At 42.6% G+C, this 71743-nt stretch overlaps 4 protein-coding genes and 2 long non-coding RNA genes across 13 annotated transcripts; 4 read left to right on the plus strand and 2 right to left on the minus strand.

The window, feature by feature from the left end:
* The first annotated feature begins 804 nt into the window (after positions 1-804).
* LOC110531435 (ras-related protein Rab-39B) lies at positions 805-6432 on the plus strand. The gene is made up of 5 exons (XM_021614634.2): positions 805-1268; positions 3062-3295; positions 4496-4676; positions 4825-4950; positions 6045-6432. Exons 2-5 carry the CDS (start codon positions 3081-3083, stop codon positions 6162-6164), a joined length of 642 nt encoding a protein of 213 aa, XP_021470309.1. The 5' UTR covers positions 805-1268; positions 3062-3080; the 3' UTR covers positions 6165-6432.
* A 7420-nt stretch (positions 6433-13852) lies between these two features.
* LOC110531436 (prefoldin subunit 3) lies at positions 13853-25540 on the minus strand. The gene is made up of 6 exons (XM_021614635.2): positions 25384-25540; positions 24870-24994; positions 21253-21319; positions 20913-21011; positions 20543-20681; positions 13853-15152 (listed from the first exon to the last, which is right to left on the minus strand). Exons 1-6 carry the CDS (start codon positions 25462-25464, stop codon positions 15076-15078), a joined length of 588 nt encoding a protein of 195 aa, XP_021470310.1. The 5' UTR covers positions 25465-25540; the 3' UTR covers positions 13853-15075.
* Positions 17357-19263, minus strand: LOC118965991. Of its 7 annotated transcripts, XR_005053168.1 has the most exons (4): positions 19176-19263; positions 19033-19074; positions 18731-18990; positions 17630-18545 (listed from the first exon to the last, which is right to left on the minus strand). It is a non-coding gene; the product is annotated as an uncharacterized LOC118965991 (long non-coding RNA). The 7 variants fall into 7 exon arrangements; XR_005053166.1 differs by lacking the exon at positions 19176-19263 and adding an exon at positions 17357-17604 and having other exon boundaries at positions 17934-18545; positions 18731-19093; XR_005053164.1 differs by having other exon boundaries at positions 18731-19074; positions 19176-19258.
* Positions 24988-26567, plus strand: LOC118965992. Its single transcript, XR_005053171.1, has 2 exons — positions 24988-25081; positions 26261-26567. It is a non-coding gene; the product is annotated as an uncharacterized LOC118965992 (long non-coding RNA).
* Positions 26568-35822: 9255 nt separating this feature from the next.
* Positions 35823-58280, plus strand: LOC110531430. Of its 2 annotated transcripts, none has more exons than XR_005053172.1 (2): positions 35823-35931; positions 58002-58280. XR_005053172.1 is itself a non-coding variant. In XM_021614629.2 (2 exons), exon 2 carries the CDS (start codon positions 41068-41070, stop codon positions 42112-42114), a length of 1047 nt encoding a protein of 348 aa, XP_021470304.2. In that variant the 5' UTR covers positions 35823-35931; positions 40750-41067; the 3' UTR covers positions 42115-42116. The 2 variants fall into 2 exon arrangements, 1 of the variants encoding a protein (XP_021470304.2); XM_021614629.2 differs by lacking the exon at positions 58002-58280 and adding an exon at positions 40750-42116.
* Positions 58281-66983: 8703 nt separating this feature from the next.
* On the plus strand, positions 66984-68301 carry LOC110532990 (histone deacetylase 8-like). Its single transcript, XM_021617128.2, has 2 exons — positions 66984-67137; positions 67964-68301. The coding sequence occupies exons 1-2, from the start codon at positions 66984-66986 to the stop codon at positions 68107-68109; spliced, it is 300 nt and encodes a 99-aa protein (XP_021472803.2). The 3' UTR covers positions 68110-68301.
* The last annotated feature ends 3442 nt before the right edge of the window (positions 68302-71743 follow it).

The following is a 71743-nucleotide window of genomic DNA, read 5'->3' on the forward strand; positions in this document are numbered from 1 at the left end:
GCCTGCTATGATAGGTTAACACAAGCCTGGTCGTTCTACGGCTGCTACCATAGGTTAACACAAGCCTGGTCATTGTTCTACGCCTGCTACGATAGGTTAACAAGCCAAACGTTCACTGTACTGTCTGTCCATCGCTCTGACGCAACATAGCGCAGCAGGGAGAAACAAAAAAAATAGACATATACCAGTGTATGTCCCGAATGGAGCAGTGGTCTGAGGTGTCACTACAGACTCTGGTTCGATTCCAGGCTGTCCCATAGCGCGGCGCACAATTGGCCCAGCGTTGTCTGGGTTTGTCGGTCATTGTAAATAAGAAGTTGTTCTTCACGGACTTGCCTAGTTAAATAAAGGTTCAATAAAATAAAGAAAAATTCGTCCCAGCGCACTGTCAAGCATCGGTTGGTTACCGACATGCCCCCCTTAACGCATAAAAAGTCAATATTACACGCAGAATTATAAACCGTTTCATCAAATTGAACAAGCTCCAATACATGTTTTATATGAGCGGGTCTGTTTGGTAGGCAGTAGGTAGGGAATAAACAGTTCTGTTATTAAGGAATAGTGCGCTTTCACCCACCAAAAAGGGTTGCCATACAACAGGTAAAATGATTGATATTCCATAAAAACAATACCACAACATTTAAATACGATTTTTATAATGGTGTTATAACAAGAGTTGATATATAGGCCTAGTCTAATGTAGTTTTCTTCTATGCTATTTGTGTCGCTGTGGGTTTTTGCAGAGATGAGAAAAGTGGTTGTCCGCCTCTATATTGATGTTTACGGTAGTAGTGGTGCTGATGCGGGCGGGGAAGTGGAATGAGTCAGGTTCTGTGATGCTGCTGCTAGCGCTGCCATTTCATCAACAGCAACATTCATTTCATAACATTTTGCGGCCTTCAAAAACAGGAAACGGAAAAAAAAGAGAGTAGTGAAAAGAAAACGAACCCGTCGAATGTATCACATTCGAAACGAGTGCGGTTTTAGACAATAGTGTAGACTTGCGTCTACAAATAATAACCTTTTGTGGAGCGAAGCGTGCTGTGGATTCTTCTCTTAGACCTAGGCCGTTCGAGCCCGTTGTTATCGTTATAAACCGTAATAAAGACATTAGACCCGTCGTTGGATCTCTCCAGGGGAATTGTAAACTGTGGTTTATGTGTCGCTGTAAGACCTTTTTTCGGCGTTTGTTCTACGAAAGAGGAGACGAGCTTCTCGAAACGATGGAACCTGCAGCATTCGGGTTCTGAACGCCGCAACTAAACAACGTAAGATGAAACTATTCCACGTTCTCCTAGGCTATAGGCCTTTCTCGTAATTGTGACCCCATTAAAATACCTTTTACATTTCAGGATAACGATGAGAGAAATAAGAAAAGGTTTTGAATAAAGTGGATGAAGTTACACTGCTTGTGGTCTTGGAAGCCTGTTATGAGAGTGACAGATGTGATGTGGTAAAGTTCATCAAATCATCGTGTAGATTCTATTCTAGCCAGCTGTTCTCCATTCGATTGCCCATTAGCCTACTGACAGATCAGGTTGAACTATCCCTATAATAATAATAACAACAATCAATTGTCCTGCCACAAGGAAAAATGGAGGGGCCCATTCATTGACCTTGGTAGGTCTGGAAAAAAACATTTGATTCGAATCCAAAAGCACCTTATGTGAAATATAATTTTGACATTTTAGTCACTTAGCAGACTCCCTTATCCAGAGAGACTTACAGTAATGAGTGGAAACATTTTCATACTGGTCCCCTGTGGGAATCGAACCCACAACCCTGGCGTTGCAAGCGCCATGCGCTACCAAAAGAGCCACATCCACGGTACGCTCTACAATAGACATCGTTTTGTCCCCTATAGGTGACTGTAATAGGTTACAGTCAACTGTCCGTGTCAATGCTCCAGAGATCCTAGTTAAAGCCGATATCCGGGCTGAGTCAACAGCTATGGGGGTGGGTATTATGGTTATTCTCTAGGGGATCTGTGTGTCCACGCTAGGCAGAGTGTTTGCATATTAAGCGGACTGTGTAATCCCCCGGCCAAGCAGAGTGAGGTAGTGGCGGTGAGCTTTAGTTGGCACTAGAGGCAGTGTGATGGCTGGATAACCAGGCCTGTGCATAGAATGGAATACCATAATAAATTATTGCATTGTAGTGTTTTCAATAAGCATAATTCTATAGAACATGGAATAGAATATAGAATCAAATATGTAAGCTATATTACTTACTTGCCACTGGCTACAACTAGAATTAAATAACTTAATTTTTCTTAGAGGGAAATTCAACAGGGCTTTGTATATTCAGCAATAAAATAAATCCTTGATAACCTAAAATAAATCCTTGATAACCTAAAAATAAATCCTTGATAACCTAAAATACATCCTTGATAACCTAAAATACATCCTTGATAACCTAAAATACATCCTTGATAACCTAAAATAAATCCTTGATAACCTAAAACAGACTATCAAATAGGTGACATAGCCAAGTCAAGTGACTTGAAAGTAGGCCAACATAGGCTAGAAAATCAGATATCCTATAGTCACATGCTTGTAATTAAACATGTGGCTATAATAGGCATTATAAACTGGGTGGTTTGAGCCCTGAATTCTGATTGGCTGAAGGTCATGGTATATCAGACCGTATACCACGGGTATGCCAAAACATGTATTTTTACTTCTCTAATTATGTTGGTAACCAGTTTATAATAGGAATAAGGAATCTCGGGGGTTTGTGGCCAATATACCACGGCTAAGGGCTGTATCCAGGCACTCCACATTGCGTCGTGCAGAGGAAACATTCCTTAGCTGTGGTATATTGGCCATATACCACACCTCCTCGGGCCTTATTGCTTTATTGTAACACCGGGGGCCTAGATAAAAACCATGGCCATATCAAGATGAGGAGAAGTACAGCCTTTTAACTCATCACCAGGGCCGTCTCTAGCCTTCTGGGGACCCCAAGTGAACACTGTTGTTACGGGTTACCTGTCTGACTCTGGTTTTGTGCGTCCATTCGCCTGTGTCTCTCTCCACGTGCCCGATTTACCCAACAACAGAAGCTAGACAGTAGTCACCATGGAGGCGATATGGCTGTACCAGTTCCGACTCATCGTCATTGGGGACTCGACGGTGGGGAAATCCTGTTTGATCCGGCGGTTCACAGAGGGACGCTTCGCCCAGGTGAGCGACCCCACTGTCGGCGTAGATTTCTTCTCTCGCCTGGTGGAGATCGAGCCGGGGAAACGGATCAAGCTACAGATCTGGGATACTGCGGGACAGGAGCGGTTCAGGTATGGTGTGTGTGTGTGCGTGCGTGCGTGCGTGGGGGGGGGGGGGGGATCTAAGGATGGTGACAGGTATTTATCATCGAATATTAACCTCTTTCGGTAGTGATCTATCATAGCCTACCTTTCGAATGACAACGCGCTCTGCTGTGTCAAGGCTGCTTCCTGTCCAACAAGACTGAGGTCCACACCGAAGTCAGGTTGTGCCATTCCACTACTGATTAGGGTTATTGACGAGTCAATGATGCAAAGTACAAAGGGTATGTGGTTATTGGCCTATTTAAACATTTACAGGAACATCGGTAACACATTGGATATGCATGCCTAAATAGGCCTGATAGACATTTCTAAAACATACAAAACAAGTATATGAGGACCCTTTTTTAAATAAATAAAGATACATTTTTACATTTAAATAGGTAGCAGCCTTTGAACACACACACATGCGCGCGCTTCGTCAGCGTTCCATCTCTCCATCATTTCCTGCTCTATATCTGTGTCTTCTGATTCATTTCAACTGTTTCTAATGAATATTTTACCAGCCTCCTATCTTCAGTCTCTCTTTCTTGAAGTCCTCTTCTTCCACCTCCCCTTCCCTCTATCCACCCACACCTTGCCTGCCTGTCATATCCCTCCTCCCACTTCCTCTCCCCTTCCTGTCCTCCCTCCCTCCCGCCTCTCACATTTTCTCTTTCTCTCTTCTGCCAAACTTTCCCTCTCCCTCACTACCCACTCTCTCCCTCACTACCCACTCTCTCCCTCACACTACCCACTCTCCCCCTCACTACCCACTCTCCCCCTCACTACCCACTCTCCCCCTCACTACCCACTCTCCCCCTCACTACCCACTCTCCCCCTCACTACCCACTCTCTCCCTCACTACCCACTCTCTCCCTCACTACCCACTCTCTCCCTCACTACCCACTCTCTCCCTCACTACCCACTCTCCCCCTTTTTCTAACCTTTATATCTGTCTCCTAACACCTCTCTCACTCCCTCAAGCTCTTCTTTTAGTTCAGAACGACACTATTTGTCTTCGTGATGAGTGTGATGCAACAGTAAGACTCTTGATAACATCTCAGATGTTTCCTCAATGATGTGGATGTTTCTATCCTCCACTGTAATCTGCCATGTCATCCAGGTTCAGCTTAGTAGCCAATAGTCTATCTATATCTCATGTTCTCTCTCATCTCAACCCTCTCTCAGGTCCATCACAAGAGCCTACTATCGTAACTCAGTAGGCGGGCTCCTGCTGTTTGACATCACAAACCGTCGCTCCTTCCAGAACGTTCATGATTGGCTAGAGGAGGCCCGGAGTCACGTCCAACCACACAGCATCGTGTTCCTATTGGTCGGACACAAGTGTGACCTGGAGCCTCAGCGTCAGGTAGCCTATCAGAATGTGTGTGTTTGATTGAGCATTGGAAGAAAGAATCCTCACCCTAACAAAGGACACTATAAATGACGCCTGAAACACATTTCTATGAAATCAGACAATAAAATAGAATCTTTACCTTTAAAAAAAAAATCGGCAGGTGACTCGTCAGGAAGCTGAGAAACTCGCCGGCGCCTACGGGATGCGTTACGTAGAAACCTCGGCCCGCGACGCCATCAATGTGGAGCACGCCTTCACGGAGCTGACCAGGGACATCTTCCACCTGGTGAGGACATAACCTTCTTCAACCGGAGTCAAAAATCTAAATGGAGTCCCATTTTCAATGCTAACTCTTGGCTATTAAAGCAATGGGCTGGTCCCATAAACTGGTACCACATGGTACAAACCTACGCTTGTGAAAACATGAATCTCAAAGAAACTAAATTAAGTAATTAATATACAATTATTAGGTTATTGCTATTTTAACAAGTCATTTCAAAATAAATACCTGGTAAATACTAGGGCTGGGAATTGCCAGGGACCTCATGATACAATAGTATTACAATACTCACAATAGTATTACACTACTCACAATAGTATTACACTACTCACAATAGTATTACAATACTCACAATAGTATTACACTACTCACAATAGTATTACAATAGTATTACAATACTCACAATAGTATTACACTACTCACAATAGTATTACAATACTCACAATAGTATTACACTACTCACAATAGTATTACAATACTCACAATAGTATTACAATACTCACAATAGTATTACACTACTCACAATAGTATTACAATACTCACAATAGTATTACACTACTCACAATAGTATTACAATACTCACAATAGTATTACAATACTCACAATAGTATTACAATACTCACAATAGTATTACAATACTCACAATAGTATTACACTACTTAGGTGCCGATATGTTTTGTGATTCTCCCGATTCTATATGTATTGCTATTCGATACTGTGATTTTATTGTGATGATGATGTTCCAAACATATGGCTCACTATTTGTCTGCTGCAGAGAGAGAGAGAGAGCGAGAGAGCAGGAGAAAACAGTTTGAATCAGTCAGGGAAACAAATAGCATGTTGGCTCACTATTTAGAAAGAAGATGGAGAACAAGCTATAGGATTTGGAGCAGGTATAGCCAACTAGCGCTAGTTAACACAACCTACAGTAGCAATAAATAAATACTTGGAGAACAATATTGCGATATGTAACTATCGATTCCCCCCCCCCCCCCATCACTACTAATACTGTGCTGTAAAATAAAAGTGTTACCTTAGTTAATTAATCGAAAGCCTCTGCATGTGAATACGACGTCTTAACCTTGATATCTTGGCCCTAGGTGAGGAGCGGTGACATCACTATCCAGGAGGGTTGGGAAGGGGTGAAGAGCGGCTTCGTCCCCAACGTGGTCCACTCCTCCGAGGAGGTCACCAAGAGTGACCGGCGGTGCCTCTGCTGATCTGGATGGATCACTAGAGAGATCTCTGACTCAAGCCTGGTTTCACCTAGGTCCTCCTGGATCCATTTCAGCTCTAGTTTAGCAATTTCCCTCTGCTGATTTGCATCAGGATGGAGGGATCTTACCCACAACTACACTACATGGTCAAAAGTATGTGGACACATCAAATTAGTGGATTTAGCTATTTCAGCCACACCTGTTGATGACAGGTGTATAAAATCGAGCACACCGCCATGCAATCTCCATAGACAAACATTGGCAGTAGAATGGCCCGTACTGAACAGCTCAGTGACTTTCAATGTGGGACTATCATAGAATGCCACCTTTCCAACAAGTCAGTTTGTCAGATTTCTGCCCTGCAAGAGCTGCTCCAGTCAACTGTAAGTGCTGTTATTGTGAAGTGGAAACATCTAGGAGCAACAGCAGCCCAGCTGCGAAGTGGTAGGCCACACAAGCTCACAGGTTGTCGAGATCGGTGTGGAAGAACTTGACTGGCCTGCATAGAGCCCTGACTTCAACCCCATCAAACACCTTTGGGATGAATTGGAATGCCGAGTGCGAGCCAGGCCTAATCGCCCAAAATCAGTGCCCAACCTCACTCATGCTCGTGACTGAATGGAAGCAAGTCCCTGCAGCAATGTTCCAACATCTAGTGGAAAGCCTTCCAGGAAAAGTGGAGGCTGTTCTAGCATCAAAGGGCAAACCAACTCCATATTAATGCCCATGATTTTGGAATGAGATGTTTGACTAGCAGGTGTCCACAGACTTTTGGCCATGTAGTATAGATCCCTGGTTTCCCCATCTCCTTTCTTCCAATATGCAATCCCATAACACAATTTATACAGCCAGAAGGCATCACACACCATGGTTGGGCAAGGTTTAGCCAAAGCGACATTCTATTTGACTCAGTTTAAAGGAGACTAAGATGGAGGGGGCTCTCAGTCTCTCCCCCCCAAAGGAAGCTAAATCTAGTCTCAAAAACTCTGTGGTTCTCTACTTTTTTCCCCCACCCATCATCCAACGACCACTGTACAATCCCTATCCAACACCATAATGGACTTTATGGACCCTGTGTACAGGGATGTAAGGGAACGACTGTTTGACTGACAGTACAGGTGGACAAAGTGACTCCAGGGACGTATTCACTTCACATCAAACGGAGGAAATGGACAAAACAGGAAGGGACAACTTGAACCAATAAGAAACTAGTTGTTTTTTTAGCAAAGCATTTTTTTGTTGTGTGTTTTTTTTTCTTTCTTAATGGTGTCCACTAATGAATACGGCCCAGTAAAAGGTGGACTAAAGGGGATATTAGGCATCCCTGAGTACCGGTACATTACCGGTACATTACCTGAACATTACCTGTCCCCTTTGCAAGAATCCAAATCCCTGAGGAGGGTCAAACTGACAACAGAGGAGGACTATTTATTTTAGTACGTTTGAACAATGTCTCTGGAACTTGTCCTAGTGATCCTGGAATCTAGCGGAGGAACCCATGGTAACAGTGAGACAGCTAGGAGAACATACTCTAAAAACCCCATAACTACCTAGAATTCCACACCTGCGGACATCTAAATTACAGTTAACTCTATAGACACAAGTATGGCAACAGACATGTGCATTCAATATCTCAAACCAGTATAGAAATAAGGACACTCATTCCAAAAATAAAATCACATTTTGTTAATAACTAAGACGATGTAACAATAACCTTTTCTGGTTTGGTAACTGAAACATGAAATGGTTTGGGCACAATAGGTGGAGGGACAGAACTTGCTGTGTTATAACAAATGGTGTCCTACATTTTATTTTCAGTTGAAGAAGTTTTGTAGCCACTGTGTTCAAAGGTCAATTTCTTTCTCATCAGAAAAAACTATGATTCCTTCGTCTCTAGTGATGAGATTGAAATAAGATTTTAATAATCTGATAAGGTTATTTGTTTTGGATAGGGGAAGCACCCTTGCTTTCCTCTGAATGGGCGAGTGTATACTACTGATTCTGTAGGGCACCTTTTCATCTACTTGATTTGTGTAATAACTGCAAGGATGAACTGCCATCGTCCACCTTTTCCAAAGAGTGCTGCATTATCGTATGTCAATCTAACATTTCAGGGCCAGGGGAGCTGGGGTGACTGTGTACATCTATCATGTAGGATTACCCTTGACAAGGAGGAGTGGATGGTAAACGTTCTCAATCATCAAATCTGGGACCATTTTGCAGAGTCTTGACGAGGGACTTTTCGCTCCTTTACGACTTGGATCACGAATGGACTTCTTTGGGTTACTATGTGCTTTTCCCAGTTTTGTGGACATTCTGGTTCTAGAACAGAATCTTGGACATCATGATGTTCCACCCGTCGAATTAGAACAGAGTAGAATTCTATTCAGTGCTCTTAACTGAACGGTGTCTTCACCAATCTCCTCCAATGCTTATACCATATCAGAGTAGTCTGTCTAGACAGATGGATTGAGACTAGTATCAGAGTAGTCTGTCTAGACAGATGGGTTGAGACTAGTATCAGAGTAGTCTGTCTAGACAGATGGATTGAGACTAGTATCAGAGTAGTCTGTCTAGACAGATGGGTTGAGACTAGTATCAGAGTAGTCTGTCTAGACAGATGGGTTGAGACTAGTATCAGAGTAGTCTGTCTAGACAGATGGGTTGAGACTAGTATCAGAGGGTTTAAGGAGTTTAGATCAGTTGCTCCTCATCATCTAATAAGACACTATGTAAGTAAGGTCTCTAATCACAGATATAGGATCAGATTAACAGAGCCCCCAACACTAACCTTTACCAGTAGACTAAACAAACACATTGGATCCTGTATCGGTTCTTAGAGGCAACTTCTATCTACTGTGTCACAGTAACGTTCAGCAACGTTTTGGAAAGTTCAAGATAGAAATTTGCTCTGTGGCATATAGAACAATGTTCCACGTTTAGCTCTATTCATGGAAATTCTAACTACATCGTTCGACAACGTCGGCTACTGAACGTGGACAAGCAGTTACTTAGCCTGGTGAAACCAGACATAATGAAAGGAAACAAAAAGAGAAGTGCTGTGAAATCAGTTGGATACCAGGCTAGCTGTTGCTCATAAACAATATAACACGCAAGTAGACCATCAATGTACAGCATTACTAGGGTCGTATTCATTGGGCACCAAACGGAAGACAACAGACTGAAACAAGAAAGGAAACTACCCTCTCTGTTTTGCAACGTTGTGCCCTAATGAATGAGACCCAGGATGAATCTTTTCATTTTACTCGATGGCATCTTCTTCTCTTTGTCTCCAAGCTGTACAATACCATGTAACTAACTACTGTTCATTCAATTCAACATCTATGGAACTTTCTGGGCCACTACTATTCTATCAAAACAACTTGAAATGTACTAAAAAAAAAAATCAATAAAAAATGTGACTGGTAAAACACCAGTTTTGCCCCGTGTGTCTTACATTGTAGCAGCCGCGTGCGTGTGGGTAGTGACGTCATAATGGGTTACTCCTTGCAGTGCCAGAAATCAACCACTAGATGACAATACAAAGGCAAATAGGTGTCATTGTCAACCAGCTTGTCTGTGGGGGAGTCTAGTTATACCCAGACAAGAGGTGTTTTCTCTCCACTGATTAGAAAGGAACTTAAAAGAGGGGGGGAAAAAATATGCATGGAATGAGTTTGACACCCCAGCATTTAGAAAGGGAAAGGGGGGATACCTAGTCAGTTGTCCAACTGAATGCGTTCAACTGAAATGTGACTTTGCATTTAACCGAACCACTCAATCAGAGAGGTGCGGGGGTTTGCCTTAATCGACATCCATCCACGTCTTTGGCGCTCGGGGAACAGTGGGTCAACTGCCTCGCTCTGGGGTAGAATGGCAGATTTTTACCTTGTCAGTTCAGGGATTGACACTGGCCCAACACTCTGACCACAAGGCTACCTGCCGACAATGGAGAAATGAATAATTGCCAGAAGAAAAAAAACTAGGTTATTGAAGGAATTATCCAAACAGCTAGATCAGGTCAAACTCTAAAGCTCCCGATTTCATTCCTAGCGGTGAGTCCGGTGCTACTATCCTAATCCTATTCAGCCCTTTAGAGACATAGGCTTCAGTTCAGATCACATGGGTTAACCTCTCATAGGGAATAGTTCAACCTAAATACCCACATTTGTCAAGACATAAAACCTCAAAAGCCTGGTTCCTCTCTAGGTTTCTTCCTAGGTTCTGGCCTTTCTAGGGAGTTTATCCTAGCCACCGTGCTTCTACACCTGCATTGCTTGCTGTTTGGTGTTTTAGGCTGTGTTTCTGTACAGCACTTTGAGATATCAGCTGATGTAGGGTTATATAAATACATTTGATTGAAAAGTGATGCCAAGCATCCCAATCCTTTGGGATTGAGGCCTGTAGATTTCTCCTCTTTCATAAATCACAACAGATGGCGTGGAATTGTCATTGTAAATAAGAATTGGTTCTTAACTGAACTGCCTAGTTAAATAAAAAATGACAGATGTTGCTATCAGATAGTTTTTGACATGGGGGGGTGGGGGGGGCTCTCCTTTTACTACGTTAAGAGATCAGCCCCACTGTCTCTGAGTAACCATTTGATCTCAGTCACCTCACCATACAACACCGGTAGGCAACCCTGTCGTGCTCTAGATGACACGGTAGAATTAACTTGACAATGGAGACTGGAGTACTATTACTTTTGTCTTTATAATCTGAAGCATGGTAAGAATTAACACTGTTCACGCGGGCACACTTCAAACCGCGAGACAGCTCATTTACATATCCCCTTGACCGTCCACCTCAGGAGTGATACTGATTGGCTGTTAAACACAAGGGTGTTTCATTAAAAGGTGTATAGTTCCGTATATAACACAACTCTGTTCCTGGAGTGATGCAGATAGTGCAGGATTTTGTCCCAACTAGGCACCACACGGAGGTACTTCGTTAATTGATCAGTTCAGTGTTTAAAATCAACACGCGGTCTTCCAGGTCAGTTAAATATAAAACATGCCCTTGTCTACTGATGAAACTCTGGGTTTGTGGAGGAAGGGGAGGACCATCCTCAGTGAATTTCATAAAAACTAAAAATGGTAAAAAATGTTAAAAAAGTTATCCTTTTTAGATAAAACTATACTAAATATAAAACCACGTCACCAAATAATTAAAACACACTATTTTGCGAATAAAGTCAGACAGTACTCTGTAGGGAAGCACCATTGTGTAGCTGGAGGACAGCTAGTTTCCGTCCTCCTCTGGGTACATTGACTTCAATACAAAACCCAGGAGGCCCATGTTTCTCACCCCCATTCATAGACTGACACAGTTATTATGACAATTTGAGGACGTCTTCCAGCCAATCAGAGCTCTTGCAGCATGTCCACCCAATCAATGGATCAGAGAATTAATCTAGTACTGAAAACAAACTACAGCTAGCTATCACTGCAGTGCATAAAATATGTTGAGTAGTTGACTCAAAGACAATAGTTGAACAGTTTTGAACAAATTCATTTCTTTCAAAATGAAGCAAGAGCGAAATATAATTTTTTCACTTAGCTAGCAAATGTAGCTAGCTAGTTTAGCCTACTGAATCACCCTGCTCAAACAGAGCGATGCTATGTTAGCTAGCTGGCTATAACAGAGGGATGCTATGTTAGCTAGCTGGCTATAACAGAGGGATGCTATGTTAGCTAACTGGCTATAACAGAGGGATGCTATGTTAGCTAGCTGGCTATAACAGAGGGATGCTATGTTAGCTAGCTGGCTAGGACTTTCCAACACAACACTGGAACTCTTTCAAGTCATGGTAAGCTTTTGGTTTTACTAATTTATTGCCACCGGGGCCCGTCGGTGTAACTGCTTACTGACTGTACACTGTAACATTACTGCATGAAGCGGGTTTACTAACGCGGTGCTTCTAGTAGCTATACGGACTATGACGTTACTTTAGCTAATATGGTGACGACATAGGCTGTGTGTAAGTTAGTGGTTTGGCTTGGAAAGGTTTTTTCGCCTGGTCACATACAGCTGATGTGTTGTGTTTTTAACAGAATTGCATTTTATTTGTTCCCATTGACGTGCTATTCATCCGCTGCCAACACATCTGTACACGATTCCTGGAAGTTGAAAATGTCCCAGTTCTTCCATGGTCTGCATACGCACCAGACATTTCATCCATTGAGCATGTTTGGGATGCTCTGGATCGACATGCATGACAGCGTGTTCCAGTTCCCGCCATTATCCAGCAACTTCGCACAGCCATTGAAGATGAGTGGGACAACATTCTACAGATCACAATCAACAGCCTGGTCAACTCTATGGGAAGGACATGTGACGCATGACGCACATAGTGGTCACACCAGATACTGACTGGTTTTCTGAACCACACCCCTAACTTAAGGTATTTGTGACCATTAGATGCATATCTGTAATCCCAGTCATGTGAAATCCATTGATTAGGGCCTAATTAATTTAAATTGACCTATTGCCTTATATGAACTGGTTAAAATTGCTTCATGTTGCGCTAATATTTTTGTTCAGTGTAGATGTCTCTCTCTTGGTGTCTACCAATATATAAAACTTTTGTGCGTTTGACAGCAGCTCTGAAGCATTGCGCTGTTTATCAACTCTTGAGATTAGGCTGGTGTAACCAATGTGAAATGGCTAGCTAGTTAGCGGGGTGCGCGCTAATAGCGTTTCAAATGTAGACGTCACTCGCTCTGAGACTTGGAGTAGTTGTTCCCCTTGCTCTGCATGGGTAACGCTGGTTCGAGGGTGGCTGTTGTCGATGTGTTCCTGGTTCGAGGTAGGAGCGAGGAGAGGGACGGAAGCTATACTGTTACACTGGCAATACTAAAATGCCTAAAGACCAATAGTCAAAGGTTAATGAAATACAAATGGTATAGAGAGAAATAGTCCTATAATAACTACAACCTAAAACTTCTTACCTTGGAATATTGAAGACTCATGTTAAAAGGAACCACCAGCTTTCATATGTTCTCGTGTTTTGAGCAAGGAACTTAAACGTTAGCTTTCTTACATGGCACATATTGCACTTTTACTTTCTTCTCCAACACTTAGTTTTTTCATTATTTAAACCAAACTGAACATGTTTCATTATTTATTAGAGGCTAAATTGATTTTGATGTATTATATTAAGTTAAAATAAGTGTTCATTCAGTATTGTTGTAATTGTCATTATTACAAATACATAAAAAAAAAATGTAAATAAAATATTAAAAAAGAAATAGGCCTATTAATCGGTATCGGCTTTTTTTGGTCCTCCAATAATCGGTACCGGCGTTGGAAAACCATATTCGGTCGACCTCTAATCATCACCCATTGTTTTTTTTATACACAACAGGTCCATTTGGTGGAAACATAGGCTATCAGTGGTAGCCTACCACGCATATTCTCTCTATGCGGATTCTAGAATATTCACATGAAAATCTGTTCGAAACCTAGTTACCATATTCCTCCAACAGTTTCTCAACAATCTAGTTCAATGGAAATCCACAGTAGCAGGCTATTTTCTTTGCCATCTTTTTAAATAATAATAATACCCCCCAAAAAAGTGGATAAATTGATGGAAAACATAGCTATTGTTGCATGACTATTCCGTAAGGAATTAGCAAGAGCAGATACTGACTAGCACCAAACACAGATCACATAGAACACAGGACCATTTCTCTTTCCCAAAATGTTGATTTTTTTTTTTTAGTTTGACATTTCTTTTTTTCCACTTCAGTATTCTAATGAATACAACGTGACGTTGAGAAAGAGGAGGAGGGAAGACAGGAGGTATATAAAATAAAACACAGACAGACAGGCAGCAGAAGAGGCTACATCCGAAATGGGACCCTATTCACTACCTATTGCACTACTTCTGGGAATAACGTGCCATTTCAGATGCAGTCGAGGGACTAGGAGTGAGGGACGGAACCCACAAGAGAGTGGGCTCGACATTTAAACATTCTCATAACCACAGGAAGGTGTCAACTTGAACTGGTGAGATTGCTCCTCCTCTTCTCCCATTTCCTGCCCAGCGAGGATTATGGGTAATGTAATAGCAGGATGTGTTCTGAAAGCAAACCAAGGCCCCAAACGAGTACATAGCAAAGATCAACGTCAGTAAGAGTTCGTAAGAAGAAGCAGCACACAACAACTTAAATGGCAGAAAACACAACGAGAGGAGGAAGAAATGTAGGACCGTGACAAACCTAAAGACTAAGCAGGGGGTTCAAAAAGATTTGTGCTTAAATAAATCGGAATAAAAGAATACAAAAAAACTGCCGTAGTAACTTTTGTTTTGTTTTTTTTTTTACTTGAAAAAATACTTTTAAAAAGTAACAAATCAATAGAATAAGGCTTGGTCCACATCCCAAATGGAACCCTACTCCCTATACAGTGCACTGCAGTGGAGGCTGCTGAGGGGAGGATGGCTCATAATAAATGTCTGGAATGTAGTGTTTCTGCTCCAGCCATGGCAACGAGCCCTCCCTCCCTGCCGAATAATTAAGATGCCACCAACCTCCTGTGGTGCACTGCTTTGAACCCAGAGCCCTATGGGCCCTGGTTAAATGTAGTGCACTACCCTATGGGCCCTGGTTAAATGTAGTGCACTACCCTATGGGCCCTGGTTAAATGTAGTGCACTACCCTATGGGCCCTGGTTAAATGTAGTGCACTACCCTATGGGCCCTGGTTAAATGTAGTGCACTACCCTATGGGCCCTGGTTAAATGTAGTGCACTACCCTATGGGCCCTGGTTAAATGTAGTGCACTAAATATGGAATAGGGTGCCATTTAGGTCGCAAACATGTTGTAGAGACTAGAGATGTGAACATGGAGTTGGGGCGGGTTACTGGGGGGGGGGGGGGGGGGGGATATTTATTGTGGGGGGTCCCCCTCTCTCAAGACTTCTTGACTGATTTAAGGAGGTTGTCCTTGCTCCTCCTCTTAACGTCAAAGTTGTAGACTCGTGCCATGTCTGAGGGAGGCGATAGGTTAAGGATTACACACTTCTCAGTTTGACATTTTTGTCTAGTATTTTCAGAAGCACTGTAAACACTGTCGTTACCAGTCTATCAAAACAACAGTACTTACCTACAGTTTAAACAAGATCCAATTGTCAACACGAACTATGTAACTCAGTTTCAAAATGTTATTTTCTCCTGGTTCGTGTCGACTGAATACAACCCAACTTTCCCTGCTTTGACACACCCATCTGCCACACCTGCACCCGTAACTCTGCCCTGCCAGACCATAAACTGCCTCAAGTTGTAAAACCACAAGACAAGGCAGCACCCAAAGACCAGTTTAACCATCCCTGACACACAGAGAACATTGTATCACAGCTTTCTTCACTCAGGGTATCTGTAGGTTCCATCAGGTTGAATTTAAGACTTGACTTTTTTTAATGCCACTTGAAATGCAATTTAATACCAATTAGGGTCTGCGTGCGCCACAAACCTGCTAATATTCAAACATCTTCACACCGTCACCAATAGAAATAAAGAGTTGGTTAATCATCTTGAAATGCCGTTGACAGAGATTTAGTAAAGAAGTACAATTGACTACTGAGACGGTATTCAAATAACTTGGTTAATCTAGGCAGGAATGCATGATTGAAGATATTTGCAACCTAATCCAGTGATCGTCATAAACTTTGGGTAGACAATTACGACTATTGTCGTTATATTTGTGTGTTAAAATAGGTCAATATTTTTTTTTGTTAAATATAGATGAATTTGCCAAAATCTTTATGCGCACTAATATATTTGGTGCTAATTCACCAGCTGGGTAAGTGGAAACTCAAAACACTATGAGCTAGATCACTCCCTCTAAATCTAATTTTCACTGGAAGTAGCCAGGTTTTAATCTAACAGTAAAGTAATTATTTGTGTCCCAAATAAATATGTTGATGTCATAGCCTAATACCCAATGAGGCCGAGGCTCATTTCACGCTCTCCACATCAATATCTCTGTTGTAAAATACACAGCTGAGAAATGTAAAATATATATATATATATATATATATTTATATATATATATATATATATATATATACCTGCATAAAGCTAAGAACATCTTCTCTTCAACTGTGACAACTATTACCAGGGCCTAAAACTATCGGTTTTTAAACCAGCCACTGTGGCAGGTAGGCTGTTTTTAAACCAGCCAAGCGGTTGTTGTTGCCACAATTACACAAAGAAACACAGAACAGATGAGCTTAGTAATGTTGGGGCGGTTAGAGCGCTGGGCCAGTAAAACGTATTACTAGTAAGATCTAATTTAATTATCCGTGACCTGAGTATTGTAACAAAAATAAGTGACAAAAAATAAAAGTTAAATTGCCCTTTTAAGGTTACCTTGGTAACAGGGCCACTGATGAATCACCATGCCTGTGAGAATGTCCCTACTAGAGGCCAGATGTCTCTTTTTGCTAGCAGTAGGAGCAAACTGAAACGTTGAAAAGCAACCTAGCTTGAGAACAAAACAAATGTAAATAGCCAAGAAACACGAGGACAAAGTCTCCCTTTTGTAGACTTTAAGAGTAAATTAGAACAACTTATGTCTGTGTCCATTGCTTCTTAAAGAAAAACTCAATCTTACAGCCCCCAGGCAGTGTTAATGCATAAGGTGGGAAAGCTTGCACTTGTCCCCCCATACGTGATTCATTTTTTATTAAAACGCTTACACTGTAGGGCCCGGCGTGTTACCACCTGAATTAGACATTCTTACACACTAATGCCAAAATCTACCTGCGTTTTAGCAGGCGGCGGGTGTTAATTTTAGACCCCGAGTATTACACAGGATAGCTGTGTTTTTCTTATAGATAGAAAACAAATTATATATATATATTTGTTTTCTACAGGAGAGCAGTGTGAAAGGCAGAAAAAAAGTGTCTTGCTCATTATCATTATCCCAGAAAAACAGGCACATTGATTAGAGGAACTCTGAAGATACTGCACTTTATGGTTTAACAAAATCACTTAACGAGTGAGCTAACTAATCAAGCTAAAAACAATGTTTCGAATCGGCTATCTATTCTGTAGCCTAACTTGCTCGCTGTGCCCTCTCGGCTGGCCATAGCCGGCAGACTTGCAGTGGCACACAGAGAGAGACACAGTCGTAGGCTACATGTGGAACTCTCTTAGCATCTTGAAAATGCGCCTCGGTAAGAATAGGCTATAATTTAATGTTTTTATTTTATTTGCATAACAGAGGAGAAACACCATTAACCCACGCTGCATAACATAGCAGAAACACCATAGTCATCTCTGGCTGCATTTTTTAAGACCATTGACAACTGAATTTAAGACAATTTAAGGCCTTTCATTTAGATAAATTCATTTAAGACTAAGGACCCGCGGACACCCTGTCACTGCCTATTAACCCACGCTGCCTATTAACCCACGCTGCCTATTAACCCACGCTGCCTACAGACCTATTAACCTACGCTGCCCATTAACCCACGCTGCCTATTATCCCACGCTGCCCATTAACCCACGCTGCCCATTAACCCACGCTGCCCATTAACCCACGCTGCCCATTAACCCACGCTGCCCATTAACCCACGCTGCCCATTAACCCACGCTGCCTATTATCCCACGCTGCCCACGGGCCTATGATCCCACGCTGCCTATTAACCCACGCTGCCCATTAACCCACGCTGCTTATTAACCCACGCTGCCTACAGACCTATTAACCCAGGCTGCCCATTAACCCAGGCTGCCTACAGACCTATTAACCAACGCTACCTGCAGACCTATTAACCCACGCTGCCTACAGACCTATTAACCCACGCTGCCTATTAACCCACGCTGACTACGGACCTATTAACCCATGCTGCCTATTAACCCACGCTGCCTATTAACCCACGCTGCCTATTAACCCACGCTGACTACGGGCCTATTAACCCACGCTGCCTACGGACCCATTAACCCACGCTGCCTATTAACCCACGCTGACTACGGACCCATTAACCCACGCTGCCTACGGACCCATTAACCCACGCTGCCTACGGACCCATTAACCCACGCTGACTATTAACCCACACTGCCTACGGACCTATTAACCCATGCTGCCTACGGGCCTATTAACCCACGCTGCCTACGGACCTATTAACCCACGCTGCCTACGGACCTATTAACCCACGCTGACTATTAACCTACGCTGCCTACAGACCTATTAACCCATGCTGCCTATTAACCCACGCTGCCTACGGACCTATTAACCCACGCTGCCTATTAACCCACGCTGACTACGGGCCTATTAACCCACGCTGACTATTAACCCACGCTGCCTACAGACCTATTAACCCATGCTGCCTATTAACCCACGCTGCCTACGGACCTATTAACCCACGCTGACTACGGGCCTATTATCCCACGCTGCCTATTATACCACGCTGCCTATGGGCCTATTAACCCACGCTGCCTATTATACCACGCTGCCTACGGACCTATTAACCCACGCTGCCTATTATACCACGCTGCCTACGGACCTATTAACCCACGCTGCCTATTAACCCACGCTGACTATTATACCACGCTGACTACGGACCTATTAACCCACGCTGCCTATTAACCCACGCTGCCTATTATACCACGCTGACTACGGACCTATTAACCCACGCTGACTACGGGCCTATTAACCCACGCTGCCTATTATACCACGCTGCCTATGGGCCTATTAACCCACGCTGCCTATTATACCACGCTGCCTACGGACCTATTAACCCACGCTGCCTATTAACCCACGCTGACTACGGGCCTATTAACCCACGCTGCCTACGGACCTATTAACCCACGCTGCCTACGGACCTATTAACCCACACTGACTATTAACCCACGCTGCCTACAGACCTATTAACCCATGCTGCCTATTAACCCACGCTGCCTACGGACCTATTAACCCACGCTTCCTATTAACCCACGCTGACTATTAACCCACGCTGCCTACAGACCTATTAACCCATGCTGCCTATTAACCCACGCTGCCTACGGACCTATTAACCCACGCTGACTACGGGCCTATTATCCCACGCTGCCTATTATACCACGCTGCCTATGGGCCTATTAACCCACGCTGCCTATTATACCACGCTACCTACGGACCTATTAACCCACGCTGCCTATTATACCACGCTGCCTACGGACCTATTAACCCACGCTGCCTATTAACCCACGCTGACTACGGGCCTATTAACCCACGCTGCCTATTATACCACGCTGCCTACGGACCTATTAACCCACGCTGCCTATTAACCCACGCTGACTACGGGCCTATTAACCCACGCTGCCTATTATACCACGCTGCCTACGGACCTATTAACCCACGCTGCCTATTAACCCACGCTGACTACGGGCCTATTAACCCACACTGCCTACGGGCCTATTAACCCACGCTGCCTATTATACCACGCTGCCTACGGACCTATTAACCCACGCTGCCTATTAACCCACGCTGACTACGGGCCTATTAACCCACGCTGCCTACGGACCTATTAACCCACGCTGCCTATTAACCCACGCTGACTACGGGCCTATTAACCCACGCTGCCTATTATACCACGCTGACTACGGGCCTATTAACCCACGCTGACTATTAACCCACGCTGCCTACAGACCTATTAACCCATGCTGCCTATTAACCCACGCTGCCTACGGACCTATTAACCCATGCTGCCTATTAACCCACGCTGCCTACGGGCCTATTAACCCACGCTGACTATTAACCCACGCTGCCTACAGACCTATTAACCCATGCTGCCTATTAACCCACGCTGCCTACGGACCTATTAACCCATGCTGCCTATTAACACACGCTGCCTACGGACCTATTAACCCACGCTGACTACGGGCCTATTAACCCACGCTGCCTATTAACCCACGCTGCCTACGGACTTATTAACCCACGCTGCCTACAGACCTATTAACCCATGCTGCCTATTAACCCACGCTGCCTACGGACCCATTAACCCACGCTGCCTACGGACCTACGCTGCCTACAGACCTATTAACCCACGCTGACTATTAACCCACACTGCCTACGGGCCTATTAACCCACGCTGCCTATGGGCCTATTAACCCACGCTGCCTACGGGCCTATTAACCCACACTGCCTATGGGCCTATTAACCCACGCTGCCTAGGCCTATATGCTTGCTTCAGGATACAGTTCACATCTCTACTAAATTCAGAGTTTCCCAACTCTCTTGGCGGACCACCAGACACATCTTTTTTTCTATTCCTGCACTGGTAGAACTTTTGGAACTTCAGAACACTTTTGGCAGCATCACATACTTCTCCAGCCTCCGATCCTGTTCACCCATAGTCCCTGGGCTGAGTGGGCCTATATTTCGGCGTAAGGATACTGACTTCGGTGGTGGTGAACTGGTCTCTGAGGAAGTCCAGGTCTTCCTCCAGGGAGTCCAGGTTGCGTGATGCGGTCGCTAGGTTCTTCTCCAGAAGAGACTGGGCCTCGTCGATGTCATACTCCAACATCACATTGGCCTGGGTGAGGGGATAGAGGAAAGAAAGGGAGGTTAGAGTATGGAATGGTAGTATATTGTAGTTTTTACTATTGCTTGCTTAATGGTTCCTTCCTAGGAGAAACTGGGAATGTTGCCCTAACAAGGCTCCTTCTAGCCTTCATTTAAGAGGGGTGGGAGGTGGGTCAGTCCAAAGAACATCACTTTGGATATACATGCACAGGCTGAGGAGGATCAATCCCAAAGTACTCACCCCTAGCCACAGGCACACTTTGTCGGTGGGCGGGACTGACGCCTTGCAGTAAACGTTGTCAGCCAATAGGAAGTGTGTTTCCATCGGGTCTGTGGTTTCCTATTGGACGAGAGGAGCGGGAACACAGGGTGAAACCCAATACTCTACAATGGTTTCCTGTCCTCAGTCCCTCCCCCTCTGAAGGCTCTGGATAAGCAGCATAGTTTCCATCATATTGCTTACAGGTCTGTAAACATTGAACAGTTAGGGCCGAGGAGGAGGAGGGAGAAAACGGGGACGGGCTGGCAAGGTCTGAGGAGAAGACAAAGTAAGTAAACCCCACATATATTTGTTTGTTTACCTTCTTCTTCTGCATGTGCCGTAGGATTTCTAGAGTCTGCTTGATCTGTGGGATCTGGCTTTTCAACCTGAGGATCGCAGCGAGAAACACCATAGAAGAAGAATTAGAATCATTGTATTACACCTCAGGGTTTCCTTTAGCCGCTAATTGCCGGCTAAGCTGATTTTCAGCTTCCAGGAACTGTGAACAGATCCATGCGACATGGGGCCGTGCATTGTCATGCTGAAACATGATGGCGGTGGATGAATGGCACGACAGTGGGCCTCAGGATCCTGTCACAGTATCGCTGTGTATTCAAATTGCCATCAATAAAATACAATTATGTTTGTTGTCCGTAGCTTATGCCTGCCCATGCCATAACCCCACAGCCAACATGGTGCACTCTGGTCACAATGTTGACATCAGCAAACCGCTCGTCCACACGACACCATACACATGGTCTGTGATTGTGAGGCCGGTTGGACGTACTGCCAAATTCCCTAAAACGATGTTGTAGGGGGCTTATGGTAGAGAAATTAACATTAAATTATCTGGCAACAGCTCTGGTGGACATTCCTGCAGTCAGCATGACACTCAAAACTTGACACATCTGTGGCATTGTGTGAGAAAACTGCACATTTTAGTGGCCTTATATTGTCCACCAGCACAAGGTGGAATGTGTGATGATCATGCTGTTTAATCAGCTTCTTGATAAATGAAGCAAATGAAGGAAACTAAACAATTAAATAATGTAGACTACACCAACTGAAGGTAACTAACAGTAAATTGGCAGTGGAATGTGTTGTTATTAGGCCTACTGACGATCTATCCTGATAGTATTTAACATGTTAAAAATAGGAAACAAAGTCGGGTATTCTAGAATTAAGAAACTAAGTTAAAATGCCGTACAATTTAAATTCTGCATAATGGAACAGGATTTCATAAACATAACATAAACATAAACATTACTTTGGGAAAGTTGATATGCTTCAGTTTTGCTTCCATATGACTGGTTTCACATTTGTCTCTAGCGATAAGGTAAAAATATATATATATATTTTTAAATATTATTTAACTAGGCAAGTCAATTCTGATTTACAACAGTGGGTTAAGTGCCGTTCTGCCCCCTTGTTCAGGGGCAGAACGGCATTTTTACCTTGTCAGCTCAGGGATTCGATCTAGCAACCTTTCGGTTACTGGCCCAACGCTCTAACCACTAGGCTACCTGCCGCCCCTGATAGATCTAAAAATAAGTGTCATTTATATTTACAATCCCCGTATTCAAACAGCTTACTCGTTTACATAGTTCTATTCCATTTGTAAATGACAGTGCCTGGAGAATGATGTTATTTCTATCATAAAAATAAAGTATATACCTAATTAATTCAATCTCCACCCCAAAGGAATAGTGGGTGAAAAGCATGCTATTCTCATGCTTACGTTCAATATTTGAATATGCAATAGAGGGGAAAAAAGGGAATTACGGAGGCGCTTAAACTCAGGTCGGAATTCCCCCAGAAGGGAAGCCTACAGGGGGAATGTCCTCTGTATAGACAAGTGTTAATATTGTAGTGGACAAAGATGAGAAGAGCGTTGGCATGGCTACTGTGCAACTTCCTTTTTAGGTAGGATGCCATTTTGGAACTTCATTTTTTTCCTAATTTATAATCATCTGTTTCATCATCATCATCATCATTATTGTATATCATTGTTGTAGGCGTATTTATGAATCTAAAAACGTTTTGCTTCATTCTGTTGGAGACATCTGTTGGCTAAATGAAGTTTGATCTGTGTTTTTAAATTGTGTGCTTCGTATTTTGTTTAACATAGGCCTGTTGTAAAAAAAAAAAAAACATCATTAGCTTATTGCTGTCATGTGTTGGGTACGGTAGGCACTAGTCATTCTTGGTTAATGCTGCAATATAGCCTGTTCAAAACTTCCTGTGAAGGTTTACACCAGTTCGCAAGTGTTTAATTGTGTTCTGTGGAGTCATTTTCTTTGGCCAAATACAGTTCCAACTGTAATGGATTTGTCGCAATATATATATATATCCTGCTCGTATTTTCCCTATAAACAATGGCTCGACAAACTTTTGATATTACCTTAATAAAGTTTAGGTGTGGTTATTAGCCTATTATACTGCCTGTGATATGAAGGCAGTGCACACCAGTGCTCCAACCTACTCTGACTAATCAGTCTCCTACGTTCCAAAAACACTGAATCGTATTAAGGAGTTTACATTTTGACACTCAGAAATGGGAGTCGACGTGTAACGAGTCAAGGAATCAATTATTTGGAGTCGACTCTCCACCACTACGTTATCATCGTTAACAGTTGGGAAAATGGCAGAGAAGGGCAAGCGACAGCAGCAAAGCCCTGTACACAGGGGGGTAGTGCTGCCGCAGCTCAGAGGAGTGACCCCCCCGCCCCCCACACACTTTTTTCAATTTGAGAATACACAGAGCAGGTGAAAGTATTTCCGGATAATTTATTCTGCTAAATTAGATTTAAATCATAAAATTCCATGAAAACGATAGAATGACAAACTAAATACATATGTAGGCTATAGCAGCCTATAGGTGGGTAAATGGTGGTTTCTTCCCTGCCTTCTCTCTGTCTCGACTGTATGGTCTCGAACTGTATGGTCTCGAACTGTACGGTCTCGACTGTACACCACTTGTTATTTTACTAAGATGAATGTAGTCAAGAAGCTACTCCTAGCTACTCCTAGCTAGCAGATACTTGACTCAGGGGTCACGTTAGAGTTCAGAAAATCTGCCTTTTCATAACGCTGACCATCACAAAATCGCGTTTTAAACCATTTCACCTGCATTTTATATTGAAAGTCTGTTTTTTTGCTTCAATAGAGTGATCACGGATGTGCAACTATAGTTTTCCTTCACATAAACTATATTAGTGTAACACATTCGGCAGAAAATAGCTCCATTTCCATCAAAAGACATCATAAGTGCAACGTCAGGCACAAGTAAATTAGTTTACACTGAAAAAGCAAGGTAATTTTGCAAAACCAATGCCTGGCCATCATATTTCTAATGTTACTCATGGAAAGAATGTAGCCAGCTACATTTCTTCATGTTTTGCTTGAGGCTTATCTTGCATTTTACCGGAGAAAAGTAGGCTACACCGAGAAAATTACCAGAGAAAGGTAGCTTCTGTCAGAGAGCTGTCTGCTGATGCCCATTTGTGAATTCTCATCTAAGTGGAGAAGGGCAACTAAAGCACAAAGTTAGTCTGACGCAGAGGAGAACTTACAGCAAGAAGCATTGTAGATAGGCATTTACAAAACGCAGAAAGATATTTATTATGCATTCAACAAGAAATAAATATTCTGCGTGTACACAGAATTCTGCATTAACGCGACCACTGACTGTTCACAATGTAAACAAAAGTAACCTATGAGGATAACTTAGTACAACCACTAGCAACAATTTAATGAGTACTCCTTGTTGGCCGTCATTGTAAATAAGAATTTGTTCTTAACTGACTTGCCTAGTTAAATAAAGGTTCAAATATATATATATATATATATATATATATATATATAATCCAGAGCAATTTACAGTAATGAGTGCATACATTCTCATCCGTTTTCGTACTGGTCCACAGTGGGGCCTACCTTTGTTTCTTCTGCGCCAAGTTGAGCTCCATATACTTGTATTTCTGGTACTGTTCATCCAGTTTCCGCAGTACGGCGTCTGCGGTGTCGTTGCCTGGCTGCTTCATAAACGACTCGACATCCTCCTACAACCGTTGACAAAATAACGTTAGCTAATATTAACGTTATATCAGACGAGTCATTCTCACACTAAACCTATGGTGACATACAAGGTAGTTAACGTTAGATAACTGTTTAATTGCATTTGGATGACAAATAGAAAATTGGATAGGTAGCCAGGTCGGCTAATGGGCTTCTGTCGGGCGTTATTTCCCTAAAAGGATGTAAATGAACATAGCACCACTTTGCTAGATAACGTTCGCTACCTAGCATTAGCTTAGTTAGCATGTGTGACAGGCTAGCAGAGAGGCTGGACAACGGCGAATATATATATTTTTTTGAGAGAAAAGTATTGCACAAAGTAACGTTATAAGCGATACACTGTGTGTGTGTATATACTTCATATTTTACCCACCACAAATATTGCTTCGGGAATTCCGAGATGCTTTTTGCTTGTCGCCTGTACGGCATTGCTGCTGTCTATGGTCGTTGCCATCTTGGAAAAGACTTTCTACTCTCTTGTTACGTAGAAGTTGGGCGTGGGGTTCCTACTGAAGAGCTGCCCGTCAGAGAAGGACGAGTAAGCGAGACACCCCACTTGCTTGTTCTTTTTCTGGTTCAATGGAAGTCAATGATTTAAGTAGACCAGACCCAGCAGCTATTGCCACCTTGGGCATTAAGTAGACCGGAACTGGCATTTTTGTATAAAGTAAATTGCGAAAGTGAGCCATCTTTATTTATCCACCATCTTTTGGTGCCCGTCTTGAACGCTTGAGTTTGCGCTTGTGAAGTGGCTTCCTTCTTTTCCTTATGTCCACGATCACTAGGCTGACATGGTTAAATAAATATATTGGAAGACCATGTACATTTACTATGTAGTAGGCTAGTGTAACAGTAAAATCTACTTTGCAAGGCTTGGGAACTGTCTAACAACCTGTTTGATTTGAATACCAGGGAAAACACAAAAATACTTAAAAGACTATTGTTTTAGAATTTGTTATACATCATTTATACAGTTTCCATTTCACATCAAATTATGGATACCTCATTGTTATTCTTTAACATAACTCACACAGAACAACAGACAGAGAACCAAACATGGTTTTGCCCACAATGTGTGATGATGATAGCCCTACACACATGGGTTCTAAGGAGTTTCACATTTATTCAAGGATTTAGAATAATTTCTCACTTGGAAAATATATATTTGTATCTCTATTTTACCAGCTTAGTCTCATTAAAGGTAAAAAATAAAATACAATAATAATAAATTACATATTTTTGTTTTTCAGGGTTGAGTATTTTATTTATTGCATTTTCACCCCAGCCTACTACTAAGGACTTGATAACTATCTGATGACCTAGCAACAAACAACAGTCTGCCCAACTTGGAACCAGGGACATCATAAAAACACGGTGTAATGACAATAAAACGATCCATCAACCACCACACCTTTATTGACTGCCATGAAACCATACAGCAGCTACGGCTGCTGAGAAATTGAGATTACTACTACTAGCTTATCCACCAAGACGCATTTCAACAGAGCTTATCCACCAAGACGCATTTCAACAGAGCTTATCCACCAAGACGCATTTCAACAGAGCTTATCCACCAAGACGCATTTCAACAGAGCTGGAGAAAGGAAATAACCAAAAGGTATTGATGTACATTTTATTTTTATGTTTAGCATCCTAAAAAAAAAAAACATATCACTTGATAATTTGACAGAAGACATTATAAGGGGATGGGAATCTTTATCTTATCTAGGACATTTTTTCATTATCTTTTTAAACATACAGAACATATATAATTACTGTTTTCACAGATATAGACACTGGTATGGGGCTGGAGATATGATGTTTAAAACGTGGTGAAGTGTCCTTTTAATATCAGTTCTATGAATTCTTTCAGTTTGCACTCCCAACGCCTGACATCCAGACATCAGTGTGCCTAGGAATGTGATACTGCCGACCTACTGTAGAGGTTAGAGTGTAGGGGCGTTCACGTAACAGGCAGGCTCCTCGTGGAGTGCAACGAGAGGCAGGTGGTTAGGGTATGTCACGAACCTCGCCGAAGATGGTGCCTCTTCCTGTTCGGGCGGTGCTCGGCGGTCGTCGTCGCCGGCCTATTAGCTGCCATCGATTCCCTTTCCGTTTGTTTTGGTTATTGGGTAATTGGGTACACCTGTTTTGTATTAGGGTTTGTTTGTAGGGTATTTAAGGGCACTAGGCCCGCTGGGTATTTGTGCGGGCTTGTTTTTTTGTTACTCTGTGTTTGATGGTGTGATTTATTCGAGTCTTTATTCTCCGGACTATTTTTGTCCTGTTGTTTGGACTGGCAACTTATATACTGTGTGTTGGCGTGACTGTTTTGGTTGCGCTGGTGAATACATTTGACAAACGACAGAACTCTGCTCTCTGCGCCTGATTCCACCCACCACTCCTAGTTGATCGTAACAGGGTGTTGGACTAGTTAACTAAGGTTGCAAGATTGAATCCTCAAGCTGACAATGTAAAAATCTGTCGTTCTGCCCCTGAACAGGCAGTTAACCCACTGTTCCTAGGCCGTCATTGAAAATAAGAACACTTTCTTAACTGAATTGCCTAGTTAAATAAAGGTGTAAAAAAAAAAAGAATCCCGATTTCCGATTGTTATGAAAACTTGAAATCAGCCCTAATTAATCGTCCATTCCGATTAATCGGTCGACCTCAATTCCTTACCCCAGGACAGGAAAATAAAGGAAAATAAAGAAGAACGAGAAGTCTGTGTCTGGCTGCATAGATCTGATTTTTTTCACGGGACAAACAAACAGGCTTTCACTGCCAGAGAGGTAACAACCATGACTTGGAAGGCAGCTGGAATCTTTGTTTTCCTACTCCTTATTACAAAATCATCCTCAACTTCTCTTCCTAGCAGTATGACAGCATATTTGAATGACACTGTTACACTCGCCTTCTCTGGGTCATGCAATGGTCATATCATTGAATGGATGTAAACGTCAGAAGAAATTAGGCCTACCACATTGGTTGCTAAACTTGATCAACGGCCTTTGGTATTCACACCTGGAGAGGGCTTTGAGAACAGGGTTAAACCCGGGGATGGAGACCTCTATCTCAACATCACATCTGTTGTATTTAATGACATGGGATGGTTTGAGTGTCACTGTGGTAAGACTCATGAAGATGTGGAAATTGTCCCCATTGTTGTGTGCCAACCTGCTCATGTTTGGATCTAATTTTCAACTCAACTGCTATGGCTTAACCGAAGAAAACATACTCCTAACAGTGAGGTACTCGTCTATTGGAAAAGAGATGAAGAGAATGTTTTGTCTGTCAAGGGACATCATTTGACTCGTGACCTTGGGTTTGAGAACAGGGTGTCGGTGTCCAAAGATGCTTACCGACAGGGAGACCTTTCCATCACCCTATCTTAAGCCTGTCAGATCAGGGGACCTACCACTGCTTCTTTGGCTCTAAAGAGCGGGGAACACCAGATGCTGTCACTCTCATTGTTCAAGAATAGTGCTGGTCAACAACATTGAAATTGGTGCTTATAATTGCAGTAGGGTTTGTAATACTCTTAGCAGGGTTTGCTATTGTTAATCATGTAGACAGAGTGAGATTTGTACGTTATCTGAGAGATTTCCCTATGGTCGTTGCAACCAGTAAGTGTAATCATCACACTCAGTGCCTTCTCGATAATCCGAGGCCTTCTAGATAATCCGAGGCCTTCTAGATAATCCAATGCCTTCTAGATAATTCAATGCCTAGATAATCCGAGGCCTTCTAGATAATCCGAGGCCTTCTAGATAATCCGAGGCCTTCTAGAGGAGCCCCAATAGTCTGATTATGTTCTGTTAGAAATCAGCGAGGTGAATGAGCCCACATGGACATGGAGGAACACATGAAGGCGGGTGTGGAAGGGCTAGCCGATGCCCCCACTTTAAGGCTTAAAAATATACAAGAGAAAACTGTTTTGAGTATTAGAATGTGTGTTGGCCTATCGCCTGTACAGTGCTAATTAAAGGACACGCTTAGACCATGTGCCACCGGAAATTAATGTTGTCACATATACAGTAAGTGAAGAGGAGGTATGTTCAAAATCATTTTTATCTTCCTATATTGTGCACGTTCTACAGGGGTCCACCTGTCAGTCAACCTGCTGTCTACCAATCACTAATGCCTTGAATGGGCCGGGGGCTGGGAGGGGCTTAGGCTGGGGCTCTCCATGTTTGCTTTAAGGTTTAAACCTATATGGCTTTTCAGATATGCACTTACGTTAGGTTAAGGGAACTAGTACATTGTACATCACATTGTACATACTGTTACGCTAATACAGCATAATAATAATGTCATTTCTGTGCTTGTTTTTAACCTGATATTTACTGTAGGCCTATTGGAGTTGTTAAGATCTGGCTGTTCTCAGCATCACAACAGACAAAAAGATAACACAGAAGAGGACTGGCCACCCCTCAGAGCCTGTTCCTGTCATGGTTTCTTCCTAGGTTCCAGCCTTTCTAGGGAGTTTTTCCTTGCCACTGTGCTTCTACAGCTGCATTGCTTGCCGTTTGGGGTTTTAGACTGGGTTTCTGTATAAGCACTTTGTGACATCTACTGACATAAAAAGGGCTTTATAAATAAAAATGTATTCGATACAACTACACAAAGTGTATTATCAGATAGTTGAGGAAAAATGTACAACAACCCATTTACTAAACCATAACGAACTAATAGGTAAAGTCCTCCATCTAGTGGTAAAACACCTATCTCGCAATTTTCCAATCTGTTTGCACCCATAAAGATTATTTCAAATAATGTTATTTGTAAAAAAAAAATAATGTCCGAAAAACGATTTAACACAACAAATGATGTAACTCATTTCTTGTGGATGCACTGTTTTGGTTTTCTAAACTGACCTCAGGCTTTGATTGGGTCTAGCTTGTCAGCTGGGGTGTGACGTAATCCAGAAACCAAACACCGGGCAGTCAGCAACGTGAGTCGCATAGCTAGTTGTTTTTAAACCGATGCAAAACTTTGTAAATATATTTAACGGAGGATATTTCAGAAACTTGCAGGATTCATAAGCTATTTCGTAAACCCATAATTTCTTCGGAGGAGTTTTAAAAAGGCAGACTTACAGCTGAGTGTGAAGCTAGCTGAGCTAACTAATAACGTTATCGCTACAACAGCAGAGGAATTTGAAGCCGAGCCTGGCACCACATACCATGACCATGAATAGTTTTTTAAAGAAAAGGTTTGTCGCTTGTTTTCTCCATGTATTATATTACAGTTCAGAATCCAACTCGCCTCAATTTATTGAAGTGATTGTGAATGCCCCTGTCACACTCCGGTTCACTGGATCATGCGAGGGTCCCGTCGAATGGAAGTATCGTCAGATGACACCACAAGACTTTCTACCTTCCACATTGGTCGCTCATCTTGATCAAGAAACTGGCCGACTCACACCAGGAGAGGACTTTAAGGACCGGGTTAAACGCGGAGACCTAGACCTCGATCTCAGCATCACCACTGTTGTATTTAACGACAATGGATGGTATGAGTGTTACTGCAACAGTGAACAACGTCCACAGGATGTTATGCTAGTGGTTTTGGACACCATTAAAATAGCTGCTCATGTTGGAGAAAATGTGACACTTACCTGCCACGGCTTAACCGGTAAACAAATTGCTAACATCTATTGGGAAAAGGATGGAGAGACTGTGCTGAATGTCACGGCAGGACATTTTGTCTTTGGCCGTGGGTTTAAGGACAGGGCATCTGTATCCTTGGATGGTTCCCGACACGGAGACCTTTCCATCACCCTCCCTGACTTGCGCCTCTCTGATCAGGGGGTATACCAGTGCTTCGTCATCACCGCTACTGATAGGCTGAGACCGAGAGGATGTCCAGACTCTTTCAGTCTCACTGTCAGTCCCAAAGTTGAAGAAAAGCAATCAGAGGAGGCTGGAACATGTACCATTTATAAAGTGGTTGTACTGGGTGTTTTGGTGGGGATCATATGTTTGTTGATTTATTTTTATGGCAAAGTGTGGTTCCAATGGATTTGTTCAAGATTTCAATCCTGTTACTGTCCAGAAGTCGGATCACGCCCCCAGCAGGATATTGAGAGGGCAGTAGTTACGACTCCAGAAGAGCACCAAGAAAGTCCTGCTGATCCTAATGAGGGTTTGCCCCTGTTAATCATGATGCCGGAGAACGGGGTTAATGATCCACCTGTCCACGTGGAACAGGATAGTGAGCATGAGTCAGAAATGGAGAAAGACAAGAGTGGGACAGGGCCACGTGTTTATTTTTCATCAGATTTGGCCCCTGTCATCAGAGCTCCGGAAGGACCTCGCTCTACCCCAGGCCTTGTTACCAATGGTACTGATGGACCTCCCTCTACCCCAGGCCTTGTTACCAATGGTACTGATTGACCTCTCTCTACCCCAGGCCTTGTTACCAAGGCTATTGATGGACCTCCCTCTATCCCCGGCCTTGTTACCAATGGTACTGATGGACCTCCCTTTACTCCTGGCCTTGTTACCAAGGCTACTGATGGACCTCCCTTTACTCCTGGCCTTGTTACCAAGGCTACTGATGGACCTCCCTTTACTCCTGGCCTTGTTACCAAGGCTACTGATGGACCTCCCTTTACTCCTGGCCTTGTTACCAAGGCTACTGATGGACCTCCCTTTACTCCTGGCCTTGTTACCAATGGTACTGATTGACCTCCCTCTACCCCAGGCCTTGTTACCAAGGCTACTGATGGACCTCCCTTTACTCCTGGCCTTGTTACCAAGGCTACTGATGGACCTCCCTTTACTCCTGGCCTTGTTACCAAGGCTACTGATGGACCTCCCTTTACTCCTGGCCTTGTTACCAAGGCTACTGATGGACCTCCCTTTACTCCTGGCCTTGTTACCAAGACTACTGATGGACCTCCCTCTACCCCAGGCCTTGTTACCAAGGCTACTGATGGACCACCCTTTACTCCTGGCCTTGTTACCAAGGCTACTGATGGACCACCCTTTACTCCTGGCCTTGTTACCAAGGCTACTGATGGACCTCCCTTTACTCCTGGCCCGGCCCCCAATGCCCAGGAAGGACCGACCTATTTCCCAGGGGCGATTAAATCTCAGGATGAGGTAGTGTGCCACCCCCTGGAAACTAGTTGATATCAAATCAAAATGTATTTATGTAGCACACGTCTTGTGAAGAATGCAGTTCAAAGTGCGTTTTACCATGACCTGATTGTGAAGCTATCGTCTTAACATTCTATACTAATATTGTGCATTTTCCACATGGGGTACACTTGCCAGTCAATCTGCTTTGTCTACCTAAGGAATGCCACCTTGAATGTATGGCGCCTGGCGTCCTTGTGGTTGCTAGAGCAGCGTACACTGTGATTCACCAATGTACCTTTTAACATCACAAGATGTTTGACAATACTTCAGTCTTATTTCATCAGGTGCATTAAAGGACCAAAGGGACTAGTTTATTATTTAAGCAATAAGGTCCAAGGAGGTGTGGTATATGCTATACTGTGATATCTGGAACTTAGTTTATTTCTCAGGGACGACGAACTCTCAGGAGACCAAGATACCACGGCTAAGGGCTGTTCTTAGGCTCACCACAACACTCTAATTACGTTGGTGACCAGTTTATAATAGCAATAAGGCACCTCGGGAGATTGTGCTATATGGCCAATATATCACAGCTATTCTGTGATTAGAGATTGTTAGGCCAAATGTTTGACTTTAGATCATGGCGATTTTGCACAGGAAATATCATGAATATTTTTGACAGTTCTGCTTTTATTCTTTGTTGCTCCTTTCATATCACACAGTGCCTTAGGAAATTATTCAGACCTCTTGACTTTTTACACATTTTGTTACGTTACAGCCTTATTTTAAAATGTATTAAATGTATCTATAAAAACCTGTTTTTGCTTTGTCATTATGGGGTATTGTGATGTCATTATGGGGTATAGTAATGTCATGTCATTATGGGGTATTGTGTGTAGATTGATGAGGAAAATGTTTTATTTAATCAATTTTCAATTGAGATCTGAGACCATTCCTCCATACAGAATGTCTCCAGATCCTTCAGATTCTGAGGTCCATGCTTGTGGACTGTCCTCTTCAGCTCATCCTACAGGTTTTCTATGGGGTTTAGGTTGGGGACTGGGAAGGCCATGGAAAAACCTTGATTCTGTGGTCAGTGAAACATTTTTGTGTTGATTTTGAGGTGTGCTTTGGATCATTGTCCTGCTGGAAGATCCAACCACGGCCCAGTTTAAGCTTCCTAGCAGAGGCAGTCAGGTTTTGATTTAATATCTGCTGGTACTTGATGGAGTCCATGATAATATGTATCCTAACAAGTTGTCCAGGGCCTTTGGAAGAAAAACAGGCCCACAACATCAAAGATCCACCACCAGACTTGACAGTGGGGATGAGGTTCTTTTCTGCATGGCTATCTTTCTGTCTACACCAAACCCACCTCTGGTGTTAGTTTCCAAAAAGCTCTGACCATAGAACCCGGTCCCATTGGAAGTTCCAGTAACATTTGGCAAATTGTAGGCACTTGAGTTTGTTGTTTGATGACAGCAACGTTTTTTTTTATGGCAACCCTCCCAAACAACTTGTGGTTATGTCGGCGGCGTCTGATCGTAGTTTTGGAGACTTTCTGAGGCCAAGACCCCAACTAATGTATGCAATTCTCCAGCTGTGATTCTTGGAGATTTTTTTGGCCACTCGAACCATCTTCCTCACTGTGTATGGGGTCAATATAGACCCACTTCCTCTTCCAGGCCCATTGTTAACATCTGTTGCTTTAACCTTCTTTATTATTGCTCTGATAGTGGAAATATGCATTTTCAACCGTTGAGCTATTTTCTTATAGCCATTTCCTGATTTGTGCGGCTCAACAACCCTTTGTCTCACATCATTACTGTTTTCTCAGGTCTTTCCCATAGTGATGGATGACTGTGGGAACTTGACTTGTGTGTCACCTCATATGTATACCCCCAGTGAAAATGCAGCAAACAATTATTTATCTTTCTTTCAAAGGCAACAATAAAGGTGCTACTCTGTAGTTCTTATTGTACTTGACTTGGTGATGGACGAGGGAAACATGACACATCCCTTTACATTACTGTCCCATGCAACTCTACACTAGCCTGATCCCAGAACAGTTTATGCTCTCATTATGAAGACGTGACATCACAGTTCCTTTAATGAGCTGGTAAGAGATCAGAAACAGACTGACACCCAGGACAACTCTACACTAGCCTGATCCCAGAACAGTTTATGCTCTCATTATGAAGACGTGACATCACAGTTCCTTTAATGAGCTGGTAAGAGATCAGAAACAGACTGACACCCAGGATAACTCTACACTAGCCTGATCCCAGAACAGTTTATGTTCTGGTAAGAGATCAGAAACAGACTGACACCCAGGATAACTCTACACTAGCCTGATCCCAGAACAGTTTGTTGGTAAGAGATCAGAAACAGACTGACACCCAGGATAACTCTACACTAGCCTGATCCCAGAACAGTTTGTTGGTAAGAGATCAGAAACAGGCTGACACCCAGGATAACTCTACACAATGTCTGTTGTATTTCAGTTTGTATCCACACAACAGTTCTATCCTGATTAGTGTTAGAGACATTCTCATATGAAGTGTAGATGAAACAAACTTGAGTTATTAAAGTGTGAAAACAGTAAGAACGGGGGAAAACAGTCCCAGATCCAAGCTCGGGTCCTGTATGCCCATGTACAACCTGATGTAGAACCTCTAGTTCATCCAGGCCATGCAGATGGCAGTCTATACAGTATGCCCCCCTAAACACACTTCCTGCCCCGGCCAGCAGTGGGGGGTTCTCCGCCACCTACCACATCCACCCAGTCTTCCCCAGGGACAGTAGCAGTGGCTCTGCTGGGGCATCCAGGACAGTGTCTGAGTCAGGTCGTGTCTCCCCTGATCTGTCCCTCTCCCCACCCAGCCAGAGTCCCAGTCCCTCAACCCCTCCATCCTCCATCCAACTAAGACAGACCCTGAGGAGCCTAGGAGCCCTCTCACCATCCCTACAGGAATTTTAGAGGGAACCTTCCATCTAGATTCTTTATAAACTATTTTACAGTTCATATTTTCTTTGGTTGACGTTAGAAGTATAGCCTAAAGAGGGTATATTTGAAAATAAGAGAGCCGCACACTCTAGGAGCTCAGATGCAAAAATGTAATTACCAACGTTTCATCAGGGTGAAGACAGCGTGGCTGTCGAAACGTTGGTAATTACATTTTTGCATCTGAGCTCCTAGAGTGTGCGGCTCTCTTTTATTTTCAAGTTTTCTACTCCGCTAGCCAGCACCTCGCCTAAATAGGTGTGCATTTATTTTTTCTTCTATAGAGGGTCTATTACCAGATTTTCTGTAGCAAGAGAGACAGGATATAAACAACACCCGGAGTCTTGACTTCCATATTTAGCCACAGGGGGGCAACAGTGTCCGACTTATCAGTGAAACGTAATTGCCAGTACACTAATGCCCTGGCATTTCCAGCCCAGTAGTAATATTTAAATATGGGTAAATATTCAAAAGCCCACTTTCCTTGGGCTTTTGCACGTGAGATTTTCAAATACCATGAGCTTGATTTGTCGAGTCCAATGTTTAAAAAATAAAAAAAGTAGGTAAGAACATTGTTAATATTCTGGCAAAGGAACCTGGAAGAGAAACCATTACTCCAAAACTAGGTGGAGTGATTCACCTTGTGGCTGGGCTGGTGTGCTGGTATGCCAAAAATGGATTCGTTTGACACAGACGCAGGAGTGTCCCACTCAGCGCACCATACATCATAGGTCTCACAGCAGGAAGCGCAAACAGTAGCCTACGAACTTAATTGGCAAAAAGAGAAAACAAATCTACACTTTGAGGACAATCTCTTCTAAATACAGAGGTAACAATATATTTAATAATGTAGCCTGTGTGTATCCTTAATACATATTCATCTTAATCAGATATTCATTATTTGACTTAACATGTTTGCTTGTTAACTGTACCAAATATAAGTTTTAATTTGGTGAAGGGAAATTCTACTTACTCATAGTGGTTTAACTCTATGCTGTGTTTTAAATGCATCTGAATCGGGATATTTTGAGATGATTTAGCTACGTTGTTGTTTTCTTTGGGAAGGACAACTCTAATTTTAGCATGTAATGGCAGCAATGATATGTCTATTTCAATCATTGGATGTAAGTGGCAAAATCAAAGTGAGGATTGCTGTCTTTCAAATCAAATCAAAGTTTATTTGTCAACTGCACCGAATACAACAGGTGTAGTAGACCTTATAGTGAAACGCTTACTTACAGGCTCTAACCAATAGTGCAACAAAAATTATTAGGTGAACAATAGGTATCAAATCAAATCAAATCAAATTTTATTTGTCACATACACATGGTTAGCAGATGTTAATGCGAGTGTAGCAAAATGCTTGTGCTTCTAGTTCCGACAATGCAGTAATAACCAACAAGTAATCTAACTAACGATTCCAAAACTACTGTCTTGTACACAGTGTAAGGGGATAAAGAATATGTACATAAGGATATATGAATGAGTGATGGTACAGAGCAGCATAGGCAAGATACAGTAGATGGTATCGAGTACAGTATGTACAAATGAGATGAGTATGTAAACAAAGTGGCATAGTTTAAAGTGGCTAGTGATACATGTATTACATAAGGATACAGTCGATGATATAGAGTACAGTATATACGTATGCATATGAGATGAATAATGTAGGGTAAGTAACATTATATAAGGTAGCATTGTTTAAAGTGGCTAGTGATATATTTACATCATTTCCCATCAATTCCCATTATTAAAGTGGCTGGAGTTGAGTCAGTGTCAGTGTGTTGGCAGCAGCCACTCAATGTTAGGTAAAGAAATAAAACAACAGTAAAAGACAGGCCAAATACAGTAGCGAGGCTATAAAAGTAGCGAGGCCACATACAGACCCGGTTAATCAGGCTGATTGAGGTAGTATGTACGTACATGTAGGTATCGTTAAAGTGACTATGCATATATGATGAACAGAGAGTAGCAGTAGTGTAAAAGAGGGGTTGGCGGGTGGTGGGACACAATGCCGGTTAGCCAATGTGACCGGTTAGCCAATGTGCTGGTTGGTCGGGCCAGTTGAGGTAGTAGGTACATGAATATATAGTTAAAGTGACTATGCATACATGATAAACAGAGAGTAGCAGCAGCGTAAAAGAGGGGTTGGGGGGCACACCATGCAAATAGACCGGGTAGCCACTCCTGTTCAGGAGTCTTATGGCTTGGGGTATAAACTGTTGAGAAGCCTTTTTGTCCTGGACTTGGCACTCCGGTACCTTGTCCAACTTCACTATGAAATCTAAGGTAACAACTTTTCCCCCACCAACTCTTAGATATGAAAAGGAATTATTCATTACAATGAAAGGTTAAGTTGTCTGGCATCTCCAGTGACGTGGTGGACATATGTAGCATTACACTCGTTAGAGCGTCACCAGATGTATTTATAACAGAGTGCCTGCTCCGGAGGTCTCTTCCTGACAGCTGAACAACAAAAACGGGTTCTACTTTACGGTGAAAGGCATGTTGAACAAACGTCGTTGTCTGCTCCTATAAACGACATAATTGACATGTTGAACAAACGTCGTTGTCTGCTCCTATAAACGACACGATTGACATGTTGAACAAACGTCGTTGTCTGCTCCTATAAACGACACGATTGACATGTTGAACAAACGTCGTTGTCTGCTCCTATAAACGACACGATTGACATGTTGAACAAACGTCGTTGTCTGCTCCTATAAACGACATTATTGACATGTTGAACAAACGTCTTTGTCTGCTCCTATAAACTACATTATTGACATGTTGAACAAACGTCGTTGTCTGCTCCTATAAACGACATGATTGACATGTTGAACAAACGTCGTTGTCTGCTCCTATAAAAGACACGATTGACATGTTGAACAAACGTCGTTGTCTGCTCCTATAAACGACATTATTGACATGTTGAACAAACGTCGTTGTCTGCTCCTATAAACGACATTATTGACATGTTGAACAAACGTCTTTGTCTGCTCCTATAAACGACATTATTGACATGTTGAACAAACGTCGTTGTCTGCTCCTATAAACGACATTATTGACATGTTGAACAAACGTCTTTGTCTGCTCCTATAAACGACATTATTGACATGTTGAACAAACGTCGTTGGCTGCTCCTATAAACGACACGATTGACATGTTGAACAAAACGTCTTTGTATGTATGTAACGACATAATCAACATTTTCCAACTTCATCAGATATGAATTGTTTGACTTAATCGGTGTCCTTGTTAACTGGACAAATTGAAAGTTTTAATTTAACGAAGGAATAGGTTAGGCCTTCTCATAGTGATTCAACTCCAGTCTGTGTTTTAAATGCATTTCGATTTGAATCGCTTGTTGGGACATTTTGAGGTAATTTGAGCATGGAATAATAGCCTATATGCAGGGACCTTCATTTACAATGTGTTTTTTTTGTTTGTTGTCGTCCATATACTAAGGACAAATACCTAAATATACATTTAGATAGAAGTACCATCTCTAGTGGTAGGCGACACATTAGATTCAACGATAGTCAGTCTATAGATCATCTTTGTGATGGTTCACTGAGAAGTGTCACCAGTAGGGTTGTGCTCAGTTCAGAATTGAATTGAGAATGAAAACAAAGAAGAATTGAATTGAGAATGCCTCATAAATGCGAATTAAATTATTGAATGTGAATTGTATTTGAATTGCAGTAGTAAACAGGATACATAATTGCAATTTCAATTTGAATTGAAGGAAATATAATTGAATTCAGTGAAATTCAATTCAATCAAATGTCTCTTCTATTCTGTGTAGTTTGTACAAATATACATCTTGTACGTAAAACGTGTTGTGTACATGCTTATAAAATATTGTTGAAACAATGGATTTTCAGGACAAACTCTTAAAATGAACGATCAAAGAAGAATAAAATCTGTATGCAAATATTCTAAGTTATAATTTTCCATTAATCACTGACATTTTGGTCAATATGGGGAAAATACTACATTTCCCAGAATGCACTTAATGCTCAAGTTGCCAGGTAAAGCCTTCTAAAACAAGCCAAAGTAATCAAATGGCTAATATAATTGACTATTCTAGTGTTAAAAGAGTATATCAACCGTGTTTCCAGAGAAAAGTTATCAAATCTTTGGTATCTGGAAGTGTGAGATTCAATGAAGCTCTCATATTATATGACTGAGTGGAAATTCTTTGAATTGCACTTAACTCAATTCTGATTCCTGTCGCTCAAGCTCAAATTCAAATTCTACATGATGTGGGGTGTAGTTAATTCAATTAGAACTCATGAGTTGAATGGGACTCAATTAAAACATTCTGAATTAAGCACAACCCTGGTCACCTGAGATGATGCACGCTTTGGGACCAATTCAGACTTAGGAAATGTATGCCTTTCCTACACGCTTTACAGTAGTTGGTATTCAGAATTACCTCATGCAAAAGCGACGCGTAACAGTTTCCATGCGAGCGCTGAATAAATGTAATTCAACCGCTGAAAACCCTCTCACTTGCTGGCCAACAGATTTCCTCGTGGAGTTTTAATTCAATAGGGGTTTTCAGTAGATTTATCTTAAACCATCCCTTTAAATTTGGTGTACCTTTAATTTGAATCTTCTTGACAGACTTACTAGAATATTTGGAGAGAACGGTTCAGAATATTACGGATCAATGAAAGAAATCCACGTTAACATATTTGTCTCCTTTTCAGCACCAGTTGGTAGATTTAAAAATACTTTATTTATGAATAAGAAAAAAACTGGTTTGGCGATCCTTTATGCAAAAAAATATATATTTTAGTGAATCAAAAATAGTGGTTTGATTCCTCATGAAAGTTGCCATATTCAATTGTTCAAATGAATAGCTAGCTGGGAAATAGCTAGCTGGGGAATAGCTAGCTGGGGAATAGCTTGCTGGTGAATAGCTAGCTGGTGAATAGCTAGCTGGGGAATAGCTTGCTGGTGAATAGCTTGCTGGTGAATAGCTAGCTGGGGAATAGCTAGCTCAGGAATAGCTTGCTGGTGAATAGCTTGCTGGTGAATAGCTTGCTGGGGAATAGCTAGCTGGAAAATAGCTAGCTGGGGAATAGCTTGCTGGTGAATAGCTAGCTGGTGAATAGCTTTCTGGTGAATAGCTTGCTGGGGAATAGCTAGCTGGGGAATAGCTAGCTGGGAAATAGCTAGCTGGGGAATAGCTTGCTGGTGAATAGCTTGCTGGGGAATAGCTAGCTGGAAAATAGCTAGCTGGGGAATAGCTTGCTGGTGAATAGCTAGCTGGTGAATAGCTATCTGGGGAATAGCTTGCTGGGGAATAGAGAAAGTACATTAAAAGGGAATTAGGTTCCATTGATGCGTCCTTAACCCAGGTTGGAACCCCCCCAGGAAGAGGAAGAGTGCGTTTTCCCGTTTTCTGGACCTGCGCCATCTTCTGGTGGTGGATACTTAACACTCCTACAGGCACCTTCACTGCAACATGGGCTATAATTAGTAACTAGTGAGACTGACATGTGCAAGTGTCCATCCATCCAAGTCATTTCAGTGTAGTGATCGCCACAGTTAAATACAAAACATGCATCTGATTTAGATTTGTGTCATATGACTGCAAGAAAGCTTTATATTTCACCTATTGTGTATATTTCAGATCCAGGACTTGAGACAGCCAACACATCCTGGACATACTGGAGACTGCAGGTGAATGCTTCTTACTTTGGACGACTTTGAGCTTTGTGAACACAGGCGTTTCCAGGGAGACGCTGCAGAAGCCCCCGTTAAGATTACCCTAGCTCCCTCGAGCAAATGTACCCTTCAGCCTCCACAGTGAAAAATGTCTGTTGCCGCAGTGAAGAAGAATCTTCAAAAAGTGAAACCACCCCCCAGATCAATTTGTTGAAGAAAATATAATAACAGGTGCTAAATATCCGTCTGTTAGGCATTGTGCACTGCCAGACAGATATCAACCATGGCATTGTGCACTGCCAGACAGATATCAACCATGGCATTGTGCACTGCCAGACAGATATCAACCATGACTTGGAAGGCAACTGGAGTTCTTATTGTCTTCTTACTTGCACTTGTTGCAGAATCCACCTTGTCTCTTCCTACTTTTATGACAGTGATTTTAAATGACCCTATCACACTCCCCTTCTCTGGACTATGCCATGATGGTGTCATCGAGTGGAGGCGTTATCAGGATGGTCCATCGGGGGGCATCATCAAGAAGACGGTTGCTGAACTGGACCGAGAGGTTTTAACCTCAGGAGAGGGCTATGAGAACAGGGTTGAACTCCAGAATGGAAACCTCTCTCTCACCATCTCCTCAGCTGAGTACAATGACATGGGGTGGTATGAGTGTGTCTGCAACAACAACACCAACGTTTTACATGATGTAAAACTAGAAGTTTTGGTCCCCACTAAAATATCTGCCCATGTTGGAGAAAATGTCACTCTTCACTGCCATGGCAGAACTGACAGTCAAATAAACTTCCATTGGCAAAAAGATGTTCAAACGTCTGTTCTGAAGGTCGAAGCAGGACATACTACCTTTGACCCTGAGTTTGAGGACAGAGCATCTGTATCCAAAGATGGCTACAGTAAAGGGGATCTTTCCCTCACCCTCACTAACATAACCCTATCTGACCGGGGGACCTACCAGTGTTTCGTCGGCCCTGACAAACAGACGAGAGGAAACCCTGAAGCTGTCACTCTCACCATCACTGTTCAAGACAAGCCCTCTGAGGACACAGGCACATGGTCCCCATGGATAGAGGTGGTGCTGGCGGTCATGGTGGTGCTCATTGTAATAGGTCTGGTTTTCTGTGTAGGCCTCTGGTCTGGAGTGAATTCCCCAAGATGTTTATCACCTGTCATCCATCTTCTCCGTAGATGGAAATCACATTCACATACTGATCCTACATACATGTATAGTCAGGACAGACCAGAGGTCGACCGATTAATCGGAATGGCCGATTTCAGGTTTTCAGAACAATCGGAAATCTGTATTTTTTAATACCTTTATTTAACTAGGCAGTTAAGAACACATTCTTATTTTCAATGACGGCCTAGGAACGGTGGGTTAACTGCCTTGTACAGGGGCAGAAGACAGATTTTCACCTTGTCAGCTCGGGGGATCCAATCTTGCAAACTTACAGTTAACTAGTCCAACGCAATAACGACCTGCCCCTCTCTCGTTGCACTCCACAAGGAGACTGTTACGCGGATGCAGTAAAAAACAATCAATCATAATCACTAGTTAACTACACATGGTTGATGATATTACTAGATATTATCGAGCGTTGCATATAATCTGACTGAGCATACAAGTATCTAAGTATCTGACTGAGCGGTCGTAGGCAGAAGCAGGCGCGTAAACATTCATTCAAACAGCACTTTCGTGCAGCTCTTCGTTGTGCGTCAAGCATTGCGCTGTTTATGACTTCAAGCCTATCCACTCCCGAGATGAAATGGTTAGCTAGTTAGTGCGCGCTAACTAGAGGGACGGAAGCTATACTGTTACACTGGCAATACTAAAGTGCCTATAAGAACATCCAATAGTCAAAGGTTAATGAAATACAAATGGTATAGAGGGAAATAGTCCTATAATTCCTATAATAACTACAACCTAAAACTTCTTACCTGGGAATATTGAAGACTCATGTTAAAAGGAACCACCAGCTTTCATATGTTCTCACGTTCTGAGCAAGTAACTGAAACGTTAGCTTTCTTACATGGCACATATTGTACTTTTACTTTCTTCTCCAACACTTGGTTTTTGCATTATTTAAACCAAATTGAATATGTTTAATTATTTATTTGAGGCTAAATTGATTTTATTGATATATTATATTAAGTTAAAATAAGTGTTAATTCAGTATTGTTGTAATTGTCATTATTACAAATAAATAAATACAACTAAAAAAAAAATTGGCTGATTAATCGGTATCGGCTTTTTTGGTCTTCCAATAATCGGTATAGGCATTGAAAAATCCTAATCAGTCGACCTCTAGTACAGACCAGGAGAGATCAGAACTCAAGCGGATGTAGTAAGAGAGGGTGAGGATCCTATTGATGTAAAGGAGAGGGGAGTCCAGGCCAGAGCAAGGCAGAGGTCCTGGAACAGTACAGTACCTTCAGAAATGATTCACACCACTTGACCTTTTCCACATTTTGTTGTGTTACAAGGTGGGATTAAAATGGATTTGTCATTTTTTTTGTCAACAATCTACACAAAATACTCTGTCAATTCAAAAATCTAACATTTGCAAAAATGAAAACACTAATATATCTTGATTAGATAAGTATTCAATCCCCAAGTCAATACATGTTAGAATCACCTTTGGCAGTGATTACAGCTGTGAGTCTTTCTGGGTAAGTCTCTAAGAGTCATTACAGCTGTGAGTCTTTCTGGGTAAATCTCTAAGAGTCATTACAGCTGTGAGTCTTTCTGGGTAAGTCTCTAAGAGTCATTACAGCTGTGAGTCGTTCTGGGTAAGTCTCTAAGAGTCATTACAGCTGTGAGTCTTTCTGGCTAAGTCTCTAAGAGTCATTACAGCTGTGAGTCGTTCTGGGTAAGTCTCTAAGAGTCATTACAGCTGTGAGTCTTTCTGGCTAAGTCTCTAAGAGTCATTACAGCTGTGAGTCTTTCTGGGTAAGTCTCTAAGAGTCATTACAGCTGTGAGTGTTTCTGGGTAAGTCTCTAAGAGTCATTACAGCTGTGAGTCTTTCTGGGTAAGTCTCTAAGAGTCATTACAGCTGTGAGTCTTTCTGGGTAAGTCTCTAAGAGTCATTACAGCTGTGAGTCGTTCTGGGTAAGTCTCTAAGAGTCATTACAGCTGTGAGTCTTTCTGGCTAAGTCTCTAAGAGTCATTACAGCTGTGAGTCTTTCTGGCTAAGTCTCTAAGAGCTTTCCACACCTGGATTATACAATATTTGCCCATTATTATTTTCAAAACTCAAGCTCTGTCAAATTGGTTGTTGATCATTGCTAGACAACCATTTTCAGGTTTTGCCATATACAGTGGGGAGAACAAGTATTTGATACACTGCTGATTTTGCAGGTTTTCCTATTTACAAAGCATGTAGAGGTCTGTATGCAATAAAATGCAAATTAATTACTTAAAAATGTGATTTTCTGGATTTTTGTTTTAGATTCCGTCTCTCACATTTGAAGTGTACCTATGATAAAAATTACAGACCTCTACATGCTTTGTAAGTAGGGAAACCTGCAAAATCGGCAGTGTATCAAATACTTGTTCTCCCCACTGTATTTTCAAGCATATTTAAGTCAAAACTTTCTTGCCACTCGGGAATTTTCACTGTCGTCTTGGTAAGCAATTACAGTGTAGATTTGTGCTGAAAGGTGAATTTCTCTCTCAGTGTCTGGTGGAAAGCAGACTGAACCAGGTTTTCCTCTAAGATTTTGCCTGTGCTTTGCGCCATTCCGTTCATTTTTTTATCCTATAAAACTCCCAGTCTGGTTCAAATCCTGGCTGTATCACATCCAGCCGTGACTGGGAGTCCCATAGTGTGGCCCAGCTTCGTCCGGGTTTGGCCGGGGCAGGCTGTCATTGTAAATAAGTATTTGTTCTTAATTAACTGACTTACCTGGTTAAATAAATAAATAATAAATAAAAAAATAACATGATGTTGCCACCACTATGCTTGATGGTACTCAGTAATGTGTTATATGGGATTTGCTTCAAACATAACACTTTGAATTCAGGAGAAAATACTTAATTTCTTTGCCACATTGTTTGCAGTGTTAGTTTTTTGCCTGTTTTGGAATATTTAGGATTCTGTACAGCCTTCCTTCTTTTTACTCTGTCATTTAGGTTAGTATTGTGGAGTTACTACAATGTTATTGATCCATACTCAGTTTTCTCCTATCACAGCCAGTAAACTCTATAACTGTTTTAAAGTCACCATAGACCTCATGGTCAAATTCCTGAGCTGTTTCCTTCCTCTCCGGCAACTAAGTTAGGAAGGACGCCAGTATCTTCGTAGTAACTCAGTCTATTGATACAGTGGAATTAATAACTTCACCATGCTCAAAGGGATATTCAATGTCCGTTAATTTTTTCCCCACTGATGTACCTATAGGTGCCCTTCTTTGTGAGGCATTGGAAAACCTCCCTGGTCTTTGTGGTTGAATCTGTGTTTGAAAATCACTGCTCGACTGAGGGACCTTACAGATAATTGTATGTGTGGGGTACAGAGATGAGGTATTTATTCAAAAATCATGTTAAACACTATTATAGCACACAGCGTGAGTCCATGCAACTTATTTTGTGACTTGTTCAGCAAATGTTTCCGCCTGAAATTATTTAGGCCATAACAAAGAGGTTGAATACTTATTGATTCAAGACAGTTCAGCTTTTCACTTTTAATTTACTTGTAAAAAATATTTTAAAAGGGGTGTGAATACTTTCTGAAGGCACTGTAGGCTATGATTAAAGCTCAATGTTAAATTGAAATCTCCATCATACCGTAGCTAATCCAATATGATACCAATGTCGTTGAAAATCCCAATCTCGTCATGAGCCGTCCGGCCGTTACCGAAAACCACATACTGGATTTTTGGGTCGTTAGGGGAAAAAAAAGTATAACATTTCTAGCCCCGACCTAACTCAATATCTAGGCGTCCATAAAGTGACCAATAGACTTCCCCATTTTTCTGACTGAATATGTTTATAGGGGCAACAGTTTTCATTACATTTATAATGTATTGCTCTCACGTGGTAATTTCTGTCAATTAAGAACCAACAATGGGGCATCTTTTTGTAGAGTTTCTGACAATGCTAACATATTTTTTCAGAGTTCTAACACCAGGTAGAGCAACTCTGAAAACTTCCCAAGAGACTTTGCAATACTGTAATTCATGCTTTATTTCATCACTGTATTATTATGGTGTGTGTGTGTGTGTGTGAGTGAGTGTGAACGAGAGAGAGCTGAGCCATTCAAATGTAGGGCTAGTTTTTAAGATGATTATGCAATTCTAATGTCAGTGTTTGAGCCTTTGATTGAAACTACAAAACGTTTTGTCACATTTGCCAGTTCCTCATGGTTTCACCAGTTAGCCTTCTCCCCACTTGTATCTACTGGAATTCATATGACTTCATTTATAATGTGTCTGTTTTGCTACCTATTCATTGCCTTCCTGTAGATGTGATTATTTTTTTTATTTTTGTATTATTATGTATTTTTTCTTAACTTTTTTTAGGGCTTAATTCTAAGTTTTATTTTTCATTCTAGAAGGCGCTATTGGATATTTGGTTTTGTTATATGAATGAAGAACACAAAGTGCAATTTATTATTATTCTAGTTGTCACACCCTGACCATAGTTTGCTTTGTATGTTTCTATGTTTTGTTTGGTCAGGGTGTGATCTGAGTGGGCATTCTATGTTGTGTGTCTAGTTTGTCTGTTTCTGTGTTATATGATATATGATATGGTTCTCAATCAGAGGCAGGTGTTAGTCATTGTCTCTGATTGGGAACCTGTTTGGTGTTGGGTTTTGTGGGTGATTGTCTCCTGTGTCAGTGTTTGTTCCACACGGGACTGTTTCCGGGTTTACACGTTTGTTGTTTTTGTAGTTTATTCGTGTATAGTTTTCTTATTAAAAACACACATGAATTTCAACCACGCTGCATTTTGGTCCTCCTCTCCTTCGACGGAAGAATCCCGTTACACTAATGTATTTTTTTCCTTTCTATTATAAGAAATGTAAGTTGTTTGTTACCTTTTGCATTTGTTTTTATTTTGTATACAAGTTTATTTTTGCTTTATAAACTGAATTAACCCAACACAAAGGATAATTGGTAGTTCTGAATTGTATACATGATTATTAGAATTGCCACATCAAATGATGGATACATACCTCATTTGATTCTACTCAAAGGTTATTCTACAAGATAACAGACACAAAATAACAGTGTTTAACTAGGTGGTTTACAATATGTGTGAGGATGGATGTTTGACAGAGTACGACATAGCTGAAAACATAACGTAATATATGAAATAATCGTCATGTAGGCATTGTAGTCCACAGATTCATAAGATGGTAGTTTTCAATGCAACGAAGCTGCATGATGTCAACTAAACACAGAGGGAATGTCAGAGCAAATGCAGCAAACATTTATTTATCGTCCTTTTTCAAAATGCACCAAATCAAGGTGCTACTCTACTGTTCATTGCCCTTGACTTGGTGATGGAAGAGGAACATCCATCTTTTATATACATTATTACATACCCATGCAACTCTACACTAGCCTGATCCCAGAACAGTTTGTGCTCTCATTATGAAGACGTGACATCACAGTTCCTTTAATGAGTTGGTAAGAGATCAGAAACAGACTGACACCCAGGATAACTCTACACTAGCCTGATCCCAGAACAGTTTGTGCTCTCATTATGAAGACGTGACATCTCAGTACCATTAAGGAGTTGGTAAGAGATGGTCGTTTTGCACCTGAACAAGGCAGTTAACCCACTGTTCCTAGGCTGTCATTGAAAATTATAATTTGTTCTTAACTGACTTGCCTAGTTACATAACAGTAAAATAAGAATGTAATTGCTGATTGCTGAGTCCAGGCTAAGTTGTGTTCCAATTGATCGTGTGGAAGAGTGCTGCTTGGGCAATAGATTCTCCCCCTTTTGTGCTAATTCATCTCCCAATATCTACAAAAGGGGGAGTGTCTAGACTATGACTCACTTGTAAATGAATGACAGGTCAAGTCCCTATCAAACCAGCTACCACTGTCTCTCTTCTCACTGACCCCCCAAGCTATCCAAAGTAGCCAGAAGAGAGCTGCCAATCTTCAGAAGAAGAAAGAAACCAGAAGAGAGCTGCCAATCTTCAGAAGAAGAAGAAGGATACCAGAAGAGAGCTGCCAATCTTCTTCAGAAGAAGAAAGAAACCAGAAGAGAGCTGCCAATCTTCAGAAGAAGAAGAAGGAAACCAGAAGAGAGCTGCCAATCTTCAGAAGAAGAAGAAAGAAACCAGAAGAGAGCTGCCAATCTTCAGAAGAAGAAGAAGAAAGAAACCAGAAGAGAGCTGCCAATCTTCAGAAGAAGAAGAAGAAAGAAACCAGAAGAGAGCTGCCAATCTTCAGAAGAAGAAGAAAGAAACCAGAAGAGAGCTGCCAATCTTCAGAAGAAGAAGAAAGAAACCAGAAGAGAGCTGCCAATCTTCAGAAGAAGAATAAGAAAGAAACCAGAAGAGAGCTGCCAATCTTCAGAAGAAGAAGAAGAAAGAAACCAGAAGAGAGCTGCCAATCTTCAGAAGAAGAAGAAAGAAACCAGAAGAGAGCTGCCAATCTTCAGAAGAAGAAGAAGGAAACCAGAAGAGAGCTGCCAATCTTCAGAAGAAGAAGAAGAAAGAAACCAGAAGAGAGCTGCCAATCTTCAGAAGAAGAAGAAAGAAACCAGAAGAGAGCTGCCAATCTTCAGAAGAAGAAGAAAGAAACCAGAAGAGAGCTGCCAATCTTCAGAAGAAGAAGAAGAAAGAAACCAGAAGAGAGCTGCCAATCTTCAGAAGAAGAAGAAGAAAGAAACCAGAAGAGAGCTGCCAATCTTCAGAAGAAGAAGAAAGAAACCAGAAGAGAGCTGCCAATCTTCAGAAGAAGAAGAAGGAAACCAGAAGAGAGCTGCCAATCTTCAGAAGAAGAAGAAGGAAACCAGAAGAGAGCTGCCAATCTTCAGAAGAAGAAGAAAGAAACCAGAAGAGAGCTGCCAATCTTCAGAAGAAGAAGAAAGAAACCAGAAGAGAGCTGCCAATCTTCAGAAGAAGAAGAAAGAAACCAGACGAGAGCTGCCAATCTTCAGAAGAAGAAGAAAGAAACCAGAAGAGAGCTGCCAATCTTCAGAAGAAGAAGAAGAAAGAAACCAGAAGAGAGCTGCCAATCTTCAGAAGAAGAAGAAGGAAACCAGAAGAGAGCTGCCAATCTTCAGAAGAAGAAGAAGAAAGAAACCAGAAGAGAGCTGCCAATCTTCAGAAGAAGAAGAAAGAAACCAGAAGAGAGCTGCCAATCTTCAGAAGAAGAATAAGAAAGAAACCAGAAGAGAGCTGCCAATCTTCAGAAGAAGAAGAAGAAGAAAGAAACCAGAAGAGAGCTGCCAATCTTCAGAAGAAGAAGAAAGAAACCAGAAGAGAGCTGCCAATCTTCAGAAGAAGAAGAAAGAAACCAGAAGAGAGCTGCCAATCTTCAGAAGAAGAATAAGAAAGAAACCAGAAGAGAGCTGCCAATCTTCAGAAGAAGAATAAGAAAGAAACCAGAAGAGAGCTGCCAATCTTCAGAAGAAGAAGAAGAAAGAAACCAGAAGAGAGCTGCCAATCTTCAGAAGAAGAAGAAAGAAACCAGAAGAGAGCTGCCAATCTTCAGAAGAAGAAGAAAGAAACCAGAAGAGAGCTGCCAATCTTCAGAAGAAGAAGAAGAAGAAAGAAACCAGAAGAGAGCTGCCAATCTTCAGAAGAAGAAGAAAGAAACCAGAAGAGAGCTGCCAATCTTCAGAAGAAGAAGAAAGAAACCAGAAGAGAGCTGCCAATCTTCAGAAGAAGAAGAAGAAAGAAACCAGAAGAGAGCTGCCAATCTTCAGAAGAAGAAGAAAGAAACCAGAAGAGAGCTGCCAATCTTCAGAAGAAGAAGAAAGAAACCAGAAGTCAGAAACAGTCAGATTGAGTGCTCCTAAGGCTTGAACACTGCCATAGAGAACTGCCTTGATCACGAAGGCAAATAGAGCCATTACTGTTTTCCTACTTGCACTTGTTACAAAATCCTCCTCAACTCCTGACATTCCAATCACTTCAACATCGGGCTGGGCGCTATGGACAAAATATCATATCACCGTATTTTTTTTTAATGGTATGATGGTGCTTTATGTTTTGGAATAATCCAAGTTGTAAATGAGTTTTATGACTAGTGCGTGACACTAGGGTGGCAACACAATTTCAATGGATCTTTCTCCATTCATATAGTTTCATACTGTTCAATTCAACTTTAACCAAAAAATTATTTCAGAATTATCATCAATTTCTGCATTTCCTGCACTCATTTCAGGTCATTTCCACACTGCCACATAGGGCTGCAGGATATGGGCAAAACATCTAGTCCTTATTTCAAACCAACTGTTGCAATTGTGACATGACTTGCGATTTAGACAAAACACTTGGGTGAACTGTTGGAATCATGGAAATGGAGTGATTATTCTAATTCTATAATTAGAATATAATAGTGGGCACTTTGAATACAGTGTTGCTTGACATGACAACAAATAATTCATTTCTAAAATGATCATACCATCTGTATTAATTGTGCGTTACCATAGTACAATAGAAGTATAATGCATGAAGTAAATAAACACCCCCAAGGTCAAAGGACTTCTGTCGGTATTATATTGATTCGTTATTTTATACACCAGTATGGGCAAGTTTCTGATAAAGTCAGAGGCAGGCGACTATTGTTGGTCGTAGTTTGTCTGTAACATCAAAGAAGAAGGGAATTAGTTACTGTGAAAAAGGGATAATATTGTCTTTATTAATAGTGCCGTTTTTTAAAATCATGTTTTGGTTCCATGTGTCGTCAACCTGAAATGTTGGAGAGAGTGAAATATATGTTAAGCTAATCTTTGGCACTTTGTAATAGTTTACAGTATTTATTGTTAAGAGGGTGTTGTGCTTGTTTCGGCCTGCAGAGGGAGCCGCTCGATCTGGTGGTTGCTATAGAGTCAGTTGAATGAGAGAGTCAAGCCAAATGAAAACTGCAGAGAGAAGCACCAGATAAAGAATATATTTTCAACGTTATCATCACGGTGAGCGAGTTGTAAAGCATTGGATATGAAACTCCAAGTTCAGCTGTTGTGCTTTTTCGCTATGAGTTGGTTTTAGAGGATACTATGCCTATGCTTTGCCATTGCAGAGCGAGTAGTCAATGTTGCGTTATATGAGTGCCAAAAACGACTACTTTACCTGAAAAACAGTAGGACACAGACCATCATAACACATTGTAAACAACTACAATTCTTTCATGTTTCACTACATGCTGCTACTACAAAACCGTGGTATTTTTCTCATTGTACCACCACGTTTCATTTGTGTGCCGTGGTAGCTAGTACAATGAAAAAAATATGTATTTTTGGTCACTACCATGGCAGGAAAATACCATGATACTTGTGCAAATACCATGGTAGTACAATGACAAAAATACCATGGTAGTACAATGACAAAAATACCATGGTAGTACAATGACAAAAATAACATGGTAGTACATTGACAAAAATACCGTGGTAGTACAATGACAAAAATAACATGGTAGTACATTGACAAAAATACCATGGTAGTACAATGACAAAAATACCATGGTAGTACAATGACAAAAATACCATGGTAGTACAATGACAAAAATACCATGGTAGTACAATGACAAAAATAACATGGTAGTACATTGACAAAAATAACATGGTAGTACATTGACAAAAATACCATGGTAGTACAATGACAAAAATACCATGGTATTTTCCTGACATGGTAGTACAATGACAAAAATACCATGGTAGTACATTGACAAAAATACCATGGTAGTACAATGACAAAAATACCATGGTAGTACATTGACAAAAATACCATGGTAGTACAATGACAAAAATACCATGGTAGTACAATGACAAAAATACCATGGTAGTACATTGACAAAAATACCATGGTAGTACAATGACAAAAATACCATGGTAGTACATTGACAAAAATACCATGGTAGTACAATGACAAAAATACCATGGTATTTTCCTGCCATGGTAGTACAATGACAAAAATACTATGGTAGTACATTGACAAAAATACCATGGTAGTACAATGACAAAAATACCATGGTAGTACAATGACAAAAATAACATGGTAGTACATTGACAAAAATAACATGGTAGTACAATGACAAAAATACCATGGTATTTTCCTGCCATGGTAGTACAATGACAAAAATACCATGGTAGTACATTGACAAAAATACCATGGTATTTTCCTGCCATGGTACTACAATGACAAAAATACCATGGTAGTACAATGACAAAAATACCGTGGTAGTATCATGTTTTTTATCACTACCATGCAGTTGCAGCATGTCATTCAGGGCAAGTGGGGTATTTTCTTTAAATTAACGTATTTATTTATTTTGGCCTGTTTTGCATGTTATTTTGGTATTAATATGTGTCACATATATGAATATTGAGTTAATAAAGCCACATGGTCTCTTTTTTGTTTTCTTGAGTAAGGCAGGTCCAAAATGCAGGTGTTTCAGCTCAGTGCTTTCTGTGTTGGTGGGGCAGCCTGCAGAAATACAGAGCGTAGGGGTTGGTAATGTTCTCTAGTTGAGCCGTGATTGGCTCAGTGTTCTGTCACTCATGGGGACACTACATCCCCGCAAAATCTGTGGGAAGAGCTCGAAAATTCAAGCCCCTTGGGTGCTGCCATAGAGTTCCATTAGAAGTGCCCACCCCAGAAGGCTCAAGGTCATTGGCCACAGATAAAATGACGTTAAATCACATTATATCTACAGTAGCTTTGATTGGACTGATCATGTCAACATTATACTTTCAATATCTTAGCTAACAAGCTAGAGGTCATCATCATGAATCAAGGCGACAATCTACTGGCAAATCCTCTTCAAGCCTTGTCATATGAAGAGAAATTAGAGATAAAACGTCTCAGTGCTCATCGGCCATTGGACATAAACATTACACAACAAATCGGAAATTCCACAATGAGTTGTTTGGAAGGAAGCAGTAGCTAACAGCAAGCATCTCAAAGCAATCACTATTTTCTTTCCCCTGCCTGCTATTCAGTGGAGAGGATGTGTGGTCCCAATCTCTGTTTAAGGATTTAAAGCATCTGTCTGATAGGGGCTCAAAACATGAGAATTGTGCATCACAGATAGACACCGCTGTTCAACCGGGATTACTGGCTCAGCTAGACAAATAGACGAGCCACCCCCTTTCACAACCAACAAATGGAGGAGAATAGGTACGTGCTTGCCAGAATTATACCGTGCATGTAAATTGTCTGGCAATGGTGAGACAGCACTGCAAAGTCGGCCGACACCTTGAACCAGCTGTATTTTTTAGACCAATGTGTGAATGAGATTACAGGCTACAAAGGCATTTTGACGACCAACCCATTTTGAAGGGTACATCAAGCACGATTCAAAACAAGCCTTTGGATTGTATGAATGACGTGTACAGAGAAGCTATAGCTAAGGAGGTGTCTGATACTCTTTTTGCGTCTGTACAGGCAGACGAGACCACTGACATCTCCTGTAAATCACAGATGGTAATAGTGAGAGTGTCATTTTTGCAGACCTATCCTTCCTCACCCAAAAGACTAATTGACGAACAGAGGGGTGCCCAGGCCACCGGGTACACAATGGAACTTCAAAAGCAGAGCCGTCAGTGCTGTGTGGCAGGACCGTGAGACACTGGCCCAGTGCATGGAGGACATCCGCACGCAGCCAGGACCGTGAGACACTGTCCCAGTGCATGGAGGACATCTGCACGCAGCCAGGACCGTGAGACACTGGCCCAGTGCATGGAGGACATCTGCACGCAGCCAGGACCGTGAGACACTGGCCCAGTGCATGGAGGACATCTGCACGCAGCCTGGATGGGATGAGATCACCATCACAGCGAGGCTTATGACCGTGTCCATGAAACTCAAGGATCCCGCATTTCTGCAACTGCTCGAGTTCTTTTCCTTGGTCATGACAGAGGTGTATGTTTTGTACGACATAATGCAGATACGAACCATTGATGCAGCAGAAATCGCCCGGAGCAGTCATCAACTTCAAGGTGAACATTCAAAACATGTGAGAGCAAACTAACACACTGGCCAAAGGACATGTTGATGCCACTGAACCAAAACACTTCACCTGTTACCTTCCCCAGTTTCTGTGTTGATGTGGGTTTGTATGTGTGGAAATGGAATCCTGGATTCCTCAAGCAGCTGATTGGTTGGCCCCATCGATGATTGGCGCTCTGACCCCTCCCTCCCTCTCGTCAGGGGAAACAGCTGTCTTCAATTACCAACTCTGGATAAAAGCCAGTGTTCCTTTGTCAGGATGGGAGAGTGTCTGTGATGTCCTTTATCAGGAGGGGAGAGTGTCTGTGATGTCCTTTATCAGGATGGGAGAGTGTCTGTGATGTCCTTTATCAGGAGGGGAGAGTGTCTGTGATGTCCTTTGTCAGGATGGGAGAGTGTCTGTGATGTCCTTTATCAGGAGGGGAGAGTGTCTGTGATGTCCTTTCTCAGGATGGGAGAGTGTCTGTGATGTCCTTTATCAGGAGGGGAGAGTGTCTGTGATGTCCTTTGTCAGGATGGGAGAGTGTCTGTGATGTCCTTTATCAGGAGGGGAGAGTGTCTGTGATGTCCTTTGTCAGGGTGGGAGAGTGTCTGTGATGTCCTTTATCAGGAGGGGAGAGTGTCTGTGATGTCCTTTGTCAGGGTGGGAGAGTGTCTGTGATGTCCTTTATCAGGGTGGGAGAGTGTCTGTGATGTCCTTTGTCAGGGTGGGAGAGTGTCTGTGATGCCCTTTGTCAGGGTGGGAGAGTGTCTGTGATGTCCTTTATCAGGAGGGGAGAGTGTCTGTGATGTCCTTTGTCAGGGTGGGAGAGTGTCTGTGATGTCCTTTATCAGGGTGGGAGAGTGTCTGTGATGTCCTTTGTCAGGGTGGAAGAGTGTCTGTGATGTCCTTTGTCAGGGTGGGAGAGTGTCTGTGATGCCCTTTGTCAGGGTGGGAGAGTGTCTGTGATGTCCTTTATCAGGAGGGGAGAGTGTCTGTGATGTCCTTTATCAGGAGGGGAGAGTGTCTGTGATGTCCTTTATCAGGAGGGGAGAGTGTCTGTGATGTCCTTTGTCAGGGTGGGAGAGTGTCTGTGATGTCCTTTATCAGGGTGGGAGAGTGTCTGTGATGTCCTTTATCAGGAGGGGAGAGTGTCTGTGATGTCCTTTATCAGGATGGGAGAGTGTCTGTGATGTCCTTTATCAGGAGGGGAGAGTGTCTGTAATGTCCTTTGTCAGGGTGGGAGAGTGTCTGTGATGTCCTTTGTCAGGGTGGGAGAGTGTCTGTGATGTCCTTTATCAGGATGGGAGAGTGTCTGTGATGTCCTTTATCAGGAGGGGAGAGTGTCTGTGATGTCCTTTGTCAGGGTGGGAGAATGTCTGTGATGTCCTTTGTCAGGGTGGGAGAGTGTCTGTGATGTCCTTTGTCAGGGTGGGAGAGTGTCTGTGATGTCCTTTATCAGGGTGGGAGAGTGTCTGTGATGTCCTTTATCAGGAGGGGAGAGTGTCTGTGATGTCCTTTATCAGGATGGGAGAGTGTCTGTGATGTCCTTTATCAGGAGGGGAGAGTGTCTGTGATGTCCTTTGTCAGGGTGGAAGAGTGTCTGTGATGTCCTTTGTCAGGGTGGGAGAGTGTCTGTGATGTCCTTTGTCAGGGTGGGAGAGTGTCTGTGATGTCCTTTATCAGGGTGGGAGAGTGTGATGTCCTTTATCAGGGTGGGAGAGTGTCTGTGATGTCCTTTATCAGGAGGGGAGAGTGTCTGTGATGTCCTTTGTCAGGGTGGGAGAGTGTCTGTGATGTCCTTTATCAGCACCTTGGGAGTGTTTAGGCAAGAGGCCTGTGGGAACACATAACCTGAAGTACTTAACCTGTTATGGCTGCTATCCCGATACCAGGCTCGATATGACAACTACCAGTGAAAATAGAGGGCGCCAAAATTCAAACCACAGACATCTCATAATTACAATTCCTAAAACATAAATGTGTCTTATATCATTTTAAAGCTATTCTCGTTGTTAATCCCACCAAAGTGTCCGATTTCAAATGACTACCATGAGGAAAAAGCGCGATCACAAAATGGCTGTACACATTACCAGGACGTGTACTGCGAGCATGCACTGACCAAATGGCAAGTGTCTTCACTGACATTTACAACCTCTCCCTGTCCGAGTCTGTAATACCAACATGTTCTAAGCAGACCACCATAGTCTCTGTGCCCAAGAACACTAAGGTAACCTGCCTAAATGACTACCGACCCGTAGCACTCATGTCTGTAGCCATGAAGTGCTTTGAAAGGCTGGTCATGGCTCACATCAACACTATTATCCCAGAAACCTTAGACCCACTCCAATTTGCATACCGCACCAACAGATCCACAGATGATGCAATCTCTATTGCACTCCAAACTGCCCTTTCCCACCTGGACAAAAGGAACACCTATGTGAGAATGCTATTCATTGACTACAGCTCAGCATTCAAAACCATAGTGCCCTCAAAGCTCATCAATAAGCTAAGGATCCTGGGACTAAACACCCTCTGCAACTGGATCCTGGACTTCCTGATGGGCCGCCCCCAGGTGGTATGGGTAGGTAACAACACATCTGCTACGCTGATCCTCAACACAGGGGTCCCTCAGGGGTGTGTGCTCAGTCCTCTCCTGTACTCCCTGTTCACCCACGACTGCATGGCCAGGCATGACTCCAATACCATTACGTTTTCTGATGACACAACAGTGGTAGGCCTGATCACCGACAACAACGAGACAGACTATAGGGAGGAGGTCAGTGACCTGGTCGTGTGGTGCCAGGACAACAACCTCTCCCTTAACGTGATCAAGACAAAGGAGATTGTGGACTACAGGAAAAAGAGGACCGAGCACGCCCCCATTCTCATCGATTGGGCTGCAGTGGCGCAGGTTGAGAGCTTCAAGTTCATTGGTGTTCATATCACCAACAAACGAACATGGTGCAAGCACACCAAGACAGTTGTGAAGAGGGCATGACAAAACCTTTACCAAGACTCACAGCTGTAATGACTCTTAGACTTACCCAGAAAGACTCACAGCTGTAATGACTCTTAGACTTACCCAGAAAGACTCACAGCTGTAATGACTCTTAGAGACTTACCCAGAACGACTCACAGCTGTAATGACACTTAGAGACTTACACAGAGACTCACAGCTGTAATGACTCTTAGAAACTTACCCAGAACGTCTCACAGCTGTAATGACTCTTAGAGACTTACCCAGAAAGACTCACAGCTGTAATGACTCTTAGAGACTTACCCAGAAAGACTCACAGCTGTAATGACTCTTAGAGACTTAGCCAGAAAGACTCACAGCTGTAATCACTGCCAAAGGTGATTCTAACCTTTATTGACTGTGAATACTTAGGGAAATGAGATATTTCTGTATTTCATTTTCAATACATTTGCAAAACATTTCTAAAAACGTGTTTTCACTTTGTCATTATGGGGTGTTATGTGTAGATGGGTGAGAAAACGAATCAGGCTGTAACACACCAAAACGTGAAATAAATCAAGGGGTATGAATACCCATAAGGCACTGTAACACACCGTGATATGAAGCAGAAAACATTAATGATGGATATGTTACTTACTAGACCACTTGTTCCTGAAAACATTAAAAAAATCCAAACAAATAGCGTATGTAAACAAACGGGAAATAGCTGTAGGCTGCAATGGAATTCGTAGTATTGGCAACAACGACATTGCAGTGCAGGAGAAATGTTTTTTTAGCGTTCCACGGAAGGCCCGTGTCGGGACTAAAGTCCAATCCCTTTCAGGTGTTATTAGGGGAAGGACAAGGCAGCAAACTCACAGAATTGAAGGGTTTTCTGGGGGCTGGAACATCAAATAAACCTGTTGTATTCAGAGCATGTGACAAATCAAATTTGATTTGGTTTGATCTTTTCTTACTTTTTAATTCTGCATTGTTGTTCTGCAAAGTCTACACCTGTTATATTCGGCGCATGTGACAAATACATTTTTATTTAATTTCATTAATGCCACCTCATACCCACCGTCCTGATGCCATCTCATACCCACCGTCCTGATACCAGCTCCAACCCACCGCCCTGATACCAGCTCCAACCCACCGTCCTGATACCAGCTCCAACCCACCGCCCTGATACCAGCTCCAACCCACCGTCCTGATACCAGCTCCAACCCACCGTCCTGATACCAGCTCCAACCCACCGCCCTGATACCAGCTCATACCCACCGTCCTGATACCAGCTCCAACCCACCGTCCTGATACCAGCTCCAACCCACCGTCCTGATACCAGCTCATACCCACCGCCCTGATACCAGCTCATCAAATCCAGGCGACTCGAATAATTCACAAGGTAAGTCTGTGCATATACTTTCTGTACACTGGTAATTTTCAACTTTCTATCAAATTATTTTTCAGATGACGTTGTATTAAGGAAAGGTAGGCTATTGTAAGACTTTTCAGTGTTTGCAAGTCTAGCCCTATGTTTTCACTGTAACGTGAAGGGACAAGTCTTTGTAACATTGTGTGAAGACTTTCTGAGGGCATTTTACATACATACAGGAAAGTTATTGTCCCCGCTGAAGCAACAAAGCCCCTACACCACAGCAAGGCAAGGTGGAGTCCACAAGAGGGGAACAAAAATAAAATGAAAATGAGGACCGGCACCCGGTGAAGTTGTGGTGGAGTCGAAGTTTCCAATGTCAAAGAAGATATTGTTCATTAGATGGTTGGAGAATGTGCCTGTTCTTGGCAGATGGTTAGAACACTGGAGAATGTGCCTGTTCTTGGCAGATGGTTAGAACACTGGAGAATGTGCCTGTTCTTGGCAGATGGTTAGAACACTGGAGAATGTGCCTGTTCTTGGCAGATGGTTAGAACACTGGAGAATGTGTCTGTTCTTGGCAGATGGTTAGAACACTGGAGAATGTGCCTGTTCTTGGCAGATGGTTAGAACACTGGAGAATGTGTCTGTTCTTGGCAGATGGTTAGAACACTGGAGAATGTGTCTGTTCTTGGCAGATGGTTAGAACACTGGAGAATGTGTCTGTTCTTGGCAGATGGTTAGAACACTGGAGAATGTGCCTGTTCTTGGCAGATGGTTAGAACACTGGAGAATGTGCCTGTTCTTGGCAGATGGTTAGAACACTGGAGAATGTGCCTGTTCTTGGCAGATGGTTAGAACACTGGAGAATGTGCCTGTTCTTGGCAGATGGTTAGAACACTGGAGAATGTGCCTGTTCTTGGCAGATGGTTAGAACACTGGAGAATGTGCCTGTTCTTGGCAGATGGTTAGAACACTGGAGAATGTGCCTGTTCTTGGCACATGGTTAGAACACTGGAGAATGTGTCTGTTCTTGGCAGATGGTTAGAACACTGGAGAATGTGTCTGTTCTTGGCAGATGGTTAGAACACTGGAGAATGTGCCTGTTCTTGGCAGATGGTTAGAACACTGGAGAATGTGCCTGTTCTTGGCAGATGGTTAGAACACTGGAGAATGTGCCTGTTCTTGGCAGATGGTTAGAACACTGGAGAATGTGCCTGTTCTTGGCAGATGGTTAGAACACTGGAGAATGTGCCTGTTCTTGGCAGATGGTTAGAACACTGGAGAATGTGCCTGTTCTTGGCAGATGGTTAGAACACTGGAGAATGTGCCTGTTCTTGGCAGATGGTTAGAACACTGGAGAATGTGCCTGTTCTTGGCAGATGGTTAGAACACTGGAGAATGTGCCTGTTCTTGGCAGATGGTTAGAACACTGGAGAATGTGCCTGTTCTTGGCAGATGGTTAGAACACTGGAGAATGTGCCTGTTCTTGGCACATGGTTAGAACACTGGAGAATGTGTCTGTTCTTGGCAGATGGTTAGAACACTGGAGAATGTGCCTGTTCTTGGCAGATGGTTAGAACACTGGAGAATGTGCCTGTTCTTGGCACATGGTTAGAACACTGGAGAATGTGCCTGTTCTTGGCAGACGGTTAGAACACTGGAGAATGTGCCTGTTCTTGGCAGATGGTTAGAACACTGGAGAATGTGCCTGTTCTTGGCAGATGGTTAGAACACTGGAGAATGTGCCTGTTCTTGGCAGATGGTTAGAACACTGGAGAATGTGTCTGTTCTTGGCAGATGGTTAGAACACTGGAGAATGTGTCTGTTCTTGGCAGATGGTTAGAACACTGGAGAATGTGCCTGTTCTTGGCACATGGTTAGAACACTGGAGAATGTGCCTGTTCTTGGCAGATGGTTAGAACACTGGAGAATGTGCCTGTTCTTGGCAGATGGTTAGAACACTGGAGAATGTGCCTGTTCTTGGCACATGGTGTAGCCAGAGGAAAGCTATAGTATACTTAACTAAAATAGAAACGTAAAGTGTTGGTCCCATGTTTCATGAGCTGAAATAAAAGATCCCAGAAATGTTCCATACCGACAAAAGCTTGTTTCTCTCAAATGTTGTGCATAAATGTGTTTAATATTTGTAGCTCCCGCAAAACCTTTCTTTGTATTGGTGGTTACATTTCATACTGCAATCCATATTTAAAAAAAAATATTTGATGAGAGTTTGTTGATGTCAACCGCCTGTATTCAATTGAGAGATATGTCATGAATATGCATAGCCATCTCGAGACAACCCCAATATATAGGGTTTTTTCTCAAAGTTGCCAGGATGTGTCCTATTTACATCAGTCCACTCATAAAATCTTAAGCATTACGAAACTTCTACTATGGTCAAATAAACCTCACGTAACAAAAAAGCCATTCATTTTTTTTGTTTGACCAAATTTGACACTCTCATTGACCTCCATACAAAAACTATTTGTTTGGTCGGCGAAACAATGAAAAAACGCCACCTGCTGGATGGAGACAGATTTTCCGCCTCTCAATTTTCAATTCAATTTCAATTTAAGGGCTTTATTGGCCAGGGAAACAAATGTTTACGAGCAAGCGAAATTCATGATGAAGAAAAGGGAAATAAACAAAAAATACACAGTAAACATTACGCAAATCCTTCTCCTCCTTTGGCAGCCTTTCCTTCCAGTTCTCTGCTGCCAATGACTGGAACGAACTGCAAAAATCACTGAAGCTGGAGACACATTATCTCCCTCACTAACTTTAAACACCAGCTGTCAGAGCAGCTCACAGATCAATGCACCTGTACACAGCCCATCTGTAAATAGCCCACCCAACTACCTCATCCCCATATTGTTATTTATTTTTGCTCCTTTGCACCCCAGTATCTCTACTTGCACACTCATCTTCTGCACATCTACCATTCCAGTGTTAATGCTAAATTGTAATTATTTCGCCAATATAGACTATTTATTGCCTTACCTCCCTAATCTTACTACATTTGCATACACTGTATATAGACTTTTCTATTGTATTATTGACTGTATGTTTGTTTATTCCATGTGTAACTCTGTGTTGTTGTTTGTATCGCACTGCTTTGCTTTATCTTGGCCAGGTTGCAGTTGTAAATGAGAACTTGTTCTCAACTGGCCTACCTGGTTAAATAAAGGTGTTCTCAACTGGCCTACCTGGTTAAATAAAGGTGTTCTCAACTGGCCTACCTGGTTAAATAAAGGTGTTCTCAACTGGCCTACCTGGTTAAATAAAGGTGTTCTCAACTGGCCTACCTGGTTAAATAAAGGTGTTCTCAACTAGCCTAACTGGTTAAATAAAGGTGTTCTCAACTAGCCTACCTGGTTAAATAAAGGTGTTCTCAACTAGCCTACCTGGTTAAATAAAGGTGTTCTCAACTGGCCTACCTGGTTAAATAAAGGTGTTCTCAACTAGCCTACCTGGTTAAATAAAGGTGTTCTCAACTGGCCTACCTGGTTAAATAAAGGTGTTCTCAACTGGCCTACCTGGTTAAATAAAGGTGTTCTCAACTGGCCTACCTGGTTAAATAAAGGTGTTCTCAACTAGCCTACCTGGTTAAATAAAGGTGTTCTCAACTGGCCTACCTGGTTAAATAAAGGTGTTCTCAACTGGCCTACCTGGTTAAATAAAGGTGTTCTCAACTGGCCTACCTGGTTAAATAAAGGTGTTCTCAACTGGCCTACCTGGTTAAATAAAGGTGTTCTCAACTAGCCTACCTGGTTAAATAAAGGTGTTCTCAACTGGCCTACCTGGTTAAATAAAGGTGTTCTCAACTAGCCTACCTGGTTAAATAAAGGTGTTCTCAACTGGCCTACCTGGTTAAATAAAGGTGTTCTCAACTGGCCTACCTGGTTAAATAAAGGTGTTCTCAACTGGCCTACCTGGTTAAATAAAGGTGTTCTCAACTAGCCTACCTGGTTAAATAAAGGTGTTCTCAACTGGCCTACCTGGTTAAATAAAGGTGTTCTCAACTGGCCTACCTGGTTAAATAAAGGTGTTCTCAACTGGCCTACCTGGTTAAATAAAGGTGAAATAAAAAAAATGAAACACTCACAAAAGTTCCAAAAGAATAAAGACGTTTCAAATGTCATTATGTCTATATACAGTGTTGTAATGATGTGCAAATAGTTAAAGTACAAAAGGGAAAATAAATAAACATAAATATAGGTTGTATTTACTATGGTGTTTGTTCTTCACTGGTTGCCCTTTTCTTGTGGCAGCAGGTCACACATCTTGCTGCTGTGATGTCACACTGTGGTATTTTATCAAAAGTTTATCAAAATTGGATTTGTTTTCGAATTCTCTGTGTAATCTGACGGAAATATGTGTCTCTAATATGGTCATACATTGGGCAGGAGGTTAGGAAGTGCAGCTCAGTTTCCACCTCATTTTGTGGGCAGTGTACACACAGCCTGTCTTCTCTTGAGAGCCATGTCTGCCTACGGTGGCCTTTCTCAATAGCAAGGCTATGCTCACTGAGTCTGTACATAGTCAAATATTTCAGTCACAGTGGTCAGGTATTCTGCCACTGTGTAGTCTGTTTAGGGCCAAATAGCATTCTAGTTTATCTGTTTTTTTTGTCAATTCTTTCCAATGTGTCAAGTAATTATCTTTTTGTTTTCTCATGTTTTGGTTGGGTCTAATTGTGTTGCTGTCCTGGGGCTCTGTGAGGTGTGTTTGTCTTTTTGAACAGAGCCCAGGACCAGCTTGCTTAGGGGACTCTTCTCCAGGTTCATCTCTCTGCGGGTGATGGCTTTGTTAAGGTGGTTGTAGAATTGAACGTCTCTTTTCTGGATTTTGATCATTAGCGGGTATCGGCCTAATTCTGCTGCATGCATTATTTGGTGTTTTACATTGTACACTGAGGATATTCTTTCAAAATTCTTCATGCAGAGTCTCAATTTGGTGATTGTCAAATTTGTTGAATTCTTGGTTGGTGATCTTCAGACCTCACAACCATAAAGGTCAATGGGTTCTATAACTGATTCAAGTATTTTTAGCCAGTCACTACAAAGACACAGGCGTCTGTCCTAACTCAGTTGCCAGAGAGGAAAGAAACCGCTCATGGATTTAACCTTGAGGCCAATGGTGACTTTAAAACAGTTACAGTTTAATGGCTGTCACAGGAGAAAACTGAGGATGGATCAACAACATTGTAGTTACTCAACAATACTAAGCTACAGTGCCTTGCGAAAGTTTTCGGCCCCCTTGAACTTTACGACCTTTTGCCACATTTCAGGCTTCAAACATAAAGATATAAAACTGTATTTTTTTGTGAAGAATCAACAACAAGTGGGACACAATCATGAAGTGGAACGACATTTATTGGATATTTCAAACTTTTTTAACAAATCAAAAACTGAAAAATTGGGCGTGCAAAATTATTCAGCCCCCTTAAGTTAATACTTTGTAGCACCACCTTTTGCTGCGATTACAGCTGTAAGTCGCTTGGGGTATGTCTCTATCAGTTTTGCACATCGAGAGACTGAAATTTTTTCCCATTCCTCCTTGCAAAACAGCTCGAGCTCAGTGAGGTTGGATGGAGAGCATTTGTGAACAGCAGTTTTCAGTTCTTTCCACAGATTCTCGATTGGATTCAGGTCTGGACTTTGACTTGGCCATTCTAACACCTGGATATGTTTATTTTTGAACCATTCCATTGTAGATTTTGCTTTATGTTTTGGATCATTGTCTTGTTGGAAGACAAATCTCCGTCCCAGTCTCAGGTCTTTTGCAGACTCCATCAGGTTTTCTTCCAGAATGGTCCTGTATTTGGCTCCATCCATCTTCCCATCAATTTTAACCATCTTCCCTGTCCCTGCTGAAGAAAAGCAGGCCCAAACCATGATGCTGCCACCACCATGTTTGACAGTGGGGATGGTGTGTTCAGCTGTGTTGCTTTTACGCCAAACATAACGTTTTGCATTGTTGCCAAAAAGTTCAATTTTGGTTTCATCTGACCAGAGCACCTTCTTCCACATGTTTGGTGTGTCTCCCAGGTGGCTTGTGGCAAACTTTAAACAACACTTTTTATGGATATCTTTAAGAAATGGCTTTCTTCTTGCCACTCTTCCATAAAGGCCAGATTTGTGCAATATACGACTGATTGTTGTCCTATGGACAGAGTCTCCCACCTCAGCTGTAGATCTCTGCAGTTCATCCAGAGTGATCATGGGCCTCTTGGCTGCATCTCTGATCAGTCTTCTCCTTGTATGAGCTGAAAGTTTAGAGGGACGGCCAGGTCTTGGTAGATTTGCAGTGGTCTGATACTCCTTCCATTTCAATATTATCGCTTGCACAGTGCTCCTTGGGATGTTTAAAGCTTGGGAAATATTTTTGTATCCAAATCCGGCTTTAAACTTCTTCACAACAGTATCTCGGACCTGCCTGGTGTGTTCCTTGTTCTTCATGATGCTCTCTGCGCTTTTAACGGACCTCTGAGACTATCACAGTGCAGGTGCATTTATACAGAGACTTGATTACACACAGGTGGATTGTATTTATCATCATTAGTCATTTAGGTCAACATTGGATCATTCAGAGATCCTCACTGAACTTCTGGAGAGAGTTTGCTGCACTGAAAGTAAAGGGGCTGAATAATTTTGCACGCCCAATTTTTCAGTTTTTGATTTGTTAAAAAAGTTTGAAATATCCAATAAATGTCGTTCCACTTCATGATTGTGTCCCACTTGTTGTTGATTCTTCACAAAAAAATACAGTTTTATATCTTTATGTTTGAAGCCTGAAATGTGGCAAAAGGTCGCAAAGTTCAAGGGGGCCGAATACTTTTGCAAGGCACTGTAAATGACAGAGTGAAAAGAAGGAACCCTGTACAGAATAAAAATATTCCAAAATATGCATTCTGTTTGCAACACAGCACTAAAGTAAAACAGCAAAAAAATGTGTCAAAGAAATTAACTGTATGTCCTGAATACAAAGGGTTCTGTTTGGGGCAAATCTAACACAATATATCACTGAGTGCCACTTTTCATATTTTCAAGAATGGTTGTGTCTGCATCATGTTATGGGTATGGTTGTCATCGGCAAGGACTAGGGAGTTTTTTCATGATAAAACTAAACGGAATATAACTAAGCACAGGCCAAATCCTAGACGAAAACCTGGTTCAGTCTGCTTTCCCAACAGACACTAGGAGACAAATTCACCTTTCAGCAGGACAACAACTGAAAACACAAGCCCTAACACACTGGAGGTGCTTACCAAGATGACATTCAATGTTCCTGAGAGGTCTAGTTACAGTTTTGACTTAAATCGGCTTGAAAATCTATGGCAAGACTTGAAAATGTCTGTTATTAAGCAATGATCAACAACAAAATGTGGAAAAAGTCAAGGGGTGTGAATATTTTCTGAAGGCACTGTAGCTAAATTAACCATGACCTTTGCCACAATATACTGACCCTACTGTTACTCTTGTTTACACTAAGCTGCACTGGGGTCGAAACATTAAGACACCATGGAGCCAGATATGGGTCAGAAAACGTACCTCAATGCAGGGATCATTCAATCAATCAAATGTATTTATAAAGCCCCTTTTACATCAGCTGAAATCTCAAAGTGCTGTACAGAAACACAGCCTAAAACCCCAAACAGCAAGCAATGCAGGTTTAGAAGCACGGTGGCTTGGAAAAACTCCCTAGAAAGGCCAGATCCTAGGAAGAAACCTAGAGAGGAACCAGGCTATGGGGGGTGGCCAGTCCTCTTCTGGCTGTGCCGGGTGGAGATTATAACAGAACATGGCCAAGATGTTCAAATGTTCATAGATGACCAGCAGGCTCAGATAATAATAATCACAGTAGTTGTAGAGGGTGCAACAGGTCAGCACCTCAGGTGTAAATGTCAGTTGGCTTTTCATAGCCGATCATTCAGCGTTAGAGACAGCAGGTGCCTCTGTACGACACATTTTACTATCATCCACACCGCTTCATCGAGAAGATTGCAATACTGCCCCTGTTTGTCCTCATGCTAGCTAACAGTAAACACAGCAGCCATTATGGAATGGCACAAAGGAGCTGATGGACTGACACTGCTATTTCAAAATGGCTGCGAAGGCTATTGGTAGCTAGCGTACGGATGGAAAGGGACGTTTTCCAGGAAAACGAGCGGTATTTCCAGTAGTTCTTGATGAAACAGTGTGGACAAAGGTCCAATTTGGAGTACGGCGACGTATCCCATCCCTGCATTATGGTACGTTTTCTGACCCATGTCTCGCGCCGGCTCCATGGTTTCTTAATGTGACTACGATTGTGTTCCGACCCCAGTGTAGCACAGTGTAAACAAGTGTAACGGAAGGGTCGGTATCTTTAGGCAACCATTCCCTTAGCTAACCAACTCAACTTGGTGCTTGTTTCACACAGATTGGGGATGTTTGAGGAGTTGTAGTTATTCTTTTAGATTAAAGATTCGATCAAAATAGCTAGCTACCATTTTGCTCCAAAGCCAGTACCCCATTCTGAGCTCTACCTTCAGTTATAGAACAGTTGAATAACTCACTGTTGTTTATTATCTATTCCACTTGCTTTGGCAATGTTAACATGTGTTTCTCATGCCAGTAAAGCCCCTTGAATTGAAATGGAATGGAATTGAACTCTGTAGAACAGTTCCAGAACTCTGTTAGCTAAGTAGATAGACTGTTCCAAAGCATTCTATCGGTGTCTATGTTCCATCTATCTCTCTGTGTTGTGAAGCCCCATGTTGCAACCATTAAGGAGATGGCCAAGTTCCACACAGACTCACGCTACCTGGAGCACCTCCACAAAATCAGCCAGGACGGAGACAATGATGACCCCCAGTCCGGAGACTTTGGCCTGGGTAAAAAGAGAGGGAAGGACCGGATCCCTGGAGCTTAGTTTGACAGACATCAATAAATTAGAGAGAGAGAGAGAGAGAGAGGGAGAGAGGGAGAGAGATGGGAGGGAGTACCATGTCATGTTGTTTTGCTGGCAGTAGAGGGTGCTCTAACACCCAATATAAATGACCCACGTCCCATTGCCTCCACTGGGCAAAGGGTTGATTGCCAACACACTAAATATCTACATTAAAACCCCTCCAGTTATATATTTGAAGATATAAATAACAGATTAATGCTGACGGCCCTTATAGGTGACTGATGTTATCTAGGTCTGTGGGTGGGAGTCTGTAGGAAGGATACAACCCCAGTCTGGTATCATTGGATGGAGAACACTCATCTTCTGCCAACCTTTCTCTTAGAAAAACTGCTCAATCTCACCATATGTGTTTCCTCTGTCTTCCCCATCTCTCCATGTCCCCCTGCAACACCCTTCCTTTTCATTGTCTCTCCTTCTCTTCCGCCTCTCTCTTCCTCCCTTTGTTTCTCCTCCACACCTCTGTCTGGTCCTTCCTCCCATCCTTCCCCTCTCTCTCGGTCTTTGTCACTCTCACTTCTCCTCCCTCTCACCCATTGTCTCTCTCTCTCTCCCTCTCTCTCTCTCTACCTCTCTCTCTACTTCTCTCTCTACCTCTCTCTCGCTCTCTCTCCTCCTTCTCCTTTTCCATCTCTTCCTCCTCTGTCCTTTACCTTATCACTTCCTCCCTCCATCTCTCTTTCCTCCCTCTCCATCCAAACTCCATCCTTTTCTTTCTCCCTCACCCCTATTCCTCATCCCCCTCTTCCCAGGTTATGACTGTCCAGTGGTGGAGGGTATCTATGACTATGCTACAGCGGTGGGTGGTGCCACCCTGACAGCCCCCCAGTGCCTGCTGGATAAGAGGGGTGAGGTGGCCATCGACTGGTCAGGAGGCTGGCACCACGCCGAGAAGTAAGAGGACAGGAAGGACCAGGGGAAATGCTGATGAGTGATTTCTATGAGAAAAACAATTAAATGTTGTTGAATAAATTATGTTAGTTGGAGGTCCTCTAATTGTTGGTACTTTCTGTCCTCACAAACTCTCACTTCACTTCCTGTCCTTGTCTTTCTCTCTGTATCTTACCCTCTTGTCTCTGCATCTCTCTCTCTCTACCTCTCTCTCTACCTCTCTCTCTCTACCTCTCTCTCTCTACCTCTCTCTCTCTACCTCTCTCTCTCTACCTCTCTCTCTCTACCTCTCTCTCTCTACCTCTCTCTCTCTACCTATCTCTCTACCTCTCTCTCTCTACCTCTCTCTCTACCTCACTCTCTCTACCTCTCTCTCTCTACCTCTCTACCGTAAGTGGATACAAAAGTTTCATCAATGTTGATTGTACATTTTTTTTGTCTGTCAATAAGATATGTTTTTGTGTATTTTTAGAGAATAATGTAATGTTTCTCTCAGGTGTGGAAGTTTTACCCCTAAAGGGATGACTGCTACATAATGACTGTGATACATACACACAAACACACACACACACACACACATACACACACAGACTTGAAACACCCTCCCACAGACCCATAGTAGCCCTACCACCCTGTTGTAGGTACTGGAGACCTGTGTGGCACTGGGCTGGGTAAAGGTACGTCTCTCTGGATGACACAGGGCTGGGTAAAGGTAAACCTCTGGATGACTCAGGGCTGGGTAAAGGTACGTCTCTCTGGATGACACAGGGCTGGGTAAAGGTAAACCTCTGGATGACTCAGGGCTGGGTAAAGGTACGTCTCTCTGGATGACTCAGGGCTGGGTAAAGGTACGTCTCTCTGGATGACTCAGGGCTGGGTAAAGGTAAACCTCTGGATGACTCAGGGCTGGGTAAAGGTACGTCTCTCTGGATGACTCAGGGCTGGGTAAAGGTACGTCTCTCTGGATAACTCAGGGCTGGGTAAAGGTACGTCTCTCTGGATGACTCAGGGCTGGGTAAAGGTAAACCTCTGGATGACTCAGGGCTGGGTAAAGGTACGTCTCTCTGGATGACTCAGGGCTGGGTAAAGGTACCTCTCTCTGGATGACTCAGGGCTGGGTAAAGGTACTTCTCTCTGGATGACACAGGGCTGGGTAAAGGTAAACCTCTGGATGAGTCAGGGCTGGGTAAAGGTAAACCTCTAGATGACACAGGGCTGGGTAAAGGTACGTCTCTCTGGATGACTCAGGGCTGGGTAAAGGTAAACCTCTGGATGACTCAGGGCTGGGTAAAGGTAAACCTCTGGATGACTCAGGGCTGGGTAAAGGTAAACCTCTGGATGAGTCAGGGCTGGGTAAAGGTAAACCTCTGGATGACTCAGGGCTGGGTAAAGGTACGTCTCTCTGGATGACTCAGGGCTGGGTAAAGGTACGGCTCTCTGGATGACTCAGGGCTGGGTAAAGGTAAACCTCTGGATGACTCAGGGCTGGGTAAAGGTAAACCTCTGGATGACTCAGGGCTGGGTAAAGGTACGTCCCTCTGGATGACACAGGGCTGTGTAAAGGTACGTCTCTCTGGATGACTCAGGGCTGGGTAAAGGTAAACCTCTGGATGACTCAGGGCTGGGTAAAGGTACATCTCTCTGGATGACTCAGGGCTAGGTAAAGGTACGTCTCTCTGGATGACTAAGGGCTGGGTAAAGGTAAACCTCTGGATGACACAGGGCTGGGTAAAGGTAAACCTCTGGATGACTCAGGGCTGGGTAAAGGTACGTCTCTCTGGATGACACAGGGCTGGGTAAAGGTAAACCTCTGGATGACTCAGGGCTGGGTAAAGGTACATCTCTCTGGATGACTCAGGGCTGGGTAAAGGTAAACCTCTGGATGACTCAGGGCTGGGTAAAGGTATGTCTCTCTGGATGACACAGGGCTGGGTAAATGTACGTCTCTCTGGATGAGTCAGGGCTGGGTAAAGGTACGTCTCTCTGGATGACTCAGGGCTAGGTAAAGGTAAACCTCTGGATGACACAGGGCTGGGTAAAGGTACGTCTCTCTGGATGATTCAGGGATGGGTAAAGGTAAACCTCTGGATGACTCAGGGCTGGGTAAAGGTACGTCTCTCTGGATGACACAGGGATGGGTAAAGGTAAACCTCTGGATGACTCAGGGCTGGGTAAAGGTACGTCTTTCTGGATGAGTCAGGTCTGGGTAAAGGTACGTCTCTCTGGATGACTCAGGGCTGGGTAAAGGTACGTCTCTCTGGATGAGTCAGGGCTGGGTAAAGGTAAACCTCTGGATGACACAGGGCTGGGTAAAGGTACGTCTCTCTGGATGACTCAGGGCTGGGTAAAGGTACGTCTCTCTGGATGACACAGGGATGGGTAAAGGTAAACCTCTGGATGACTCGGGGCTGGGTAAAGGTACGTTTCTCTGGATGACTCAGGGCTGGGTAAAGGTACGTCTCTCTGGATGAGTCAGGGCTGGGTAAAGGTACGTCTCTCTGGATGACTCAGGGCTGGGTAAAGGTACGTCTCTCTGGATGAGTCAGGGCTGGGTAAAGGTAAACCTCTGGATGACTCAGGGCTGGGTAAAGGTAAACCTCTGGATGACACAGGGCTGGGTAAAGGTACGTCTCTCTGGATGAGTCAGGGCTGGGTAAAGGTACGTCTCTCTGGATGAGTCAGGGCTGGGTAAAGGTAAACCTCTGGATGACTCAGGGCTGGGTAAAGGTAAACCTCTGGATGACTCAGGGCTGGGTAAAGGTAAACCTCTGGATGACTCAGGGCTGGGTAAAGGTAAACCTCTGGATGAGTCAGGGCTGGGTAAAGGTAAACCTCTGGATGAGTCAGGGCTGGGTAAAGGTACGTCTCTCTGGATGACACAGGGCTGGGTACAAGTACGTCTCTCTGGATGAGTCATGGCTGGGTAAAGGTAAACCTCTGGATGAGTCAGGGCTGGGTAAAGGTAAACCTCTGGATGAGTCAGGGCTGGGTAAAGGTAAACCTCTGGATGACTCAGGGCTGGGTAAAGGTAAACCTCTGGATGAGTTAGGGCTGGGTAAAGGTACGTCTCTCTGGATGACTCAGGGCTGGGTAAAGGTAAACCGTCAACAAAACCATTTCTGTAACGCTTAACGTTGTCAGTCACATTTAACAAAAACCTAGGGTTGCATGTTCATTGTTTTGTTGAGGTTTTGCAACTGCAGAGAAAATACAAATGTTTTTGTTTAGTAAAATTATAACATTGTCCATTCTACGGTTTACATGTTAGCGAACATATTGGATGAAGTTGTCAGTCTGTAATTATTGTAATTGTTATAGTCAGATTAATTTACAGCATATGATATGTTAGATGAAATACTAAAGATGTGATTGTTGTTGCCATCATCAGTGTGATGAAGGAGGTGCAGTCGTTGTTTAACCCGGAAACAGTTGGGAGTTGACCCCATGGCTGGTGACCCCATGTGTTCCTTTAACATGACCCCTGTAAGGAGGGCACAGTGTTTACAACACGCACTATGTCATGTATTGTCATGTTGTGTCTCTGTCCTTTCCTTTCACCCTGTCTCCCTCTGCTGGTCGTATTAGGTTACCTTTTCTCCCCCGCTTTCCCCCAGCTGTTCCTTGTCTCCTCCTGACTACCT

Source organism: Oncorhynchus mykiss, chromosome 9 (assembly GCF_013265735.2).
Source record: "Oncorhynchus mykiss isolate Arlee chromosome 9, USDA_OmykA_1.1, whole genome shotgun sequence".
Classification (NCBI taxonomy): Eukaryota; Metazoa; Chordata; class Actinopteri; order Salmoniformes; family Salmonidae; genus Oncorhynchus; species Oncorhynchus mykiss.

What these genes read in the sequence shown, in the direction of transcription:
- LOC110531435 (XM_021614634.2), top strand. Translation starts at nt 3,081, where the DNA reads ATGGAGGCGATATGGCTGTACCAGTTCCGACTCATCGTCATTGGGGAC. An exon ending in ACCTGGAGCCTCAGCGTCAG is followed by an intron (nt 4,677 to 4,824) that starts GTAGCCTATCAG and finishes AAAAATCGGCAG; the next exon opens with GTGACTCGTCAGGAAGCTGA. An exon ending in CCAGGGACATCTTCCACCTG is followed by an intron (nt 4,951 to 6,044) that starts GTGAGGACATAA and finishes TCTTGGCCCTAG; the next exon opens with GTGAGGAGCGGTGACATCAC.
- LOC110531436 (XM_021614635.2), bottom strand. Translation starts at nt 25,464, where the DNA reads ATGGCAACGACCATAGACAGCAGCAATGCCGTACAGGCGACAAGCAAA. An exon ending in GGCACATGCAGAAGAAGAAG is followed by an intron (nt 21,012 to 21,252) that starts GTAAACAAACAA and finishes CTCGTCCAATAG; the next exon opens with GAAACCACAGACCCGATGGA. An exon ending in GTTCACCACCACCGAAGTCA is followed by an intron (nt 15,153 to 20,542) that starts GTATCCTTACGC and finishes CGCCTCCCTCAG; the next exon opens with ACATGGCACGAGTCTACAAC.
- LOC110531430 (XM_021614629.2), top strand. Translation starts at nt 41,068, where the DNA reads ATGGCATTGTGCACTGCCAGACAGATATCAACCATGGCATTGTGCACT.
- LOC110532990 (XM_021617128.2), top strand. Translation starts at nt 66,984, where the DNA reads ATGTTCCATCTATCTCTCTGTGTTGTGAAGCCCCATGTTGCAACCATT. An exon ending in GTCCGGAGACTTTGGCCTGG is followed by an intron (nt 67,138 to 67,963) that starts GTAAAAAGAGAG and finishes CCCTCTTCCCAG; the next exon opens with GTTATGACTGTCCAGTGGTG.